General features: G+C 33.8%; 9 protein-coding genes and 2 long non-coding RNA genes across 28 annotated transcripts; 9 read left to right on the plus strand and 2 right to left on the minus strand.

Moving 5' to 3' along the window:
• The first annotated feature begins 1,762 nt into the window (after positions 1-1,762).
• LOC100787949 (respiratory burst oxidase homolog protein B) lies at positions 1,763-8,791 on the plus strand. The gene is made up of 12 exons (XM_003556468.5): positions 1,763-3,061; positions 3,380-3,539; positions 4,548-4,596; positions 4,844-4,957; positions 5,879-6,307; positions 6,588-6,974; positions 7,088-7,183; positions 7,276-7,391; positions 7,501-7,603; positions 7,717-7,790; positions 7,888-8,393; positions 8,501-8,791. The coding sequence occupies exons 1-12, from the start codon at positions 2,536-2,538 to the stop codon at positions 8,608-8,610; spliced, it is 2,670 nt and encodes an 889-aa protein (XP_003556516.1). The 5' UTR covers positions 1,763-2,535; the 3' UTR covers positions 8,611-8,791.
• A 183-nt stretch (positions 8,792-8,974) lies between these two features.
• LOC121174368 (uncharacterized) lies at positions 8,975-10,464 on the plus strand. The gene is made up of 3 exons (XM_041013580.1): positions 8,975-8,986; positions 9,264-9,788; positions 10,088-10,464. The coding sequence occupies exons 1-3, from the start codon at positions 8,975-8,977 to the stop codon at positions 10,205-10,207; spliced, it is 657 nt and encodes a 218-aa protein (XP_040869514.1). The 3' UTR covers positions 10,208-10,464.
• An 8,957-nt stretch (positions 10,465-19,421) lies between these two features.
• Positions 19,422-20,116, plus strand: LOC102659425 (protein RALF-like 33). Its single transcript, XM_006606468.4, has one exon. The coding sequence runs from the start codon at positions 19,600-19,602 to the stop codon at positions 19,951-19,953; it is 354 nt and encodes a 117-aa protein (XP_006606531.1). The 5' UTR covers positions 19,422-19,599; the 3' UTR covers positions 19,954-20,116.
• Positions 20,117-23,003: 2,887 nt separating this feature from the next.
• Positions 23,004-24,921, plus strand: LOC121174325 (uncharacterized). The gene is made up of 2 exons (XR_005890363.1): positions 23,004-23,047; positions 23,156-24,921. It is a non-coding gene; the product is annotated as an uncharacterized lncRNA (long non-coding RNA).
• A 1,339-nt stretch (positions 24,922-26,260) lies between these two features.
• Positions 26,261-29,935, plus strand: LOC100788486 (26S proteasome regulatory subunit 6A homolog). The gene is made up of 10 exons (XM_006606469.4): positions 26,261-26,559; positions 26,701-26,817; positions 26,968-27,075; positions 27,240-27,431; positions 27,518-27,709; positions 28,395-28,513; positions 28,632-28,719; positions 28,974-29,093; positions 29,174-29,314; positions 29,652-29,935. The coding sequence occupies exons 1-10, from the start codon at positions 26,443-26,445 to the stop codon at positions 29,727-29,729; spliced, it is 1,272 nt and encodes a 423-aa protein (XP_006606532.1). The 5' UTR covers positions 26,261-26,442; the 3' UTR covers positions 29,730-29,935.
• A 276-nt stretch (positions 29,936-30,211) lies between these two features.
• Positions 30,212-31,565, minus strand: LOC102670407 (translationally-controlled tumor protein homolog). The gene is made up of 4 exons (XM_006606880.4): positions 31,485-31,565; positions 31,282-31,410; positions 31,001-31,193; positions 30,212-30,924 (listed from the first exon to the last, which is right to left on the minus strand). Exons 1-4 carry the CDS (start codon positions 31,563-31,565, stop codon positions 30,770-30,772), a joined length of 558 nt encoding a protein of 185 aa, XP_006606943.3. The 3' UTR covers positions 30,212-30,769.
• A 1,505-nt stretch (positions 31,566-33,070) lies between these two features.
• On the plus strand, positions 33,071-40,932 carry LOC100789014 (E3 ubiquitin-protein ligase RFI2). Of its 3 annotated transcripts, none has more exons than XM_014772672.2 (6): positions 33,071-33,579; positions 35,838-36,007; positions 36,559-36,617; positions 39,090-39,115; positions 39,198-39,582; positions 39,840-40,932. In XM_014772672.2, exons 1-6 carry the CDS (start codon positions 33,375-33,377, stop codon positions 39,910-39,912), a joined length of 918 nt encoding a protein of 305 aa, XP_014628158.1. In that variant the 5' UTR covers positions 33,071-33,374; the 3' UTR covers positions 39,913-40,932. The 3 variants fall into 3 exon arrangements, with proteins under 3 accessions (XP_014628158.1, XP_006606533.1, XP_003556518.1); XM_006606470.3 differs by having other exon boundaries at positions 33,075-33,579; positions 39,884-40,932; XM_003556470.5 differs by having other exon boundaries at positions 33,077-33,579; positions 39,872-40,932.
• A 1,923-nt stretch (positions 40,933-42,855) lies between these two features.
• Positions 42,856-48,980, plus strand: LOC100794282 (serine/arginine-rich splicing factor SR30). 16 transcript variants are annotated; one of them, XR_001387021.2, is made up of 15 exons: positions 42,856-42,983; positions 43,622-43,716; positions 44,278-44,343; positions 44,442-44,516; positions 44,620-44,728; positions 44,877-44,923; positions 45,041-45,098; positions 45,767-45,816; positions 45,941-45,997; positions 46,082-46,230; positions 46,316-46,363; positions 47,670-47,837; positions 47,918-48,380; positions 48,501-48,551; positions 48,658-48,980. XR_001387021.2 is itself a non-coding variant. In XM_006606473.3 (14 exons), exons 2-13 carry the CDS (start codon positions 43,630-43,632, stop codon positions 48,534-48,536), a joined length of 816 nt encoding a protein of 271 aa, XP_006606536.1. In that variant the 5' UTR covers positions 42,856-42,983; positions 43,622-43,629; the 3' UTR covers positions 48,537-48,585; positions 48,658-48,980. The 16 variants fall into 16 exon arrangements, 4 of the variants coding, with proteins under 4 accessions (XP_006606536.1, XP_006606535.1, XP_003555612.2 ...); XR_001387022.2 differs by having other exon boundaries at positions 47,940-48,380; XR_001387026.2 differs by having other exon boundaries at positions 47,755-47,837.
• A 3,201-nt stretch (positions 48,981-52,181) lies between these two features.
• On the plus strand, positions 52,182-54,509 carry LOC100789542 (uncharacterized). The gene is made up of 3 exons (XM_003556471.4): positions 52,182-52,548; positions 52,655-52,745; positions 54,258-54,509. Exons 1-3 carry the CDS (start codon positions 52,479-52,481, stop codon positions 54,346-54,348), a joined length of 252 nt encoding a protein of 83 aa, XP_003556519.1. The 5' UTR covers positions 52,182-52,478; the 3' UTR covers positions 54,349-54,509.
• Positions 54,510-56,531: 2,022 nt separating this feature from the next.
• LOC100790071 (60S ribosomal protein L22-2) lies at positions 56,532-57,677 on the plus strand. The gene is made up of 3 exons (XM_003556472.3): positions 56,532-56,674; positions 56,826-57,081; positions 57,423-57,677. Exons 2-3 carry the CDS (start codon positions 56,852-56,854, stop codon positions 57,565-57,567), a joined length of 375 nt encoding a protein of 124 aa, XP_003556520.1. The 5' UTR covers positions 56,532-56,674; positions 56,826-56,851; the 3' UTR covers positions 57,568-57,677.
• An 888-nt stretch (positions 57,678-58,565) lies between these two features.
• Positions 58,566-60,365, minus strand: LOC121174326 (uncharacterized). The gene is made up of 2 exons (XR_005890367.1): positions 58,937-60,365; positions 58,566-58,896 (listed from the first exon to the last, which is right to left on the minus strand). It is a non-coding gene; the product is annotated as an uncharacterized lncRNA (long non-coding RNA).
• Between the last annotated feature and the right edge of the window lie 1,924 nt (positions 60,366-62,289).

Genomic DNA, 62,289 nt, shown 5'->3' on the forward strand with positions numbered 1-62,289 from the left:
AATATTTTAAGTTTTAAATAAAATATTATCAATAAAAGTAAATTAAAGATACAGTAATTGTCTTCATCATTGTTAATTTTGATTTATTAAACATATATAAATTAAAGACATAAAAAAAATTTAGGATTTTGTTTTCTCTTGCTAACTCCGAAAATGAACCACCTAACGACAACATTAGCATACAATTAAGGGTTTACTTCAAAGATATGCATGGTTAGGAGAAAAAATTAATGACATTCTGTAGACCAAAGGTAGATATATTCAGGGAAAATCTTTCAAGAATTGAGTATGAAGATGACAATCCTTTGAAATAAATGGTGCATAATGCATACTCAATTTTTAAGGGGTTTTAACATTCTTTGACAGAATTCCCTACTTGTCAAACTATTGGGGAAAAATATTTGTTGTCATACCATACGAGAATGGTTGGCCAAAATATGAAAGCTTGTTGCGATTTTGAGATCATGGACATAAGAAATAATTACTTTATGGTAAAATTTGACAATGAAGATGATCAGGGGATGGCAATGGATGATGGCCCATGGATGAATTTCAACGATTATTACCCGGAGCAAGCATGGACACATGAGTTTATCTTAGTAGTTAACATCGACAAGACATTGGTTTGGATTTGTTTCTTAGGATAGAATCATATAAAATTATATTATGACGATAACATCCAATTAGTCTTAATTAAGATCAACTGTGGGGAAACTTATAATTGTGACAATAACACATTATATATCCGACGAGGTAGCTTTGCTAGGGTGTGCATCAAGATTGACCTAATTAAACAATTTTGTGGTGGGTAAGGTTTGGTTCTAGGCCTATTAGTATTGAATTGAATACAAGGAATTATACTGAATTTTGTAACTTGTGACTGCTATGACAATCTTGCATTAGAGTGTAAAGCACATCACAATAGTTCAAACTATATATTATAATGAGTACAAATTAATAACTTCCAATCAAAATTAAAAATTAGTCCTAGATGATTAAAATTAAAATTTAATTATAAATATTTCTTATATCATCATCTTTATTTATATCACCTCCAATTAATCACCATCCCGTCAGCCTTCATCATGATATTGTTATTACTATTATTATCATTAGTGTTACTATATACTATGATAGTTATTACTTACAATCATTATGATGTCATGTTTATGTGTCTACATTTATCTCTTTTTTTTTCTCTCAAAATTTTGAATAGATTTTTGTACGTCAAACTTTTTCCCAAACAGCATAGTAATTATGAATATTAATTCATACATGTAACTATCAAACATATTCACTGTAAATAAAATAATTTAATTTAGGGTGCCTTGCTGCGCATGGAAAAGTAGACGTTCAATCGTTGAAATATTAGATATACATGTATAAAATAGACGTAATATTCGGTCCAACGAGTAACAGTTTCTATCGGTCAAAGTAATGCAAAAATTCCCGTACCAAATGATAAACTTTAGTTGAATGCAATCTCAAGCTAATTAAATTTTATTAACCTTTGCTTATTATATTAGAATTATTCAATGAGAATTATTTGAAAATATAGACTTTGTTATAATAGAACTGTTAAATTCCTCTTATAAAAAAATTTACACGAAAAAATGTTAAACAGATCGATGTTTTGTGATATATAGATATCTATATATCATTATTCTTACTGTAGTATTGTTAATAGTAATTATTTAACGACAAACTCGAACGTTCAGACATGTCTGATATCTGGTGTATCCTCATGCTATATGAAATTCTTCGGTCACAAAATTCCTGATCAGTAGTGTAGTTAATTAAAACGTTAAATAGAACTTACAGACGTGGAAGATGATATAAGCAGAAGTAACAAACTCATATGTCATTGGCTTTTAATATTGTAACCACTTAGTGTTCTAGGCACTTGAAAGTGGAATTTTTGTGCTTCCTTTCTGTTTGTAGGGACAAAACGAGAACCAAATGCACCTTCTTAGTTGTTTCTACACGTAAAAAAAGAAGGTACTGTATATACGATATGGTTTGAACTTTGCAGTTTGAACACAAGGAGAAGGCCTTTGAATCCCAACAACTCTCCCCTCCGTGTCTTTGTCAACTAACACGCCCAAAACAGTTTACCATCTCAACAATATCCATATGCGCCCCTTGATTCACCTCCCCATTTATTTGACTTACATATCCCACCTCTCATTTACTCCCATTTTATATATCAATTTTCATCCTTAACCAACCTAGCCACTTACCCACCACTCTCTCTCTCTCTCTCTCTTCTTTGCATTATATATACACACACTTTCCCCTTCACTCCAATTTCTCAGCATGGCCACAAACCCTCTCCGCCCAAGCCTTCATTACATTTCTAGTTGAAAAAGAAAAAAATAAAAATTGCACAAATCATTGGGTTATAACTTATAACTCCCACTCTCCCCATTCAATACCATAGAGTTTCTCATTTTAATTTCTTGATCATCAATTACAAAATTACAAGAATATATATCAACATAGGTTGGGAGCTGTGAAGAGAATTAGAGTAGCAAAATGGAGATTCACGAAAACCAACACGAGTCATGGTCGGAGACGGAGAGCACGGGAAGCCGAAGCAAGCAAGTGGGCTTCAGCGGGCCACTAAGCGGGCCTCTTAGCGGGCCTTTGAGCGGGCCTTTGGTGTCTTCCAACAAAAGGAACAGCAGCAAGAACAAAAGCGCGAGGTTCAAGGACGACGAGGAGATGGTGGAGATCACGCTGGACGTCCGCGACGACGCCGTTTCGGTTCAGAACATCCGCGGCGGCGACTCCGAGACGGCGTTCCTCGCCAGCCGCCTCGAGATGCGGCCGTCGTCGTTCTCCGACCGCCTCAGACAGGTGTCGCGGGAACTGAAGCGCATGACATCTAACAAAGCTTTCGATAGGGTTGACCGCAGCAAATCCGGTGCTGCGCGCGCCCTTCGTGGCCTCAAGTTCATGACCAAAGCAGGCACTGAAGGTTGGTCACAGGTTGAGAAGCGCTTCGATGAGTTGGCCATTGATGCAAAGCTCCCCAAGACTCGCTTTAGTCAGTGCATAGGTATATATATAAAAAAACATTTTAATTTCAATACACTCTTATATATTATCAATTTTTTTATCCACAAATATTAATATTAGTTATTAATTTATTAATTTTTATTTAAAACTCCATGTTCTCTCAACCCAACCTTGTAACTCTACCCATGTTAAGAAACTCTAACTATAAAAAACATTATGGAAATTATAAAAAAAATATTTTTAATTGTTTGAGAATATACTCTGAGTATATACTAAACTCGTAGTTTTTTATTTTGCATCAAGAAACTTTTCTTAGATAGAGCTAATTTTGGTGGAAATTAATGATGATGACAATTAGGGATGACCGAGTCGAAGGAGTTTGCCGGAGAGTTATTCGATGCATTGGCTCGTCGTCGGGGGATAACATCAGCTTCCATAACGAAGGATCAGCTGCGTGAATTTTGGGAGCAAATTACAGATCAGAGCTTTGACTCGAGGCTTCAGACCTTTTTTGACATGTAAGACTTCATTGATCAGCATCTTTTATTTATTTAGTTAATTGCAATTTCATTTTCATCAGGAAGCTCATTTTATAAATATATCTGACAAATAATACAACACAGCTCATTGTTTTGTATTTAAAAATTACTTAATCAGGATATGCATGCCAGAACAGATTATATCATTTGTCTAATTTAATTAGGCAGCATATGAAAGAGACGGGTTGTTTTGTTGGCTTCAACATGTAGATATAGAAATATTTTTATGTTGGACTAATGTCTATTTATATTGTCTAAGTAGGGTGCTCAGTTTTCAAATGATGATAGAAAATCGTTACGGACTGTGTGGAGTTCGTTTGTAAATTTTTCTATAAAAGACTTCGAAACCGCGTTTCGAGGAATCTGCATGTGAAATCATTTGTCGTATATATAATACTGTTTATTAATTATTTGATTAAAAAGTATCAGGGTTTGACAAGAAAGTCTTATGATGAGTATAGTGAATAGCGATACAAGAATGCTGATCCCATGCAACTGTTTTGCATTTAATTAAACTATAAATAAAAAGTTATTTTGTATTTGCTTATAATTGTTTTCTTTAATCTTCCTTAGAAAATTAAAAGCATGCATATTATTTGAAGTGACGTCAATACTTTTTTTTTTCAATTGGATGAATATATAGTTCATACAATTTTTCTATATATATCATTAGCGCCATGAAACTTTTTTTTTGTTCGAATTATTTTACTCACTATATATTCAACTTTCCCATGAACAAAGTAGGAGTAAAATAGCGACACATGAACGAATAAAAATAAAAACAGTAATGTATTAACTGATCGATGGTTAGGTTGGTTGACTAAAGAAAAATATAAATGGTAGCAGCAGCTATATATTTGAGGAGTTACGTATGCATTTGTCAGTCACAATAAAATAACATTTTAAAGAAAAATATAAGAAATATCGCATCTTAATTGATTAGGTATACATGCACTTTTGGTTACTTATAAATCTAACTCATGTCAGGGTGGACAAAGATGCTGATGGACGAATTAATGAAGAAGAAGTAAAAGAGGTAAGAGTTTATCATCAAATTAAAAATTTACGTTTATTATTATTTGATGTACAGTGATACTCAAATCCTGATTCTTGAACTTAAAAAGAGAAGGAAAAGGCCCAATTATTACTGACTGAGCGACCCTTAGACCAAAAATGCCTAATGTCTTCAAATTAAAATTCTAATTTTCAATGTGTTAGAGTGCTTGTTTTATTAATTGGAGACTTGTGGAGGCATGAGCATTGCTGTATGATTCATTTTGCAGATCATCACCTTAAGCGCTTCAGCCAATAAGCTGTCAAAATTAAAAGATCGTGCAGAGGAATATGCTGCCCTTATCATGGAGGAGCTGGATCCGGACAACCTTGGATACATTGAGGTTTGTATTTTACACATGGATAAAGTCAAAACAAATTAAGATAATAAGTTAGAAAAATGCCCTCATAAGTGGTTTGATGATGGTGTTTATATGTTTAATTTTTTTTCATTGTATTTATATTCCTATATGCTTGGTAGGTATGCTGCATCATTGGCCATTAGCATTCGGTGCCTTTTCTTTTGATTTCTTTGTTTCCGGTCAATTCATGTTGCTTTTCTTTTGCTGACATTTTTTTGCACCCAATGGAGGACGCGTGTTTACGGTCGGCCATTTAGCACATTCTCTGGGTGCAGCCCATTTCATCGTCCAATTCCTAACAGGCTGAGGCCTCATTAAAACTGGACCAGCCTAAGTGAAAAAGGCTGCAATTTTTTATTGATGAATGTTTCGGTTATGTGAAGAAATTATTAACAATACTTGAACCTATAACTATTCTCTAAATCTTCGTTCACACCAACTATGATAATATGATAAAAACTATTAAATTGAATGACCAGAACTAGAATACTTTATCCTCTCTGAGTTGACGAGATTATGGTTTTACTCTTAAAAATAATCTTCTTATCATCAATTTTTTGAGACTTCAAGAATCTTGTTTTATAGGAATAGTTAATCAACACTAACTAATAATATGATCAAACTAATAGTAATTACTTAATATTCATAGAATAACCCCACGTGACTTAAAAGCCTCATATTTTGAGTTAGTAAATATATATCATGAACTTAGTTTTGTACTTTTATTTAATTTTTTTGACTGGATATAGTTTTGATAAGTTAGTAGTTACGTCCCTACGTACCTAAACTAAAATATTTAGTTCTTACTAAAAACTTGTGGCAACTACTTAAGTTTATGTCCTTTTAATTAAGCTCAATTATTATGAAAAATGTTCCCTAAAGTAAATGTATGGTCTCATGCAGTTATACAACTTGGAAATGCTTCTTCTGCAAGCCCCAGCACAATCAACCAACATAACCACCGATAGCAGGATACTGAGCCAAATGCTGAGCCAGAAACTAGTCCCTACAAAGGAGTACAACCCCATCAAACGGGGCTTTCGGGCACTAGCATACTTCGTGCAGGACAATTGGAAACGCCTATGGGTCATAGCCCTGTGGCTTTCCATTTGCGCTGGTCTTTTCACTTGGAAGTTCATCCAATACAAGCACCGTGCAGTGTTCCATGTCATGGGCTACTGTGTCACAGTGGCCAAGGGTGGCGCTGAAACAACCAAGTTCAACATGGCCTTGATCTTGTTGCCTGTTTGTAGGAACACCATCACTTGGCTCAGGAGCAGGACCAAACTAGGAGCAATCATTCCCTTTGATGACAACATCAACTTTCACAAGGTATAATTAGACCCCCAATTAATACATAAACAAAGTGAGACTTCTGCTAACACACTTTTCACTTTTGTTTAAAATTTATTAAAAATTATAAAATCATGAGCCAAATTCACCAAATATTCATACTCGCAAAATTACATGATTTTCAATAAATCTTTAACTTTAGTATAAAAAAAAAGTGTGTTAGAGTTTGGTACTAGCTAGCATTTCTCAAACAAACTATACTATTACATTACTTTTTGATTAAATTGAACTACTATCACTAACTTGAACATTTTTATAGGTGGTGGCCTTTGGCATTGCAATTGGGGTTGGATTGCATGCGATTTCACATCTGACGTGTGACTTCCCTAGATTGTTACATGCCACAGACGTAGAATACAAACCCATGAAACAATTTTTTGGGGATGAGAGGCCCAACAATTATTGGTGGTTTGTGAAAGGGACTGAGGGATGGACCGGGGTGGTGATGGTGGTGCTTATGGCTATAGCCTTCATTTTGGCTCAACCATGGTTCCGAAGGAACAGGCTAAAACTCCCCAAACCCCTTAAGAAGCTCACTGGTTTCAATGCCTTTTGGTACTCCCACCACCTTTTTGTCATCGTCTACGTGCTTTTCATCATTCACGGATACTTCCTATACCTCAGCAAGAAATGGTACAAGAAAACGGTACGTGCATGGTCTCACTCAAACATAGCATGCACCTTTATTCTCTGTTCCTTTTTCTTGCAAAAAAAAAAAAAAAACTTGTTTATTGATGAATTTCTTTGGTTACACACCAGACGTGGATGTATCTCGCCGTTCCCATGATACTATACGGATGCGAAAGGCTACTTCGTGCTTTTAGGTCTGGCTACAAATCTGTGAGGATTCTCAAGGTACATACATTTTAAACAACTTCACTCCTCTGTTTTAACATCAATTGTGGTGTCAGTGTCACTAAATGAAATTTTAACCATAAATGTTTCAGGTTGCTGTGTACCCAGGAAATGTGCTAGCATTGCATGTGTCTAAACCACATGGATTTAAGTACTCTAGTGGCCAGTATATATACGTTAACTGTTCAGATGTATCCCCATTTGAATGGTATGCACCTAACTTAAGTTCATTCTTTTTTCTTATATAACTGTTAATACGAGGACGGTGATCGTGAACAATGTTAATTTAATTTTGTGGTATTGGTCTGTATCTGCAGGCATCCCTTTTCTATTACATCAGCTCCAGGAGATGACTACTTAAGTGTTCACATTCGAACTTTGGGTGACTGGACATCACAGTTAAAGGGTGTTTTCGCCAAGGTGAATTTTGCACCACATAACACTCTGTAGTCTGTTCATCTTATATGGAGAATTAAAATTGTTGTTGTTCATGAAATAAATTCTTATTAATTACTATATCAATATTCATGCAGGCATGTCAACCAGCAAGTGACGGTCAAAGTGGTCTTCTACGAGCTGATATGCTACAAGGCAACAACAAACCAAGGCATGTAATTTAAATTGTATGATCAAAAAGAGAAATGTGAAACTAAAATTGACAAAAAACCAATTTCTAATTCTTGTGAAATTAAAATAAATTGCAGGATGCCCAGGCTACTAATCGATGGACCTTATGGAGCTCCAGCACAAGACTACAAAAATTATGAAGTAATCCTTCTGGTGGGGCTAGGAATTGGTGCCACCCCTTTGATTAGCATACTCAAAGACGTGCTAAACAACATCAAGCAACATAAAGACGTAGAAGAAGGAGCGGTGGAAAAGGACAACAAGAGAAAACCTTTTGCCACCAAGCGAGCTTATTTCTACTGGGTTACGCGTGAGGAAGGTTCCTTTGAATGGTTTAAAGGGGTGATGAATGAGGTGGAAGAGAATGACAAGGAAGGAGTCATTGAGCTTCACAACTATTGCACAAGTGTGTATGAAGAAGGAGATGCTAGGTCAGCTTTGATCACTATGCTCCAGTCTCTTCACCATGCCAAAAATGGTGTGGATATAGTTTCAGGAACAAGGGTCAAGACCCATTTTGCAAGACCCAACTGGCGCAATGTCTTTAAACATGCAGCCATCAAACACCCTGACCAAAGAGTTGGTAAGTATGAATTGATTGTTTTTGCTCCCAATTTGATATTGCTGAAATTTACACATACATAGATACTAATTACTTAGCTAATTTTCATTCTGCTGTACTATTTTCAGGTGTTTTTTACTGTGGGGCGCATGGATTGGTTGGGGAACTGAAAAGGCTTTCTCTAGACTTTTCTAGGAAAACCAGCACCAAGTTTGATTTTCACAAAGAAAATTTTTAGATTCTTTTCTCTTAGTTTATTTATTATTATTTTTGGCAACTGTAGTTATATATTGTTGGATCATTTTTTGTTGTAGGGGGTGGTATATAGCTAGCTGCATTTGATACATGGAACTTACATGTATAAAAAAATTGTAGTTACTTTCAAGTAATGTGAAGTCGTGATATGTTGTACGCTTTCATTCTATCAGTTCAAATGATTATTGTAAATGTTTTGTAATATATCAAGGTTCATAGTTTATTTTAATAACAGTAAATTATATTTGTTTTTGAAGAACGCAGGTATCCACAAACAGAGAAACAACTAGTAGCTAGAATTCCGGTGATATATTCTATTGTCCCTAAAGAAAATACTTGGAGTGACCATGTCATTGCGAGTAACAAAAAATATATTACTATGCATTTTTTTTCTCTTACGAAATTCTTATTTTCTTCTAACTTTTCAGTTCTGTAATTAACCAATATATGAACTTTACTGTCATACATTCGCATAAGCTCTTTTAATAAAAACAAAAATAGGAAAAGATAAAAGGAAAGAAAAGCAAGAAACCCCGCAGTCCGCAGCTAGCAGCTAGAAATCATCACCCGCATACCACTTCCATCTTGAAATCATTACGTACTGGAAGGAAATTAAGGCAATGCGGATGAAATAAGGGAAGTAGAAGCAGAAGCTCTGGCAAGCAAGGTAAAACATTGATTGTTCCAGTGCTTTATGTTACGCTTCTGTCTCTCTCCCAGACCCTTGTGCTGCCAAGGCTGCAAAAGGAAAGTCCAGAAAATTCTTCAAGGCGTAATAACGTAACCATCTTCAGAATTCAGAACAAAACCACAGTCCTTGATCCAGGGGTTAACAACATAGACATTGATTTGAGGCAACACAAAGTGGTAGTAACGGGGAACGTTAACAGCGAGACGTTGATTAGGAGATTGACTAAAGCTGGGAAGCATGCGGAGTTATGGCCTGAATCAAAAGCCAAGGAATTAACGAAGCTGTTGCTAAAGAGACATCCAAAAACGGCAATGAAGCAAATGAAGGTGAGGGACCACCCAATAAAGAACAACAAAGTCATGTTCAACTTGAACCAAATGGAACACAATAAGGGTAAACTGAAGGTGATAATGGAAATTGATGCAGTGATTAATCTGCCAACACTTGCTGGCCAAACAAAACCAAACAAGGTAAAATCTATACCATTCTGAGTAAGAAGCTATTATGTATTTCACTTTCATTTTCATTCTTTAATGATCCCTTTACACAAAAAATAAATAAAAAAAATCAAACCCTGTTTCAAAGAAAACTGATTCTGCATCTGCATCTAGAAATAATTCTAGTATTGCAAAGAAAGTGAGTTACGCAACAACAAAAAAGGTGTGATTTTCTTGTGGCTTTACACTTAAAAAAATAAAACAGATTCATAGTGTTACAACATAAGGTTAAAAAAACCAGAAAACTAACTGATTTTGGTTGGTTTTTGCAGATAAAAGAGACCCTGAAGAAACCTCACGTGTCTGAACAAAGTGCACAATGTAACAACACGGTTTTAATAACAGGAGAAGACGTGGACACTGATACTGTCTGTAGCTTGTTGAACTCTTGAAGAGGAAGATGGAGTAGTCTTTTTTAGGATTAAGAATATGTAGATCTAGGTTTTTTTGGTTGCTCGTTTGGAAGGTATTTTGATGGCATTTGGTTGTTCCAGATGTTGAGGTTATTGCCATGACTTCAATGTATGACAACTTTATTTATGATAATTTTATTAGTGACTAACTAATGTATAGCATTTGGTAGAATTTTTACTTTTGACATAAAAAGTTTACCGGAGACCAATAATAAACAAGATTTAAAATGATGTAATAGTTTTCAAATTCTACAATTAATAACTTAATCTACCCACACCAATTCAATAGAATATCATATTCGCAACACATTTATATTAATTATTTATAAAAAGTAAATGCTATAATTTTTTTTATTAAAAAACAAATAAATATTAAAATATTTTTAAAGTTAATTTATTTTAAAAATATTAAAATACGTCACAAATAATTTAACATGTCGTATGACATTATTTATCTAATCAACAATGATTAGGAATGACATATCATCACTTAATAAAATTAGTTATCGTCAAGGGATCATAGAGAAATGAGAAATTAAATGTTGAAAAAAATTAAATGACTAAAAAATTAATTAACTCATAGTTAATTACATGTATTCTGATAAATAATGCTATCTAATTAGCAATTTTCAGCTGCCCCTTGAGAGTGACTATTAAGGCTTATGGAGATTCTCTTTGAAAGCAAAAGCATCTTGTGGTGTGCGAAGACAAATCATCGTCTTTAAAGGAAAGAAGGAAATTTATTTCTTTAGGTAATTATTCATTGACTCTCTCTGTTGGCAACTCATCTTGTTAAGCTTAAGGGGCAGCTAGACTCCACGTTGATATTTAAAGCAACTCTTTCTAGAAAGAGAAAAAAACTTCTTTTCCTGTATGAGGTATTGGGTGTAGTTGCACTTTGTGCTTAGTTTGGGCAAATGAAGGTTTTTTCTTTTCCTTGTCGGCTTGATCACGAAAGTTAAATTAAAAGGTTGTCACAAAGATGAGAATTGATCAAAGAAAAGAAAAATAATAAGAATCATTTTACAATTAATCAATTTATACGTGTATATTTTTTAATTTAGATATGAATATTATCATTATACCCATATTTTTTAATTTATTCTTATTCTTTCGCGGAGGAAACCCTGTATATGCAGGAATTCAGATTTATAAGGTCGGCGAGGGACAATTAAAATTTGATTAACTATTCCAAATTATTGTGATGAAAGATATTAAATTTCACCTCAATTGTCCATTTGATTAAACAACATTTCCTCTTTTTCTGAATTTTAACTAGCTGCCACAATAAGATCACGTGTTTCAGAAATCAATTAATATTTAAAATCAAACTAAATCGAAGTGAAAATAAAAAATCAATCCAAAAAATTACAAACGGCTTAAAATCAGAATTTATTGGATTATGTATGGTTTCTTTTTTTTTTCTCCTGAAACCGCATAGTTTGGTTCTGTTCACCATTTGAGATTGGAAAATCAAACCAAATCGATCCGTTTAAGTGCTTTGAGTATGTTTATTTTTTATGCACAGTAGATAATTTATACAAAATATCAATGCTTATGTGTGTTTTGGTTTAGGCACTTTCTAATTTCTATTCTTTAACTCTAGTTTAATTTCTATTCAAATTTTTGAACTTTTATTGTCCATTTATACCGTTTAATTAGTTATTATTTAATTTTTGTTTGATTAATAACAATTTTTTTAGCATTTTTTTATTATTTACTCTCAAAATTTTAAAATCGCAAAAACCGAATCAAACAAACCCAGAAAAAAATTAGTTTGATTTAGTTTGGATTTCATAATTAATTTAAATCTAACCAAATCCCAGTTTAATTTTTTATTTAATTGAAATTAATTTTAAATCAAAATCACATCCCTAGTCGAACAGGTAGGATAGCATCATATCCTTTTACTTTAATAAACCGGCTCTCTGCCAAACTTATTTTGTTACAAAAATCACCTCTTAATTGATTAAAGACTCTGTATCATTTTAATAAGTAAATTTTTATACGTAAAAATAAGTTAATCACACTGGGTCCTTTTAAGAGGATGTATGAATGGAATACTCTGGGAAACCTTATGGAATAATCGAATAATAGTGACAGGGAAGCTTAGTAAAAAATATTTTAAAGATAGCAGTTAGTCAATCAGACCCCCCAGTTTTAATTATGATGGCCAATTTGCATATTCTCTCTTATTATATCATTTTCCCACAGTCGAATCTGATTCCTTCTATTCAATATTCAATCTACCTTTTTATATAAGCCTCACATGACTGTTCACACGTTGAACGTGAGATTTTGTTTTTTAGATGGAAGGTTTCTATTGTAAAATATGTACACAACAAAAAATAACTAAAAGGTCATGAGATGGTGTGAAAAACAATAATTATTTGCGTGGACTAACAATTAGCTAGTTATAAGCTTTTTGGAAATGCTTTGTCGTGAGAAAAAGAAAACACCCCAATTCATCACATGGTAAATGAATAACAATTGAGGACAAAAAGTATATAGCAATATTAATAAATAAATAAAAAGTATATAGCCATTGAACGTTAGTGACAAATTCAATCCATGTCAGTAGTCGCATGACATTCCTTTTTCTTCTAGAACTGAACCAACATCACCGAAAATCAAAGCCATTAGCCGAAAGCATTTTAACATAGAAACCTATAAAATTGTGAGTTAGGGTTTAGTGATAGGTCATGGTGAGTTGGGGTCTTGGATCCGGTTCAAGTATGGACCTTTCTTTCCATTTTTTTTATCTTGACTCTCATGAATTAATGGGCCAGCAACACTTGATTTGGGCTTGATACATTAAACTAAAAATTAGAAACCTATAAAATTTTCTCTTTTCTTTTTCTTTTTCTTTTTTTATCTTTTCTTATTTTTTCCTTTCTTCCTCTCTCTCCCTATTTTTCTTAATAAAACAAAAAGTAATATGGACTAAATGAGGTGTTGACAATACACATACCAATTATATTAAATATAGACGCAATCTAAATTATTTACACTGTCGGTGAAATCTCAACCGTTAGTATAACTCACGAAAGGAAAATATATCTTCTAATATAAATAGCAATAGGATTTTGATGCAACTCAATACATTTACTTCTTGATAGTCACCATTTTGCTTAAAACATGAAAAGTGTATCTATTGTTGTGTATTGCGATAGTGACATACTTTCATTATCTCAAAGGGTATTGTTTGAATGTCATAGTGGTCCTAAGATCGTCACAATAAGTGAGGACATATCGTATGATGCCTTAAGGAAAAAAATTATGAATGTCATCGGAGGTTGTAAAATTTTACTTGATTATTTTTACCGTCAACTTGTTTACATTGGTGATGGTTGTGTCGAATACGAGTGTATGAAACTTAAACGCAATGATGATGAGAAAAAAATGTTTTCATCTTTTTGGAATTTAATAGTAAAGGTCTGATTGAGTTGAATGCAACTTTTCGTCGATTTTCAGATGAAATCATTACAATGCTATGTAAATCAAGGAAACCAAGATCTGTTGATGAGATTATTACTTTGATGCATGATAAATTTGTGTAATCTGTTTTTACTTTATAAATATTGTATGTTGGTTTTTTTTTTAAAAAAAAGTTTATATTATTAGTGTTTATTTAAATGTTGATGTTTGTTTTATGAATCAATTGAAGAAATCATCATTGTTAAATTAATAGGCGGATGTTGTTTAAACAGTTGATGAACACAAAAAGATAATAATAAAATGAAAAAACGTCTTAAAGTAACATAAAAAATGTACATATTACATCAAACCATAAAAAAGATAACAATAAAAATAATAACATATGTCCAATACAATAATCAAATGTCTTCGTCATCCTTGCCACCACCTTTGCCAGCCCTCTTTTCGGGTCTTTGTGTGTTTGAATTGTATTTAGTTGCTAAGTCTTCTTGTAACAGTTACAAAGCTTGTTGTATAAGTTGATGATGACTCGTGTCCTTTTGCAAAACTCTGAGGTGCAACAAGTTCTGCATAAGTTCTAATGCTATCTGAAATTGATCCTATAATAGCAATTACAATCTAGTAACTATTTTTTCAGTGACAATTTAAGAAAAGAATCAAAAAAATCTAATTTGCATTACTTGACAAGAGTAATCTCCATCTGATACATAGTCTACTAGTGGTTGCCCAGGTTGCGGTTGTACTCAAATGGATGGTAAACGTACATGACCATCTGGTGGTTGTCCTGCTTCAAGTAAAATGACATAGTGATGAGAAACCTTGTAAAACCAAGAGGGATGATTTGATGTTGCCACTCTACTCATGCCTAATTACAAAGTTGATACGTAGGACGGGGAGGTGGCTTGTATGGAATCATTTGGACATGGCAAAACTACCTCAATGCCTTCTCTGAACGATAAGGCCTCACGTTAGTCCCACATATGATGAAGCCAAAAAAATGTTTTGTTGTGTGAATGACCTCACATCCTTGTGGTCCTAATATGGACACCACATGATAACATCCTTGTAGGTAATTCAATCTCTCCCTGACCAGCAGGGCATGCTTGATACCTCTCAATACCTCTCATTTGGTGGTTATCGGATCCTCCACCACATAATCTTTTTATCGCTTTAAGTATCCAACACTAGCATATGCTTAAACACCCACGAATGTAATAAATATTAATAAAAATATTAATTATAGTAATAAAAAATAATTAAAATACTAAAATAATTTACTTATCATGAGTAATGTCATATAACCTCTACACTACTTGTTATTATACTGGCTCGCATAAGAGAGATGGTCGTAGAGGCATGCTAGTGCAACAACTTCTCATGCATACTCGTGGCAAGCATCTAGGTTGTCGAGGTATTGCCTCATGCATACCTCTCAATACCTGTCATTTGGTGGTTATCGGATCCTCCACCACATAATCTTTTTATCGCTCTAAGTATCCAACATTGGCATATGCGTAAACACCCACGAATGTAATAAATATTAATAAAAATATTAATTATAGTAATAAAAAATAATTAAAATACTAAAATAATTTACTTATCATGAGTAATGTCATATAACCTCTACACTACTTGCTATTATACTGGCTCGCATAAGAGAGATGGTCGTAGAGGCATGCTAGTGCAACAACTCCTCATGCATACTCGTGGCAAGCATCTAGGTTGTCGAGGTATTGGAGGTAAGCGACATGGACATGAGTCGAGGACTTGTCGGTAAATATCATATTGTCGATCAAGTGCAATAGATAAGTTGTGGCAACCCAAACAAACGAGTTTGACTCAACATAGCAATGACAAAGGTCTTACAACCACACTGGCACTAGCGTTCGTTGCCACTGCAACCTCTGCCTCTATCAAAATGCCTAGAAGAGTCGTCAGCATGATCTTCACCACCTCTCTATTAAAGAGTAAGGGGACATGATCAATGGATCTGCCTGTCACAGGCAAGTACAACAGTCAAGACACATCATCTAGAGTGACAATCATTTCTCTAACGGACAAGTGCAAGGAAGGCGTCTCCTAGTGTCACGTTTCAAAAAAGGCATTCACTAAGCCATTGTTTGCAACTGGATACTGTGTCATAACAAGACCTGATAACCCCGACTGCTCCACATAAGCATTAACTTGCGGTTGAGTAGGAGGTGCTAACACCTAGGGCATCGTGGCTGGTAAGCTTCAACTCTGGCTGCTCTTGACAGATCCAAACATGACCGACACAGTGGCCCCTAAAAGACTAAAGAAGGAACAAATCAACTAGACCTCCTATAATAAGAGGTCCAATGATTCTACCAGCACCTAGCCCTGGTTGTGGCTATGGCTCTACCTGTTATTGCTGCCATCAATCATCATAACTCTCTTTTTGTTATATATATATATATATATATATATATATATATATATATATATATATATATATATTATATGTGAAACATAGTTGTTATCCACCATATAATTACACAGTAAGCTGGTTTCTCACGCTTCCTTGTCAATGACCTTGCCATGTTGACACTCATTAAAATATTTGACAAAATTGTAAATTTGGTCCCCCCAATTGTCTCCAATTTTTAATTTGGCCCCCCTTTAAAATTATTCACACATTTAGTCCTCCTTTTATATCCAATAAAGCAATTTTGGTCCCCCAGCCCAGATTTGGACGTTGACCATTAGCAACTTACGTTGACTGACGCGTGTCAACTTCAAAGGAGTTCGTCAAAGGGTGCACGATTTTTAACCTAGTAATATTTTTACTACAACCCTTCATTGGTAATATCGAAAACGCTTCATCTATATATTCTCCTTAAGAATCCCAAATTGGAAGCGCGAACCCTAAGGTAATCCCTATCGCGTGAGGTGTCGTTGTTGATTGTTGACGGTGGTGTTTGTGCGCGTGAGCATCACGATAGTCATAGGGAGATGGAACTGTCTTTTGTTTGCAAGTAAGTCAGGTTATTTTATTGAAGTTTTCTTTATATTATAATGGCGGATGGTTGTGGTCCCTTTGTGGGGTTTGTTTGTTGATGTGGTCCACAGAGCGTTTTCCAATGTGGATTTTTTATTCAAGTTTTAGGGTACACGGGATGTTTGGTGCTTTTTTTTTGTTGTGGTGGTCCCTTATGTCTTCGTGGGTGGGGTGGTCTCAATTTTGTCTTCTACAGGGTGTGTGCTGCTGTTTTTTTTTTTTTTTTTATCAAAAACCCTTCAATGGTTATCATTTCACCTGGAAACATGAATGGTGGATATTTTGATGAGTTGGATACTCCAGATGGAAGTGATTATGAAGGTCCTCCAAAAGTCATATTTCCTCGTTTTATGGTGCCTGAAAATGATGAAGATATAAATTTTAAGGTTGGATTGCAATTCAGTAATACAAAACAAATTCTAGAAACTATCAAAACCTTTGTTATAATGTCTTAGAAGAATCTAAAGGTTAAAAAAAATGACAACAAGAAAGTCATTGCAATCTGTAAAAAAAAGGGTTGTCCCTTCTACTTACGAGTCAGCAAGTCCATTCAAGCGACTTATTGGCAAGTAGTGACATTCAAAGATGACCATTGTTGCTTTAGAACTGCAAGAAACAGCCAGGTTACACCTGCTTGGGTGAAAAAAAGGTTGATGTCTTTATTAATGCACACTCTTTACATGAAGCCAAAAGCCTTAATTGCTTATGCTGCAGAAAAATGGGAATCGGATTGACTATGGATCAAGCATAAATAGCAAAAGTTAGGGCAATGGAAAAAATTGAAGGTGCAACCAGAGATCAACAATTACAGTGTGCAGAGTACAAAAAATCAACTTATCACCATTACTTTCAAACTAAATCATTACATAATCAAAACACTAACAACCAAATTACACTAATAAATCATATTCCCCTGCAACATAATAAAAACACTAGCAAACAAACACAGACCCAAGAAAAAACCAATCCAATTCCTAAAAATTTTCCCTTCATCTTCATGTCACTGATCTTGGTTTGCAAATCCTTTTCCATTAAGTTCAATTCATCAACCTTCTTCATAAATGCTATAATGATTCTCTTCTAACGACTGTTTGCAACTGGATCGTGTCACTCAAAATAATTCCACCCTTTCCTACCTGTAACCTACATTCCCAAAATAAACAAAAATAATCAACAAATAAATCATAACATAACACACGATATACATTATTCCTTACCTTGTATAGACCACAACCATAAAAATGCCTCCCTAGATTATCCTTAGTCCACGATATCACCAGTGGAACCTTTACGTTACACAAACACATCACGCAACTCCAGGGCTCTAAGGTGTACAATGAGGAACTCCTTTCCATGGGAATGGCGTCGTTGACGACATGCTTCAGGCAATGACCACGTTTTTCAACCACCACTTCTGACACCCAAATAGGACGACACCCTTGCTTCAAAAAATCAACTAGGTGAGGACAACGAGGCAAAACACTTACAGGTTTGAGATTTCCACAACCCATAAGGTTAGGAATTCGCCTCGAAGAAATGAATCAGGCGACGACGAACAAGCAAGAAGCTTAAGGGGTTGCGGTTGGCCGCGGAATCATGCGACAACTTGGAGGTTACCTCGAAGAATCCATAAGCTTAGTGGTTGCCATTGGTTGTGGAACGTTTTAGGGATTTCACGATATGAGACTTTGAGGTATTCTGATTAGGTTTTAGGGTTACTGTACAATAAAATTTACCACACTCAGTTAAAAATCGCACATCCTTCGACAGACTCTTCAAAAGTTGACATGTGTCAGTCAACGTAAGTTGCTAACGATCAATGTTTAAATTTGGGTTTGGGGACCAAAATTGACGATTGGATATTAAATGATAACTAAATATGTGAATAATTTTAAAGGAAGACCAAATTTAAAATTAAAGATAACTAGAAGCACCAAATTTATAATTTTACCAAAATTCTTCTTGGACGTGTTGGAAAGTCACAAACACAACCTATGAAGTAAATTTCTCACACTTGAAAATTTAAGCCTGGAGTAGGTGAATGTAACACATGATCTTATAATATACTAATAGCTAGACATTTTCTCGCGTTCTCCTAGCTACTATTGTAAATTGTAAAGTGGAAACTAGCACTGGCAGAGAAATAGTCAACTTGGCAGAACATAAATAACATTTGTCAATCTTATAAAAACAAGAAAATAAATAAACATAGGGATTATGCCTCGATGAATCACACCCTCACCTCTGAAAAGAAAAATACAAATAACACACTTGTTGATGCTCCACACGTCTCGTCTTACCCTGCGTCTTGGCCCCTCCTGTATTCCCCTCTTTGGTCCACCAAATAAATATTAAGCGGAAGGGACCATTCAAGATAAACTTGTCAAATTCGGCTAAACATTTCCGTTTTCATTAATCCGTAGTAATATTTTTCTCTCCCTCGTGCTGTAATAGGCACAATTGTTAGCGGGGACCACTTATTACTTAAGCATTTTCTTTCTAATCACCAGCAACTATAAAATTATGAGAATAATAATTAATGGATCTTGCTAATTAATATCTTTAAAATATTAATTAAAATCTAATATTTATTATATTATTATAAAATCGTAAAAAAAAAATCCATAGTTTGAATTATTTAAGCAATGTAATAAAAACAATATTTAGCATTGATCATAATTAATTAATTTTCATATCCGGAAAAAAGCAGCGGTAATTAAGAAGGTAGTTGTCGTGGTTCGAAATGGCAGAAACGTAAATAAATGACAATAGAGTGTCCTTTTATCAAAGAGCAGAGAGGAGGGGCTTGAAGTTTTAAACTGGCAGCTAGCTGTGGGCATTCATCCTCGATTTGGAGAAAAGAAAAAGAAAGAAGACATTTCCTTCCGAATTGAGGAAGGGAAAGGTGTCTTGGATGGCCAAGTCATCTTCCTTAGCTATCACGTTGATCTGCGCCGCCACGGTATTGGTGGCGATGAGTCGGTGGCCGACAGCCGTGGGCGGCGGGGACCACCACTTGGGAATGGGATGGGTTTCCAGCACGTGCAAGGGGACCATTGCTGAGTGCCTGGGAGGGGAGGAGTACGAGTTGGATTCGGAGATCAACCGGCGCATCTTAGCCACCAACAAGTACATCAGCTACGTTGCGCTGCAGAGGAACACTGCTCCCTGCTCTCGCCGCGGCGCCTCCTACTACAATTGCCGACCCGGAGCACAGGCCAATCCTTACAGCCGTGGCTGCAGCGCCATTACGAGGTGCAGGAGCTGAATTTTCCTTTTTTTTAAAATTTTTTTTTTCGGATGTGAATTGGAATGTGTTTTGTTGTTGTTGTTATTGTTATATAAAATAGTTATTATTCACGAACATTTGTGGTAATGGTAATCCATTTCGGGTTGCTGTTGTGAGAATACACTGCATTGCTTCTTCTTAATACTAGTATTGTTGTTTATTTGGATTTGAATTGAATGTTTCCGTAAAAAGAAAAAGAAAACTGTCAGTGTTTTTTGCTGCCCTTTTTACCAGTACTTTTTGTTTTGGCCATTCTTTCACGCTCTGTGGTAGTCAGATTCTGAATCTGAGTGGTTGTGGAAAAGACAGAGGCTGTGTCCGTGTATTGGTCATGGTATGAGTGACTCATTAATGCTCTCGTTTTCGATTCTTGAAATTTCAGTCCCTCATATGATGTGAATTTCTTTTTTTAATTCCCCACATTTTATTGGGGTATCTTTATTAATCAAAAGATTTTGGGGTTTCCACTTTTTTTCTATTCAAACCAAGTGTGAAATTGGGATTGGGAGATTCCGGTATTGATAAATTAAAATACTAGTTTTCTTGTTGCCTTTTTTTAATGCTTTGCTGCGCTGGGGCTAAAGCTTCGTGCTTTATTTTGCATGCTAAATAAAGTGGTGCTGGCTGGGTTTGAACTTTGAATTGAATATCACGATGATTTGTGATTTTCTGGGTTTGAGGTATCTTTTATTTCAAAATTAAAGGTGAGAGTGAAATAGTGAAGTGAAAAACGAACCGACAAGTTAAATATGAAAGAGGGAATGAGTATGTGGGTAAAAAATATACAAGTAATCTTTTTTTAACACCATGAAATGTGTTTCTATATGTTTTTAGGGATTGTGAAGTTTGTTAGGTTAGGCCTATTTGGGTTGAGAATTCAGACTAAACACATATTTAGGTTTCGGTAATTTATGTCAATTCTTTGTATTACATGACCAAAACAAAGTATTACGAGTTTGCTTTTCCAGGAAAGTTCAGGAATTCTTCTCAGATAGTATTTCGTTTTTCTATTTCGTCGTATTTGACTATGCGCCTATGCGGTGTGCCTTCGCTTCTGTTTTCTAAAGAACCGATTAAGGGTATGTTTGGTGTCTATTATTCAATGAAAAGTCATTACACATATTACGAAGAAGAAAACGGGAAAGAAAAAATTGGTTACGTTGACCCAAAGGTCTATCAAGGCAAAACCAAACACACACTAAATAAAAGTGAATTACAGCAAGTACTAACCAATCAAATGGAGAAGATAGGACTGAACAGAATAAAAAATCAGAGTAAAGAAAAGAAGCTGGAAGAGTATGCAGATAGATATAGTCATATAGATGGTAAAAAGAAATGCAGAATAATAGATATATTTAAATTTTTTGGTGGGATAAATAGGGCATATAGGTAGATTAATGAAAAGGTACGAGTTGCTGGTGTGGAAGAGTTTTTTTTTTCTCTTTTTTCATTTGGTAATTAAAGTAGTTACATCCTCGCCTTTTCTATACTTAGATGTTGGTTACTTGTTAATGACGGGTTCCATCATATTCCAATTTCCAAATTCTAATCCTGACCAAAATTTAAAGGTAAGAGTGCCCACCTTGCCGAACCATAGGTTTATATGTACATTAAGACCCCACAAATTATTAAGGTATCTTTTTAAAAAATGCCAAGCAGGTAGTAAGGTTTCGATTGGCTTTCTATTTATTTACTTTTGGAAAATCAACTAAGAGGTGAGATTCTATCGGTCAGGGAAATGGGGGACCAGACTAAAGCTCTGAAATTGTTAATAAGGCGGGCTAATAATTCGATAATTTTTATTACTTGCCTTAGCAAATCATTGGCCTTGAATCTTGATATATTCATATAATATTCACACCATTTTGGAATTAGCTGTGTAATTCACTTTCTGGGATTCGTATGTTTGATATGCGAGGTAGAGGCTTAGTTTTAGTGAACAGTTTGTTTTATTTTTGTACCAATCTATGATCTTCAAGGGAATCAAATCCTAGTTGCTTACCCAAAGACGCGGGTGCTATTTTCTGATTCCTCTCCTGGTACTTATATTGTCAATATCTGAAAATCTTTTGCTCGTCTCTAGCAATGAGTTCAAACAGATAATACTGGAAATGTCTATTGTCATTTTTCTTTAACTACTTTCATATTTATTTACCCTAAAAACTGTTAAATTTCTACTTTATTACTTCTCTCTACTCCTATACCTTAATTCCTTAAATCACGCTCTCCATCAATTTATAAATCAAATTCACTTTGACCAGGGCGACAAAATATTGACTTAATGGAGCAAAAAAAAAATGATTTAGTAAAAAAATGTTAAAGTCACATGCATAACATATGCAATAAATTTAATATATAACTAATATTTTTTTATAAGTAAAAGAAATATATCACTATTAAATAATAGAGGCATTGGCCAAGAAATGCAACCAATATATAAGCAACTGCTGACCAGTAGCAAAACAACAAAAAGAAACTAGAAAGAAAATAATAACAACACTCTCAAAATTTAACAAATCAAACTAGCATAATTTATAAATAGTTGAACAGATCTGGTTAAATGCAAAATTGAATCCCTGTACGTAAAAACTTACTAAAGCAGTCCTTTATCTTTATATGTGAAAACATTATCGATTTTGTCTTTGCAGTTGTGACGTTCTTTATGCATTTTTTATTTGGTCTCTATACACATATGTGCAACACATTAATCCGATCCTTAATTCCTAATCATGTAATGCATTCTTAATTTAGTTACATGTAGCGCAATCTTAATTCTTAGCTAGATGGACCAAATTAACAATGGGTAAACTGCTATCTGTTGCAGTAAGATTGTAGAAGTTCCGCTTTGAGTCGATGCGCGTGCTCTCGTGTACTATCTTTCCTGATTTGAATCCCTTCCAGCTAGGAGTTCATGTGATGTGTATATTTTGTATGGGCATGTTATTGGTGTCGTTTAGATGTGTCTATTGTTTAATATAATCCACGGCTTGCCTCCTCTCTTACCTTGCACATTTTAAATTTTTGCATTCAGGTAGGAATGGAGACTGAAGGTTTGTCTTCTCAATAAAATGAGGTTTGTCTTCTCAATAAAATTAAACATCACATGACTATATTTTTGTATATCTGATTATCTTTTATCAGTGAAAGTATTAATATAACGAGACAATTGTGGAATGTCAAGGAACAAAGAAAATGAGAAGAATGAGGATGTGAGTGTGACCACGGTAATTAATTGTAAGATTCCAGCAGCAACTGTTGGGGTGTTGTATTCATAAATTGTGCTGCTGGTAGCACAGTGAGTGACAGTACCTTTGATGAATGAAGCACGATTCAACGTTTTAGATATAACTTCAGTCTTCATCTGAATAAGTTGTATTCAAATAAGGCCCAGTGGATAATAAGCTTTTCCCTCCCTCTCAGAATCGTTTCAAATCCTGAATCCTGAATCCTTGCCAATTCTCTTCTTCACAGATATCTGAATATATCTCAAGTCTTTGGATTTTGCTTCCTAAGCAGATATGAAAGGAACAGTGTTGTCCATGTTGTTAAGTTTTAAGTTTGTGGTTTTTGTCCTTGAATCCTTAGCAGATGTGAAAGTATCCTGCTTATAACTGTTGCACCATGATTCAGCAGCCTCGTGTTCCATCATCTGGGTTGATGCCTGCGAGTGACGTTCCTGTTCGTGCAAAATGCAAAGGAGGTTAGTCAAATTTGTGTTTTTCCTTGTTGCATTTTTACATCATTTGTTATGACAATCTTAGCTGTTGTTTTCTTTTCCCATGTTACTTTTTTTTTTTTTTGCGGATTTTTTCCCGTTACTATTTCTTTTACTTTGCTATTGCTATTTTTCTAGGACTGACTTTTTTTTATTGACAACATATTTATATTTTTTTTGTGTTGAAACTTTTTTGGTCATTGTAATTAGAATTGGAGAGTTTCATACTTTATTTCACACACATTTGAATACAAACTCTTGATGGAATTCCTTAGTCCTAGATTTCTCATAAACATTTGGAAGTATTCTGTTATTTTACTTTCTCTCTTTCCAGATTGAATTTCTATTATTAGCTGCTAATGTCAATTTGAATGCCTTTCTCTTTGTCCTTCCTCTTCCTTCATCTTATGCTCTTTTTCCTGGAGTAAACAATTTTATTTACACCTTTGAATTTGAAACATCTATTTCTGCTCCTTTTTTTTTCGGTGATAACATACAGGAACAATCTTGTTAAACTGCTAACCAAATCAAACGTAAGACTTGGAGATCGGTAAATTCCACCAAATTTTAGCATTTTATCTACTCTAGGTTTTTTTTTTTATTGACCATAGTATTGGTACGAAGTATGCATCATCAAAAACATTGATTAATCTCCGTTAGGACCATGAATACATATAAAAAGTGAGTATTTTTCTTTCAACATAATTTGTTCCATATCCAATGTTAGTGTTCGAATCCTGAATCACCTAGTTAAGAGAGACAAGTGCTATCAGTTGTGTTAATCAATGTTTGTTAGTTTAGGCTTTACTACTAAGTAACTCATTCACTACTACTTGGAACAGGCTTTAAATCCAGAATTTCTCATTTATTAATAGTATCTAAAATAACCGAGATGCATGAAAACTGCCAGGTAGAATGGACTTCGTTTTTTATTTTCACCATTAAGGGGCAAAGTAAGAACCCATTTTGATGGTGATGATTAATTATTATCTGAAATTTTATTATTCTGTTTGGGTGGTTACATGTTTCAGGCTCTTTTACTTTGGCAGGAAGTTTTGAATCAATGGATGGTAAATGTTGGAGCTAAAACTGAACTGATAGTTAATATCAACCAGTGGTACATGAAGGAGTTGATTCTATATACAGAGAGGAGTTGATGATTGTAGTTAGGCATTGATAGCACACAACATGTGGTGTCGTTTTATCAACTCAATACATGCAAAATTTAGTGATTTTTTCTCACTGCAAATTTTATGGTCTGTTCTTTAGTATTTGATCAAACATGAAGCAAATAAATAAAATGTCATTGCAAATAAAGTTTTGATCGACTTTCTATGTATTATCGCTTTACTATGTTTTAAGTAATCAAAATGAAAGCATTATAATAACTTTTTGAGTGTAAATTTAAGATATCGTTTCCAACAATATTTGATTTCTTTAAATAGAGATAAGCAAGACGTCGATTTTTTTAAGAAAAGCATTTTAAATCTGTAAAAAAAAAAGCATTTTGAAAAATTAACTTAAGATTTCGACTTCAAGTTTTCAACAATTTGTCTGCGAGACTAAAGAATAAAGATATATCAGATAAGTAGCCTATTATAAAAATAAATGGTAAAAATAATTTTTCCATTGCCTGGAACCCAACCCGGCTCTCTTGTGTAAAAGCCAAATATCCTAACCGCTGGACCACATTGGATTTTTATTGGATTGTGCACCACTAATTTTATATAAAAAAATTTAAAATTCAGAATTATACATTTAATTTATTTTTGTCTTCGAAGTTTCACCATTTCTTCGCTTATTTGAGCCAAAATTTTCTTAGATTCAAATTTTTGGATATCCAAATAGTATAAGCACTTTATTAATGTTTATCATTTTTCTGTATTTCCCTCTTGTTATATTACATCATTAATTATATTATTAATCTTTCATTTCTCTTCTCTTTTTATCTCCCTCAACATCTACACCTTTGAGTGTCATGGATTTTTTTTCCATAATTAAGCTAGATTGTTATAAAGAAAACTTAGGTCTAGACCTAAATTGACTATATGAAATCTTTAAATAATTAGATAGTTGTTGAGAAGCCACCCCATCTAATAATGTTTTATTGAGACATGAACTCTGATAATTATTGTTTTAATAAACTATCTTTTTTGTCCATTATTTTCTCTTAAATAATCTTCAAAATAATAAAACTATTTATATAATTTATGAAGTATTGAATATTTGTTTGTTAAGTTCTCAGGTTACTGTATTTGAATGAAAATAATTTAAGACGGTTTGTTCTTATTTAATTTCATACCTCAACACGTCAATGAATTAACTTGAAGTTAATTTTATGAATTTTAGAAATTGGATTTGATAAAATTTAAGAATAAATTTTAATTATATTTTGAGTTGTTATATTTTTTAATAATTGTCTATTAGAATTTTTTTAAATTTACATAATATTTATATTTATATTTTAAAATATAGCTCAAATTAATAATATTTTAAAAATAATAAATAATATTTTAATTCTATAAGTTGTTTAAGTTAATTATATAATTGGGTGTGGGTCGAACTTCAGTTTATATATACCCTATACAAAAATTGGAAACAGAAATAAAAACGCATGCCCTCGTTTCTTTTTGAAAACACTTTAGTTTCGCAAAGTTGATTCTTTCTCTCTTTATCTTTCTTTCCCCAATTTGTGAGTGTTACTGTTGAATCGATTGGATTGGCATTAGGTTGATCTGAAATACGCAATTGACATGGCGAGCGCGATGGTAGAGGACGCGAACTTCGAAGATGACCAACTAGCCAATATGACCACCGACGACATCGTCAGAGCTTCACGTCTTCTCGACAACGAGATTCGCATCCTCAAGGTATACTCTTTTCTTTCTGTTTCGTTTTTTTCCCTGCTTCTGTAACCCTAACCCTATCGATTACACTATCTTTTTTCCTTCTTCCGTTTTCTTAGCCATTAGGGTTTCTGATTTTAATTGAATTGTCCTTCGTGACTGAAGGAAGAGTTGCAGAGGACCAATTTGGAATTGGAATCGTACAAGGACAAGATCAAGGAGAATCAGGAGAAGATTAAGCTCAATAAGCAGTTGCCCTACCTCGTTGGCAACATTGTTGAGGTACCTATATTGTTTGTTTCTCTGTTTTGGATATTGTATTGGGATTTTTGGACTTTTAATTCTGAATCTTCTGGAATGGATGGAAAAAAGTTGTTTCTTGATTTTTAAACATTTTTCATTGATTATGACGTGATAATTTTTTGCATTTAGATATTGGAAATGAACCCGGAAGACGAAGCTGAAGAAGATGGTGCCAATATTGATCTTGACTCACAAAGGAAGGGAAAGTGTGTTGTGCTAAAGACTTCTACTCGACAGGTGACATGGACTAGGATTTCATATTGTCATCTGATGTTCCTATATCATAGTTTAAGATTGTTTTATTTGTTATAGTTATTGTTATCTTATGCTTTTAACGAGGACAAGCTCTTAGTACATTTTTCGGTAACCTTGAGCTTAATAATGTTTTCTTTTGACTGCAGACAATCTTTCTACCTGTTGTTGGGCTTGTTGACCCTGACAAGTTAAAACCCGGTGATCTGGTTGGTGTTAACAAGGATAGTTACTTAATCTTGGATACCCTGCCTTCCGAGTATGATTCTAGAGTTAAGGCCATGGAAGTTGATGAAAAGCCAACAGAGGATTACAATGACATTGGCGGATTAGAGAAGCAGGTGAGCTTTGGTTCTTGCCATAATTTATTGAAGCACTTTCTTTTGGGGGTTAGGTAATTGATCTCTCAGGTCATTTCAATCAACAGATTCAAGAATTAGTTGAAGCCATTGTTTTGCCCATGACCCACAAGGAGCGGTTCCAAAAGTTAGGAGTTCGTCCTCCCAAGGGAGTGCTGTTGTATGGACCTCCAGGGACTGGGAAAACATTGATGGCTCGTGCCTGTGCAGCACAGACAAATGCCACTTTTCTGAAATTGGCTGGCCCTCAACTGGTCCAGGTATGACAATTTATTTATAGTCTAAGCATGACTAATGATTCTACTATTACATGTTTGTATCAACTAATTATATCATTATTACATGTTCGTAACATTTTCCCCCCATCTTTTGTTCCCCCCTGATGCAAGTGAAGCCTCCTTTGAATAATAATAAAAAAAAAACAATAAAATTGTGCAAAATTTTATTAAAAATATTTCTATGAATTTTTTATTTTTTATAACTTGAACCATGCATACGACTTATACAAACTCCACGGGATTCGCCTTATTGATGCATACAATAAAATTGTTATGAAACTCATCCAACTAACAAAAGTCACGGGCATTAATGTTAATTCTTTTGGAGGAAATGCATTAATGTTAATTAAAAATATATTTTCAAAGTCAGAACAGTATGGTCAGATCAATCATTATTCTTAAGTTTCTTTTGGCTAAACTTTTCCTGTGATTTATGTCAATGACACTTGTTGATTGTGCAAGGATTATTTCTTATTAATTCTTATGTTATTTTTAATATTCTGAGTACAAACCCGCATCAAAATAGCATCTGATTCATCATCCAGCACATCTAAATAGTCAAAACTTGTTTCCTCTATTTCACTTGCACACTAATGCCTTTATTGTTTATATTCATACCTCTTGACTGGGTTTTGATTAGAATGATCTAACCTGTAATTTTGTACAGATGTTCATTGGAGATGGAGCAAAACTTGTTCGTGACGCCTTTCAACTAGCAAAAGAAAAGTCACCATGCATTATTTTTATAGATGAAATTGATGCAATTGGAACCAAGCGTTTTGATAGGTATTAGCTGGCAAAAAATTAGATATACATTTGCAATTGACTTTTTTTTCCCCCCTCTAGAGAGACTCAGGTAAAATATAGTGGTTCCAACCTTGATGTATCTTGTGGCTGATTGCAGTGAAGTAAGTGGAGACAGAGAGGTCCAACGGACAATGTTAGAATTGCTTAATCAGCTTGATGGTTTTAGCAGTGATGACCGGATTAAGGTTTGTCTTTAATTCTTATTATCTATATTTTTGTCTGATTGATGAGATAAGCTTCAAAGTATTTTTCTGTCTTTGGGTAAAGCATTATAGTTTATATTTTTAAAATCCAATGTTTAGGGGCTGGTCCAATAGTTTTTTTATAACAACTTGAATAGTGGCTAGATTTAGAAGTTGGCACCAAATTAACTGGATTTTTGTTCAGTTAGGCTATAGGTTGTTGAAGTGCCATTTTCATTTATTCTTGTAAATTGCAGGTGATAGCAGCAACAAACCGTGCAGATATTCTTGACCCTGCCCTTATGCGTTCTGGTCGATTAGATCGTAAAATTGAGTTTCCACACCCAAGTGAAGAAGCAAGAGCTCGAATTCTACAGGTTTGGTGTCTTTAAACTTCATCTGCTGACTTGTTTTTCAAACAGAACATTTACTGACTGCTCTCACTTTGATATTTCAGATCCATTCGAGGAAGATGAATGTTCACCCAGATGTCAACTTTGAAGAACTTGCTCGGTCCACAGATGATTTCAATGGAGCTCAACTGAAGGCTGTTTGTGTTGAGGCTGGCATGTTGGCTCTACGCCGTGATGCAACTGAGGTTTGTTTTCTTCCAGATATGCAGCAACTTAATAGCTTAAACATCAATTTATAAAAAAAGTAAAATAATACCATGATTCATCCTAGGAGATATTTACTGGTTGGCATTTCTGTTTGGAGCCTTATAAACACCAACATAGTCCTGTGACGCATATACTATTATACTCCAGGCATAGCTTCTAGTTGGAGCGACTAAGAATTTTATTGCCAATTTTTTTTTTTCTCTTCTGGTTCAATTCAGTGTCAATTGTCAAAGCTCCACACCAACTTATAATTTGTTTTGTGTATTTTACCTGATGTTGGAATGTTCGTAAAATCTGTTTTTGTTCCAAACGTAGGTGAACCATGAGGACTTTAATGAAGGTATTATTCAAGTCCAAGCAAAGAAGAAAGCAAGCCTCAATTATTATGCATAGGCTGGATTTTGGAACAAGCTATTTTTCAGTTTACGAAGATCTATTGAGACATATCAAGCCAATGGAAAACCTAAGTCGATGTTTGACATTTGTTATCTATTTCTTTTCTTTTTTTTGGCAATCTAATGGTATGATAACCCACAGCATACTGGAATCATCGTATCTTTTAAAAACATGCAATCTGATCATTAATTTCGTGGTAGTAATAGAAATTTGATCTGCTTGCTATGTTTAAAATCTTGTTGATCAGGTTATATACGATTCTCTGATAAACAAACAAGACTTGTGATGGCTGTAATCAGAATTTGATTTATTGAATGAGTTTTAAAAGGAAAAAAGTTAAGACTCCCATACCCACCAATGGCTAGAAAAAGAAAAAAGAAAGTTTCGCAGCGAAGTGAAGCGCTCCTAGCCTCTTACAACCGTTTGCATTTTGTGTGACGTAACTGTTAACTTCTCTGCATTGACCTTCGTAGGTTGCCACAATGCGGGCTGATTATGCTAGGGAACACACCCATCGGATATTCTTAAAAGCCTAAAAGACGTAGATGATTTATCAATCGGATATTCTTTAAAAAAAAAAGAGTAAATTTATGCTATGTAAGTGTATCTCTGGGAACATTATCAACTAATTTTACCTTATGAGATCATTCTTAAAATACCTCTTCATTAAATTGAGATTTTGTTTTCAATACCTATTTTATTCTTGACCTAAGTTTTAAGGAAAGATAATTTAAGAAAGAAGCTTATATAATGAAATTGACACAGTTAGATGATGCTTATCAACTATTTTTAGTAAGCGGAAGTTTTTTCCCCTTATATTCGAAGTTCAACAAAGAAATGTGCCAGTATGATTTTTTTCATATTTGGTATACTTCAAATAATTCTCTCCCTCTTCTAAATTATTACTTATATTGTAACATGTTCCTCTCATAGCAACCAACATAAAAACGCATAGAAATTAAATAAAAAAAAAACTCCTTATAACATAACCAAAACCCAAAACAAAAGAACTAAAATTAAGGACAGAGTTTTTCAGCTCAGATAAGATAACTACGGGGCCTGCATTGCATGTGCTCAGCACTTGATTTCCTTCCATCCATAGGCAAAGTAGATAAAAGTTGGATCAGTAACACCTTCCCTGTAGTAAGCAAAGACAAGGCTTCCATCATCGTGCATGCTCTCCCCCACAAAACTGCCATATTGATCACAATAAGAAATCATTTATGCATAAAGGAAACGACCAAATAATAAAGGGTTAACAAACAAACCCAATATATAACCAAAGAAAAGATGAAGCACATAAAATTGGAGGTCTTTCAGCTTTGATATGAGGGACTTAGTTGCTCCCTCAATGTGCTTCTTGAACAACTCTTGCTTCTCTCCCTCTAATTTGGCCGTCAGCAACTTAATATATCTCTTCATATAAGCAATAAATTGCTTCTTATCAAAGGATGGTTGTTCCTGAAAAATATAAATAAATAAATTATTTGTTCTGCAGTAGAAATCAACTCATGGTTAACAAGAATTAATCAAGAAACCCTCCTTTTACCTGAAGCCTAAAAGTGTCAACAATATCAACGACTTTGACAGCTTGATCACCAACTCCCTCATCCTCGTCCCCACCTTCTGCAGAAGGGTTAGCACCAATGTCTACATTGAGTGCTCCTTGAACAACCCACTGCCAAATGCCACATTACACATAATAAAGTTGAGTGCTCCTTTTATCCGATTTTTTCATATAAAAAAACATACTTTTGTGATGGCTCTTATTTTCAGTTCAGTAGGGTTGGTGGTGGATAATGGAGTTACATGAAAAGGCAAACTAACATTCATTTTTGTATAAAAGGTTCAATCTAGATAACAAATATTTTTTCAACATGTACTAATATTTTTTTGGTTACATAATTGTACTATTAATTCGTTAGTCGGTTAGTGCTAACGTTGATTATTTTTTATTTTCCTTAATTGAAAAATTACGTCAACTTTTAATTTATATCTTTTACTCTAGTTTTTAGAAATACATATATGATTTATCCATGAAAATACGAGAAGCATGTGTATTTTTAAGAAAATAATACGTACCAGAGTCAAGTGAAAACTTTTGGTGACCTTAAACATTAAATAAAACAATACAAAACTGACTATGCTTACTTTTCAATTTATTTCTTTTTTACATAAGTTTTATATTGAAAAAAATGTGGCAATTAAAAAATATTTTTGTTATAACTATTCTTTATTGATAGTTTTAGACAACTAAAAATATTGGAGTATAGATTTGGTGATTAAGATTATGATAGGATAACAGATTTTTTGTTTTGTTTTGTTTCCCACATGTTTATTTTTTCGAATGAAATCCTATTCGAAACATGCTTACATTTTTTGAGACCAATCCCTTCCATTAGATCTAACTCCATTAGTAGAATACTTATTTTATTATACTATAATAAATTGCATGTTTGGTGTACCCATAAGATACATGATATATGTTGACAACAAGTAAATTTTAAAGCAATCGATCACACACACATTAACACAAGGATTTAATGAGTTTTGGCAAGTGTGTGTGGAAAACAAAACATCTATTTTTCCTTCTTATTAATCATTAATAAGGTTATACCAATTTATATAATAACAATAAACCTAAACCTACAATATAGAATTATCACATCACACATGTACGTGACTCGCTTTGCTTTGCTCTAGCATATGAGTTGTGCTCAACAATATGATTTTCTTATCTACCACTTACTAGCATGTTATTTTGTTGGGTAGTATGCTTCTTGCATGGAGGAAAAGTTAACTGTAAAAGTAACATGACATTTTTTTTTCTCCCCCTTACTATTACCAAATCCTTCCCTTCCGCATTACTAATGTCATCACACTTATCATGTTGTTGTCATTATCATCGTAATTTTTTTTATTATGGTTGTTATCATCATCACCTATTAATATTATATTTTTATGTATTAAGTATTAAATAACTTTTTTTACAAAATTATTGAATAAATTTAAAACTTATTTCACTTTTATCCTATATTACTAAGTTAAAATATTTTTTAGAATAAATTAAAATAATGTTAATATATTAATATAATTTTAAATTATGTGTATGTTAATATACAAGGAAATGAAATTTCAACTAAAAAATATTAAAAATCTAATCATAAAATTATTTGTAAGAATAAAAATATAAACAGTTTATTTATATTTTATTTTGCGATTAGAGTTTATATATATATATATATATATATATATATCTCTTTACATACAAATGACAGAATAAATACTTTGACATAAAAAAACATCACATAATGTTTAATCATAATCGGACAAGAAAGGATAGTAGATACAGCAAGACAAGCATAATACAAGCAATTAGAGTTAAAAAAAATATTTAAAGTCAACGGGAAGGTGAAGGCACCGGCAATGAATCGCAACCGTCGGTAAAGTTGATTGGACAAGAGTTATCGGGAGTCAGAGGAAGAATCCAACGAAATAAAAATTCAATCTTGTTCATCCCCAAGACTTGAGATCTCATATTACAATCCTTTTTCCTTTGTTTTCTCATCCCTGTCCTAACTCCATTTCATTTAAACGCCGTCGTTCCTCTCTCGCTCTTGTTCCGATTTTAGGGTTTTTCTAATGGGTCTCGGTAACGATGAAGAAGAGGACAATAACAACAACAATAATAATAATAAGAATAACAATGATAAGGTTGTGGATGACGGAGATGCTGGAGGAGGAAAGTCTTTCGGTTCAGTGTCGTGTTCCATTTGCCTCGAGGTTGTTGCCGATAATGGGGATAGATCCTGGTCTAAGCTTCAATGCGGTCATCAATTTCATCTCGGTAACTTTAATTGCTCTCTCTCAAACTGCATGCAAATAATACAATTGAATATATAATTCTGGAATTTGAATAATACAGCTTGTGTTAACTGCAACGATTGAGATCTGGAATTTAGTTTTTGTTTCGTAATTATTTTTACCATTTGTTAATGCAGATATAAGAATAATAGAATATCAACTGTGCATGATGATTCTTATTCTCGATGATGATATGTCCATTGGTGTTTGCTGGGGTTCTGAAGCCAAGAGAATTTTGTAGGCTATGGGATCCAGTTTGATTGATTGTTTGTTTTGAATGGTGAATTGAATTGCATATAGTGAATGTGACCTAGTCACAAGGGGTAGTTATTGTGGATGATTGGATATAATATTTTTTTTTCTTTATGAAACTATCAGATTCAAAGTTCAAACAGATTTTGCAATTTTTGATTTGTTGTTTTTGACGGTTAATGATGAGGGTAATTAGGCTTGTCGTTGTTGCGCGGACGGCCAAAGTAGCTTTTATGATGGAATTGTGGAAATCTGGGTCAGTTTTCAATATTTGCCACTGGTAGGAAATCATGTTTATGTATGCAGAAGTTTGACACTGTCTCGGTCTTGATGAATTGCTTAACGACAAAAATTGTGACGTTTTGGCTAACTTACCATAAATTTGGTGGAATTTCTGCATAATATATGTAGTTGCTCATGTTTAGCGGTATGTATTGATTGCTTTTAATAGGTATTGTCATTGGTTAGGAACTCAAGAGTGTGTGATTTCATTGTCTTGGTATTGCTGAATTGCTTAACGACAAAATTGTGACGTTTTGGCTAACTTTCCATATATTTGGTGAAATTTCTGAATAATATATGTAGTTGCTCAGGTTTAGCAGTATGTATTGGCTGCTTTTAATAGGTCTTGTCAATACCGAGGAAATCCAGAGTGTGTGGTTTCATTGTTTTTCAGTCAAACCAAGTAAGGGTATAATTATGAGAGGTATATTAAATTTTAAGTTGAACAGCTGATAGAATGTTGTAAATGATATGAAGTCATGAGCGTTCCCCCTCTGAAACTAAGAATAAGGATTTTGTTTTTGCAAATATAAAACCAACAAAATAGAGATTAAAGAGCCAATGGATGGATAAGCCTTGGTTTATTATTCAGGTGCTATGTGAAAAAGCAGTTTGACAATTATACTGGAAATCTAATTTTGTTGAAATTTAATTTAATAGAGGAACTTGGGGGAATAGACTCAACATGTTTATATGAAACAAGTCTTTCTATGATGGTGTCCAAATAGTATTGGACATAGCACCCTGACAGTTATGTAACAATGTTAACAAATTACCCTTTTATATTAAATCCAAAATTATAAATGCTTTTTGTTAGAGAAGCGCCACATTTGGGACTTGGGTCTCTCTCACTCAGTGACTCTCACCTCTCTCTGTTCTGTTCTATCTTTTCTTTACCTTCTCTCGCTGCAGGCGAGACAGAGATTAGGAGAAGTTTTTGAAAACATGTGCTAAATGTGCTGCGCTACCGAAAAGGCTATTGTCTTTCTTTTTGAAAAGATGTGTTAAACTTGTGGTTATTAAGGGATTTAATCTTTTATGACTGATGGAGTCAGGCTCTCTCAATACTTTAAATTAGATCTTTTAATCAGCCTGTATGGATTTTTTTCCCGATAAAAAGTGATTCTTTTATTTTTACATTTCTAAAATCATCTTCTGTTATGTATTTAATTATTTAGAGATTATTTGCATATGTTTATGCGGACAGCATGATACGATAACAAGACATAGTCATTCTAGGGCTGTAACAAGTAGTAGTCAATTCCCTGCTTTTCCTATGTTTCTTATAGCATTATATGGAAAGTTGGGTCAATATGTATGCTTTAATGTGGTGGAATTTCATATCCCTGTTTGGAATGTTAGATGAGCCATAAACATGGAAAATCTAGTTTAAGAAACCAGAGAATACATTTTAAAGTCACTTTCTGAGATCTCCTTGCGGTGGAGAATGCTTTTCTTTTAGTGGGTCGGATGGTTTGTTGTGTCCCTTCTTCCCCCTCTTTAATCTCTTTATAAGGGACAAAAGAAGCACTCATGTGTATCTTCTCTCTTGTTTTTTGTACATGGTTCAATAATAATCCAGTTAAGTGGAATATAGATACAACAGTGATGTCATGAATTTTTGCATACACTGATTTCTTATTGACAACAATATATGCAATAGTAATATTCTTATGCTTATGCTTATTATTACTTTACATTATTTAGATTGCATTGGTTCGGCATTCAACATAAAAGGAGCAATGCAGTGCCCCAATTGTCGGAAGATTGAGAAAGGTCAATGGCTATATGCTAATGGTTGTCGGTCATATCCTGAATTTAGCATGGATGAGTGGACTCACGATGAGGACCTTTATGATCTTAGCTACTCTGAGATGGTAATAGTCTTATTAACTTGTGGTTTATTTGTGTTTTATTTTATGCTTGTGACTGAACACAGCCTTGCATTAATACTTCCTTTATTGATTGGGTGTTTATGTGTGTGTGTGTGTGAGAGAGAGAGAAATTGAAAACTTGTTCTTTGCTTGGTTTTATCAATAAGGCTTTTTCCTGAGATGTTTTACTGGGAGGGCAGTTATATGTGCTTCATAAGAAAAAGGGGAAGCTACTCGATATTATTTCCAAATCACCTTTGACCTGATCTGAATTTATCTCCATCTGTCTTATGCCTTTCATTCCTCTACCTTTTTTTTAATCTGCAACTCTTAGTGTACCACAAATATCTGCTAGTGCATTGTTTCCCTCCGTTGCCATTTATAAGTTGATAAATCTAGATGAAGTCATTTTCCTATGTATTAGTAGTTGGACTTTGACTTTCAAGGTTGGCATTACCTGTTTCAATTGGAGTTATTTTTTGTTCCTTTTTGTTATGTGGATAGATAATATTTTGCTCCATTTTGACTACTTTTTAACTACATGGTTTCTGCAGTCCTTTGGAGTTCATTGGTGCCCTTTTGGCAACCTGGCACGACTTCCATCATCCTTTGAGTAAGCTTAATGCATAAAAACTAATATCTGTTTTGATTCATAGACTTGGACTTGTCATTTGCTGTATTCATTTGTTCTTTATAGTGGCTAGACTGTTTTTGTGCATTAAAAGATAACATGCATTGGAATTTTTAGACTGGTTTGAATACACTTAGTTGTGTGTGTGACTTTAACCATTCCATATATGATTTTTATTAATTATATTTCTTTTCACATATCACATTAACCATATATTATAAATGGTTCTTGCAATGAGAAGCATTACTCTTTGTATTGGGAGTTAGGGCCTAATTCAATCCTAGAAAAACGGCTTGTGAGGCGAGGACTGCCCTAGCTTTAATTGAAGCCATATCTCTAGCTGATACGGTACTAACCCATCATTAAGAAAGCCCCAAAGAGGCTGCAACTAAGCGAGCTAGGGTGACTGCAATTAAGGCAACTTTCCAACACTCCCCCTCATGTCTAGGGCTACCGACATGGAGCGTGGCAAATGTAGGTGGCCCAACAATAGATTTAGGGTAGACTTTGATACCATCTTAGAATTTGGTCTTAGGGTCTAAGTCAACTCCAAAAAATCAGCTTGTAAGGTGAGGATTTTCAAAGCTTTATAAGCTCTATTTATGCCATATCTCTAGTTGACTCGGGACTAATCCACCACCCTTTAGGCTGCAATTATGGCAACCCCCTAAGAGGCCGCAACTAAGGTGGGGGCTAGGGTGACCACCGCAATTAAGGTGGCTTTCCGTCAAATACACTGAAGTAAAAGGTTTTAATTTTAATATGGAACTTAATTAGGTTGATTGAAGTCAAATGTGGTTAAGCTACAGATGGTATTAATAAATCTGAACTCTGAAGTTCTGGATATATTTAAAAATTGCCATTTTGATAAACAAGAGAGAAATGTTGGAAAGACTAGTGGAAATCTTGAGGAGCATCACAATTTTGAAGGCAGTAGCGTCAGTAAAAATTTAAAAGTTAGCTTCTTACCAAGTGTTTGGTTGTGCATTGAGAGTTAAAATTGAAGCAATTAATACTAGCCTGTGATTTTTAGGGAATTTGACATGAAATGTGGATAATAGATGCAGATCCAAAAACATAGTTGCTCCTTTTTAAGTGTTTGTTTACACGGGGAACTTCCAATTGTTTAAATACAGAATTCCACTTTTGGTGTAGTAGCTATACCAGACTTGGGAGTCTTCATAATCATAGTGGATCTGTCCAATTTTGGTAGAAACTGCCAAAGTTTTAGTGAAACAGCATAATCAGCATTTGAGTTTAACTTGTAATGGAGTCTGTCATCTGTGCTTACTGTATAACACCCCCTAAAAAAAGAGAGGAGGTTGTCATGTGTGCTTTGAGAAACAGCTAATGAGATTGACTCTACAATGAGCAATTAAAGATGTATATTCACCCTTAAATTTTGGTGGGTTAAGATTATATTGCATTTTAATTTAAATCAAGGATGGATACAAGATGGGCTTTTGTTAGGGTCTAGGTTGTGAAGAATAAAATGATTAGTAGAGGATTGGAACCCATTTCTGTTGTAACATAAACAGAATAACTACTTCTGTTTGGTAATAAAAGGGGAGAAGGGAGTTAGCTAGAGTCAGTTGTGAATTGTGAAAAGGAAATTAAGTTGGAGGATCCAGATCTCTCAAATAACTGGATAAGGGTGACAATTCTTTGAACAACATATATGTTTTGTATCATTGATACCAGGGCAGAGATTGATTCTCTTTAGTAATAAAAATTATAGTTATACCTATACCTTATTTTCTAGTCCAGTTTTTCCATTTTGTTCTGTGCTTTGGCAGCCTTGCTACCACCCTAATCTTCTGGAATGATGAACTTTGAAGTGCCCCCTTCCTCTCATCTTTTTCTTCTTCTTTAGTAATGTAATTAGCTAATTTAGTATGAGTTATCTTTCCAACTCCAACAGAAAGCCCAGTTATTCTTTCAAGTTGGGCTCATATTCCTTACATTCTTAGCAATATTTCACTCTGTTTCTTGTCATTACAGTTGCAGCCAAAATGAAGGCTTGTTTGCATACTTGTTATTGAATTTAATATTGGTGTCTAGGTTGATACATCATACTTCTAATTTGTTGAACCTTAAAATAGTTTTCCTACCTTTATGAATGTGCTCTAATTAGATCTATAAAATGGGGATTCACCCTTGAGGTTGGCTTGCCTTGCCATGTTAAAGGTAGAATAGTGCTATATATATTTTGTACTGTGTTGAATGCTGCCCAAATTGACTATTGGCTACTCAACATGCAGATTGAGGATGAGTTAGCAGTGCATTCTTTTAAACAATTTTATTGTTGATGAATAATTATTTTACCTTTCATTGTTTTTTTAAACTTTTAGGCATTTCTGAGTGATCCCCCCCCCCCCCCCCCCCCACACACACACATAAAAGGAAATGGTAGGATTTTTATTCAACTGATTTTTATGTTCCTGATTTTTCCAGGGAAGGGGAGTTTTCGTCATCTGCATGTAATCAGCTTCTCCATTTTTTTTTAAAGTTGTTGTTTGCATTGTACTGAAACTATTAATTAACTGGAATGATGAGATGCAGATCATGATGTATTGGGACAACATGCTATATTTGCTGAACATACAGCTGTGTCATCTGCCAGTCATCCTTGCCCGTATATTGCTTACTTTGGACCAATACATCCATCCTCCTCGAATTCGGGTGGAACTGTATCAGAAGCTTCAAACTTCAACCATTGGAATGGTTCATCTGTGCCCAGTGACATGCCAACTTCCTACACATTTCCTGCTGTGGATCTTCATTATCACAGTTGGGAACACCACTCCCCTCCTTTCTCTACAGCAAGTAGTCGTCTAGTTGCTGCTGATCAGCCATCAGTATCCCCTGGTAGTCAAAGGCCAGCCAGGGGTGGTTCGGATGTACCAAGATCAGGATCTTTTATGCATCCCTTCCTTGTTGGTCACAGGTACCACTCTAGAGTTGACATACCTTAGTAAAATATATTTGTTTGCATGAGTTAATACTTGTTCAAATTTAATTTGACGAGTGAGCTAAACCATAATATATCTGCTTATCACATTAAATACATTGACTTTTGGTTATAAAAGATAAAAAGTGATGGATCTCAGAATTGTCACTGGCTAGTGAAATTTACTCAGGTCATATGATTGATATTCCATGCACATTTTGGGGTTACAACTTTCAATCCATCAATTTCTGCAGTTGTACAACTTTCAATGCATTAATTTCTGCAGTTCTGCTGCCAGAGTGGGGAGCTCGGTTGCTTCCTCAATGATCCCTCCTTATCCTGGTAGCAATGCTCGGACCCGTGATAGAGTCCAGGCTCTTCAGGCGTACTATCAACCACAGCAACCTCCTAATTCAACCACAATGCGGACACCTATTGCTTCTGGCACCCGAAGATCCAGTAGTCATAATGGATCGCCTCAATTAGCCCCAATAACCACATCGTCAGACCAAAGTGGTGGCTTCTTTCTTATCCCATCAAGTTCATCAGGACACAATTTTCAAGAAGAAAATCATCATCTACCAAATCACTTCCATGCTTGGGAAAGAGACCACTTGCCTTCGTTGTCATTGAGCCATGTCGATAGAGATTCAGGTTGGAGAGCGTACCACCAGGCCACCAGCCGGTCAGACCCAGGTACCAGGTCCAGCAGCTTTCGTTTGAGGCATGGATCGGATAGAACGCCTTCACAAAATCGGTAATACACTTGTATCCTGTTCACTGTGAAGCAAACTACCATTACTATGGAAAATTATGTATGCTTTGAAAAATGTTACATATTGCTTTGGCACTTTGGCCTTTGGGTCTGTCCTGTTATGACAGTATATACTCTGGCTGGCCTTGGAATTGATTTTTCCATAGCCACCAGTGTGATGGACATTTGCTTCCTCTAGTTTTATTTGCCCTGGTGGGCATAAAATAAGATGGTGTATCTAGTTGGGGAAATCAGGTTTTGGAAGAAATACTGGGGCGTTGTGATTTCAAGTGATGATGAATCAAGTGGATGAAAGCAGCTGTGGTTGGATTTGTAGTGGGTCAACTATTTATGTTTGATAATGACACTCATGCAATTGCTGTGTATTTGAGAATACAAGTACTTTTACTTCTACCCCATGGCAAGAGTGATTTGTAAACTGTTGTGCAATTGTTGAGCCAAGGTATGGTATTGAAACTCGCATGAGAAGGACCATACCTGGGAATAATGGAAGTTCAAAGGCTGGTTTTAAAACAATCATATATGTGGTTTTCTTTATCATTTCTATTAGTGGTGTAACGTCAGGTGGCGCATATACAATTTTCTTGTTTCCTTGGAAAGATTTTTTTTTTTTTTTTTTATAAATGTTTAGTTCTTCCTTAAGTCTGTCACTCAGGTGATGCACGTTGTGGCACCTTACTGCAAACGTCCCCAAGCGAGAGTGCTCATAGTTGTGATTCTTGTGAAGAAATTATACATAATTACATATTGTGTCCTATTATAATGTTTTTTATTTGTGTCAAATGTTTCCAATTTCAATGTTTTTTGTGTTTATGACAAGTGAATAGTTTGATTCTAACTATAGTTCTCCGAAACTAAATACTTAATTTAGACTCTAAAAAATTACTTGACTTAATTTAATCCTTGAAAAATATATAAAACCATGTTGTAAAATTTAGATCGTAGGACATTTTAATTTTAGTCATTTTCATTAATAATTTTAGTCATTTTCATTAATTTGCAATACATAAATGAATTGTATATCAATTTGATTGATTTGATTCTTTGAAAAAATATCAAGACTCAAATTTGTTTTCGAAAATGATAAATGAACGAAAGGATTAAGTTTTTTATATTTAAAATCTTAAATATCTTTACATATTTGTGTTTCATGAGAATGCTAAGTTTTGGTATGATTGGAATATAGTTGATGAAATTTAAGGGGGTGTTTGGTTTAGTTGTTTTCTATTTTCATTTTCACTGAAAATAGAAAATGGTGATGAAAATGTGTTTGGTTGGATTTCTGAAAACATTTTCAGTGAAAATGAAAACAGGAAACAACCAGAAAATGAAAATAATACATTTTCGTTTTCAGTATTTTCAGTTGAGAACAGAAACCTTATTCCAGATAAAATGAAATTGCGGTAACAATGAATATAATTTTAAGTAAATATAAAAATACAAAAAAGACAAAAAGTCAATATATCATAAATTTTCACTATTTTTATTTCATGGAAACAGAAAACAAGAAGTCAAACTAAACATGTTTTCAGAATTTTAATCTTTTGAAAATGAAAATAGGAAATGAAAACAGAAAATGAAAATGTAAACCAAACACACCTTAAGTTTCTCACAGTAAGTTTTGATAAGTGAATAAGGAGTTATAGAGTACGGTCAATTGGCGAAACGATTGATTAATTATATCATTTTAAAGCTCATCGTGCATGTAATGGTCATATATTTTATATCAATTTAATTAAAATATATATATTGTTATTCAATAGTGAATTATATATTACATATATAATAAAATTATTGAATTTTATAGTTAACACAATTTTTAATTAATTGACTGTATAAACAAACTTTGTACTAATAGTTTGTCAAAATTAAATTCATAATATACCAACGGGGATTCGATCCAAGGGATGAGATTTCTTGTAGCATGATGAATCAATGGATTGGATTCAATGTATTCTATTTAATGTCTAGCATGATGAACCCCAAATTCTATATGAAAGAAATATTCATATTTAATATTCAAGTTACAATTAGGAAAATAATACGTGAAAGGTAGAGAAAATGGTGTGGACCTAGGAGGATTCTTTTGGTATTATACACAATTATATTTATGTGAGGATTTTCATGGGAGAGACATGTATCATGAATGTTTGTTTTTTTTGGCTTTTATTCTGTTATGTTTCATTAAGCTTCCATTTCATTAGTGCAATTAAATCCTAAATTTAATATATCTATTTAAGATATCATAAATAAATAATTTAATTAATTAAAATATAAAAAATAGAATTAAACATATATCAAATTGAGAATTGAATTAAAATTTAATTTTTTTTAAGATATAAGGATTAAAAAAATAGAATCACAAATATATATTAAATAAGACTAAATATAATTTAGTCAAAGAAATAAATAAATAAATAAAACATTTGACCAATGAAAAGTTGGATGGCTTAGATGTGATGGTAGACCGTAGTTATGCCGTGCACGTGTCACCACAAGAGTTATATGCACTACTCTTGGGTGATCATATAAATATTTTTCCTGAGCCCTTAGAACTTAAGAAGTTAGAAGTGATAGTGAAGAATCTCATTTCCAGCTTCCATTATCTTCTCATCTCAATCAGGTATTCATTCTCTCTATTTTCAATGTTTTGTTGTTGCAAGATTTTTCTCTCACATGCTTGTTTTTTCCTCTTAATTTTCACTTTTTCTTATAATTCCTGGTAGAAAGTTAGGGTTTGATTCTTCTATTTCCGTTCTTCCATTTATTCTTCTCGAAACATATGCGAGCATGGATCGATTGAGCTACTCGATGGATTTTGGTTTTAATTTCATTTCTCCTTGTGATTCTGTAACAGAGAAAACAATAGAATTCTTAGCTGTTTATATGACTCCTAGTGTTTTTGTGAGAGAGAGGGAGGGAGGGAGGGAGGGAGGAAGAGATATTAACTGGATGCTTGTTTTTATTGCTTCTTTTCTGTTTCATTAAGCTGCCGAATAAAACAGAATGTACCGAAAGGAAACATAATGCCGATGGCCATTTGTGATATTTTTCCTATAACTGATATGGCATTTCAATGGCCCTTCTTGGGAAAGCTCAAGTATATGTGCGAATTATATGATTGCTTTAGTGATTTTTCCTCAGCGTTGCTTTGTCGAATTATGGATTTTTGCTTTAGCTGAATTGTTTCAGTAGTTTACATTCAATGTATGGGAGTTTATAAGAAAAATTGTTAACTCTGCAAGTCCAACTGTTCTTTAGGGGGGAAAATGAGCGGGCGGTCAAGCCGCACAATTTATGTTGGCAATCTTCCTGGCGACGTTCGCTTGAGAGAAGTAGAGGATCTATTCTACAAGGTATGCATATCTGATACAATTAAGATAAATTTCTGAAAATGATATTGTATTATTATTCTGATGATTGAATTACAGGTCTGTATACACAGTTGCACACACACATGAAAAGAAAACAACTATATAAAGATGGGATTAGGAATATGGGGAAATAGTCTGGGACCTATCTACACTACCAAATCAAGTTATCTATGGTAACTGGGATAGCTATCAAGGGTTGTGAATAACTACAAATCATATCATTATCACAGACTACTATTATAATAAACAAATACCTTTATATCTACTGCTAACTTTTATAGTGAAAAATGTAAACTTTAGGTTTCCATCATGTTTATTAGCATTTGGGCATGTTATGGTTTGATTAGCAGCATATTGATGGTAGCAAAAGGCAATAAAGAATCCTTATTGTTCTGTCTATTATCATGCACATGCACTATTTCCCCCCTTCATTTACTTTCTTGGTAATACCCACAAACACGATATTCCTTTTGAAATCTTGTTGTAGATGAAGAGATCCGGATTTGTATTTCTCTAATTGCTTTCTTCACTGTCTAATTTCAGTATGGTCCTATTGTTGACATTGATTTGAAGATACCTCCGAGACCACCAGGCTATGCTTTTGTAGAGGTATGTCTATATTTCATTTTAAGGAAGCAAAGGAGTATTGATCTCATGTTTATTTAGATCCCTTCTTCTACTTATATGTATTGAATATTAAAATGCAGTTTGAGGATGCTCGTGATGCTGAAGATGCAATTCAATATCGAGATGGTTACAATTTTGATGGTTTTCGGTTACGAGTTAGTACATTTTCCCTTTATTCCCTTGTGTATTTGTCTTTATGGGTAATGGATACAATATCTAATGTTCTTATGAAGTTCTGATCACTATTTTCTACTATAGGTTGAACTTGCACATGGTGGACGGGGATATTCATCATCAGTAGACCGTTACAGTAGCTATAGCGGTGGCAGTGGTAGCCGTGGAGTTTCCAGGCGTTCTGACTACCGTGGTATGTACTGTTTTCTGATATAGTGATACAAGTTTTTTAAAGTTGGTATCTTTGTACAGTAGTTTGTTCTTATTCTTTTTCATTTTACTTTCTATTTGCACCTGAAAAGAGAATGTTTTTGGTTGACCTTATTTTGTTCTGTTTGCAGTTCTGGTCACTGGATTACCTCCGTCTGCTTCATGGCAAGACCTGAAAGTATGGCTTGGTTCTTATTTTATGCATGCTGCAGATTGATGCCATTTTATGTTGAAATCATTGTATTGGTTGAAAACTAATGAACCATATTTGCTGATTTTGAGTTTTGATGATTAGGATCACATGCGTAAAGCTGGTGATGTGTGTTTTTCGCAAGTCTTCCGTGAGCGTGGGGGTAAGTGGATTAAGATCTAATTTGGAATTTTTATTAGATTGCAAAATGATTTAATTATAGCGCATAGGCTTTTGGGCTTTCAGTCCTTTGATTAAAGGAGAATGAGAATAACATTACAAGCAGAACAGGGAAAGCTTTTCTTTCTTCATGTTTCTCAGTGTTATCGCTTTTAAATCTATAAGTAAGAGTTAGGATACTTTACTATTAAAAGTGCAGAGACAGTTTCTGCACTATTATTATGATCTTGGATTATTAAGAGCCAAGGTTTACATAAGAAGGCTTTAGTATTGGGTTCATCAGGAAGTTGATGCAATTGATGTATGGATGGGCACTCCTAAGGGCTATATAGTGATAAGAACCAATCATTCAGACAAAGCACATGTTTGGTTTAAATTAAGTTTAAGAGAGTTTATATCCAAATGTTCTCTATGCAGTATTTTAATTATAAGCTTTTTTTTATCACAAAATAAGCTATTCCAAACATGTACTAAAATGTTTATCACAAAATTAACTTTTCTGGTAATTTCAAATGGTGATATTGATGTAGATGCATGACTTATTTTGGAACTTGGAAGCAACAAGTCTAGGAAATTATGACAAATATCTTTTGTTGCAGCTCCCTTTAATTTCACAGCATAATTCTAAACTTTAGTATAATTTGTATGCAGGTATGACTGGGATAGTTGATTATACCAATTATGATGATATGAAATATGCTGTAAGTGTTCTAAACGACTAAACCTGTATCTTGTAATGGTTATCAGGATCTGTGTTTTACTTGCCTTGGTGTCTTTTTAACTAGTACTTTTGTTCTACTTCTTTAACTTTGTATTCTGTTACAGATCAGGAAACTTGATGACTCAGAATTCCGCAATGCCTTTTCTCGTGCTTTCATACGGGTGGGTGGATATTATATTTGGCTACATTCTGCTTTCAATATTTTTTTAGTTGCTTTTGTTAATGTACATCTCTGATTGGTCCAGGTGAGGGAATATGATCGAGGTTATTCTAGAAGTCCTAGTCGTGATTCAAGGAGGAGCTATTCTAGAAGCCTCAGCCGCAGTCCATGTATCTCACGAAGCCGCAGCCATAGCCGCAGCAGAAGTCATAGCTATAGTGACAGGAGCAGAAGGTTCACTTTGGTTGCCTTGGTGAACTATGATTCAGTTTATATTTTTGGTAGCTTCGAAGAATTGACTAAGTCTTAATTTATGCAGTTGGTCTCCGAAACCAAAACACTCTCGACGTTCAATATCTCTTTCAAGGTCAGTTTCTACCAAGTCTGATACATATGCAGTTTTGTGCTCTGTGCTTTGAATGTTGAAATTTTAAAGTTTGGTTAATGTCATTAGTGAATGAGTATCCCTGCGTTATTGTAACTAGGGTGTTTCTCTTGGAGTCTATGTTTCTATCATCTTTCCCAATAGGTAGTATCATGTGGCTCATTTAATGTAGAAATGTTTTACATCTATGGTGGATCAAAATTAAATGCTTGATCATTTTGCGTAATAATAATAAGTGGGTGAATACTGTGATCTTTCTTACTACTTTTACTCAATTTATACTCTTTTGTCTATGAGTTTTGGTTGAGAAATAAGAGCTTGATTTGTTGTTTTATTATTCTATTTGTTATTGTTGACTCATGGTTGGGTACATCTTTGCTCATGTAAACAAATTGATTTGTGTCAACTTTTGTCCCCACCATGTCAGGAATGTTTGCTTGCTTTGCTTCTCATGTATCTCTCTGCCAGATTCAGCCATTTCTCTATCTTTTAGTGTATTTTAAAACTATCTTTCAGCCACTAAGTATTCCTTCTCCCTGTTCTCAAACAAGGAGAAATGAAAACTTAGTTTGTTTACTACACATGCAAAAATATTTTATTTATTATGGTCTAAAACCAATAGCAGAGTCTGTAAGGTATTAAGTAATTATTTTACTGTAGAATAGCATGTATGTCGATTTACTACCCACCTTTGAGGCTCAGTTGATTGAAAAGTTACTGAGATGAGCTGGCGACTATGATAACAATTAGATGATTTTATATTTATTTATTTTACCCCCTTTTTTTCTTTTAGCATCAACCATGTCTCTACTTTTTATAGTTTCTCTGCCTTCCACATCTGTATATAGGTGATAGGTGACTTCTATGCAGTTGTTCGTCATTCCACAATTCTGTTTCTGTAGGATTGCTGCTTAAGTTTTTTACCACGTTATTTCTTGATGGAAATGAAAATTCATTGGAACATCTGTTGTTACAAGTATATAATGGACATTCCTTTTTTTCACTTTTAATCAACAATGGGCCTTAAATTTTGATTTCATGTGATTGTCTGGATCCATATGGTATTGTATTCAGTTTCTTTTGTGCTTGGGTTGAACTTTCACGTTTTGCTTTTCTAGAATATTATGATATTCCTAGTCATGTCTCAAATTTTTTCAGCTTCTCTTTTTTCTTTTTGTACAAGTTGGAGGGGACTTTTTGAACTTTTTATTGTATGCCTTCCACTTTGTTCTTCTCATAAAGCCTAATGCTGTACCATAGACTTATCAGCATAACTCGTAATATGTAGAAAGGTGGAGGGGACAATGTTGAAGTGGATCGCAGCTTGGCCACTAAATATACAATGTTCATTAGGGTTGACTCTTGTTTTTTAGATGTGGCCTTTTGCGGCGACCTGGGAACTGCATGTTAGGATCTTGATGGCATGTGGTGCTCAAACGCCAACTTTTGGTTTGAGGTAATACTGTTATGTTGATGAGCACGTGTGGAACCTTAATGTTGTAACTAATGATGACGGTAATGATATATTGATTAAAGGCATGGTCTGCGATTGTTGTAGACTGGATGAGTTGCAATCTAAAAGCTGGATCACCGTCTAAATGCCATTGGTTAGCAACCATTGCAAATCAGCAGTGTTACAATTCAAAAAACTACAACATAACCTGTGCTGAGTTCTGGTTGATCTATTCCTTCTCTTTAGGAATTCTTATTGTCCTATATTGGGTTAGATATATCTTCCCTATAATTGGATCAAGATATCATGTGCTGTTGACAATAGAATTTTTAACACTTGTTGAGACTATAGACGTGTGATACTGGGTTCAATTGCTTTTCCACTTGGATGCTGCTCAAGATTTGTGGTGGATTAGTTTCTTCGTTTTGGTTATGGTAACTTTGATGTGGAATATTGGATCGTGGATCATTGTGGATATTGAATTGAGTTTTGTTAATTAATAAATTTTGCAGATCCCAGTCAAGATCCAGATCTCCAAATTCATCAGTAAGTGTTATCTGAGTTGAATTGCTTCACATTATTAAGGGGAGGAGTGGAGCACAGTTGCATTAAGTTTTTCTTGTCATATGAATAATCGTGAGCTTTGATATCATTTTTGAACTGCAGCCTCGACCTCACCAAAGTCCAAGTAGCTCATCATAATCTTGTTTGGGGCGAGTAAATTGTCATCAAACTCCTAATCATTCATATAGTTGATTAGAAATTTCCAATTTCTATTTTTCAAAAGTTCCTTGGTGTTCTAATGGCAGCTCTCATTTGACAGGGGAGATCTGAACACAGCTGACCTGTTGACTCTGGAGACCACTACTGGGCATGTAATGTATTTTCTGTGCTGCATTTTAATTTGATAACTACACAGTAGCACGTTTAAGACCCAATATAGCTCTGTCGCCACATTAGCATGTAATGTATTTGAATTTTAAATTTGATAATTGAAGCCATGAAACAAACCTTTTAGGCATTTAAATTTGAAATGGATGATTTGAGCTAGAACTGAAATGTATCTGTATTATCAACTGTGGCCGAGATACATTCTAACTTGGCCAGCGTGTTTAGTAGTTTAACCCTGTGATATTGGATATCCTAGTTACCGTGTTTTGGTGGGACTTCTGCTCGATTTTTATCTAAAACTTTGTTGTGGGACTAAGTATTGTAACTGTAAAAATGGGTGGCAGGTGGAATTCCCAGGATTCTAATAAATTCAGGGAAATAGCTGCTTCAAAATTATAGAAAAATGGGAGAATACTTCGTCTATTTTCATTGATGCATGTTCCTATAAAAATGGAGATTCTCATTAACGAACCTCCATTTTTATAGGGATAAGGTCGAAATTGTGAAATAAAATGATTAAAGCACAAAATCGTCCCCATAACTAATTCTGGTGCCATGAAATAGTAAGTGCAGCGTTTTCAAGGTTATTTACCGAATTCAAGTGTTTGTACGGCGTTTTTTTAATTAAATATATATTTGTAATTGCAACATAAAAGCCTGATCTAGATAACCTATGCCAGATTTTACCGTGCGAAAACAAAAAACTTTCGCACGGTATGAAAGTTGATTTTAATTCATTAGATCAACTTATTTTAAAATCAAGGGTTTCTGTTCATCTTCATATTTTATTTTATTTTTTTCTTCTCTTTACTGATTTTGTCTCTTTTTTTTTTCTCTTCTTTTTCATTTACCTCAAATTTCTTACCTCCTCCCCTATCCCACCATTCTCGTTTACTCTTACCATCGCATGTCACTTAGAAAAAACGATTTTTGGTGGCTCTCTGCCCCTCTTCTCGTCGGGAACTGCCACGATGTCATTGTGGACGATCACGACATTGCAATGCATTGCATTGACACTGTCACGTACTTTCTAGAGCAGTAAAGTAGGGCCTCCCACTGTACCGTCACTGACAACGACTCCATCATCATTGACAAAACGGAAAAATGCAAGTGCAAGAGTGACAAGACGATGGGATGAACCACTAACAAGAAACTAAGGTATTGTGACAACACCAACGTCTCCACCTTCAACTGTGCGAGAGGGAAGGGTTCTTGCTTGTGCCATCAGAGGCTAGGAGGGGGAGAGAGAGCATCTGTGCGGCAGAGGTAGAGAAGGTGAAAGCACGGCAAAGAAGTAAAGGGTAAATAAAAAAAATAACATAAAAAAAGCAAGAAAACAGAAAATGATAATTATTAATTTGGAAATAAGTTGATCTAATGAATTAAAATGAATTTTCGTACCGTGTAAAAAATTCACTTTCACACAATAGAATCCGCTATAAACTATTACATTGTCAACTTGTCATTACCGAGATTCACTTTTGACCAATTGGCATTGATTCCAATCACTTGAATTCATAAATTTTGAATGAAAGTTTCTTAAAAAACAATTATTTCAATAACAAATAAATTCAGTATTTGTTGTGTGTGTAAACTAACATGTCTCAACTGATACTCAAAATTAATTCTGTCCAAACGTACAGATCATTAAATTGTATTTTATTCCCTTCAACAAAAATGTTTCCTTTCAGACAACATAAAGACTATGTTTTAAATACCAGTCTTTGTATCTCCCTCCTGTGGTCAAACTTTAGAGGGATCCAATTCCCTCGTCATTTTGCTCTGTAATGGCTTTTTAGCCTTTTTACTGTTCTATAAAATTTAGGACACGGAAATGCATCCAGGGTAATGTGTCACTCGCATATAGTAATTTTTTTCCATCCAATTTTATACTTGGATTGAATTTATCGTCAATTAATTAAATTGACTCTTAATATATTGTTAAATTTAAAACTAATTTCAAAACTCCGTTATAAACACTTTTATTTAATCTAAATGATAAAAAATATTTATCTCAACAAATATTAGTAATTTAATACCTCTAATATGTGTATTAATTAATAAAAATAAAAAAAAATGATTTGAAGCAGTAAAAATCAAGGGTGTTGCTGGGTGCTATTATTGCTGCCGCAACCAGCACCCTATGTGCGAAGACAAAAATATCCCCGAGTATATTTAAAGTACTTTTTGTGCACTCAACTCATTCTGCTTGATCCGCGTATGTGATAATGTGATCCGCATATGGTTTTGTTGATCCACAAGTTTGTTAAGGATCAAGTTGATCCGCAAGTTGCTCACGGATCAACTTGATCCGTAAATTTGTTACGGATCAAGTTGATCCGTAGAAACCTTACCGATCAACTTGATCCGTAAGCACCTAACATCAGCCTTAAAGCATTGACTCGAGAAGAAAAAAATAAGGCCTTCAAACTACACTGCTTTTTCACTGAGCAATTAAGGGGGGAGAAAAAAACAGAGTAGATAAAATTGAGTATGGAATATGCATTGACTCTGGAAAAAAGAAAGACAAAGCTCAATAAACTTCAAAAACGTTCACCGAGTAAATTAAGAAAGAAGAAAAGAAGAGTAAAAAAAATCGAGTATTGAATACGAATCAAACGCATTTGGCTTTGGAAGAAAAAAAAACAAAACTCAATGTTTAAAACTTCATAAACGTTGAGGGAGCAATTAGGAAGGAAAAAGAAGAGTTTAAAAAAATGGTGCATTGAATATGAATTAAATGTAGAAGAGGAAAAAAATGGTGCTTTGAATACAAATTAAATGCAAAAGAGGAAAAAAATGGAAAATTGAATAGCTCAGTTACAAAACGCAAGAGGTGCATGAAAAAGAAAAAGAAACCGACCCAATGAATTAATTGAAAAAACGTTAAAGGAGAAAAACATTTACGTTTTCATGGCAACGCATGCAGAGACTTTCGATGCTGTAGAGAGGAGCGTGACCGTCGTCAGCAGAAACGGCTTCCACCACCGATCCAATGTCAACAACAATTTGCTCGTGATTCACATCCATTGATTGAATTGAATTAAATTTCTCTTATGCGTTTCACTTTATTGCAGAGAGAGAGAGGCTTCGATTTTTTCAACCACAGAGACAAAGAAGAGTTCATGAACCAAGAACTGAAATACCCTTGATCCGTAAGCCTTTAAGTTGATCCCTACAAGATTTACGGATCAAGTTGATCCGTAAAAAGCTTACGGATCAACTTGATCCGCATTTGGTCCACGAGTCTTACACGAATCAACTTGATTCGCATGAGACTTTCACGGATCAAGTTGAGCCGCGGGTGTTTTACGGATCACCCTGATCCGCACATATTACTAGTGGAGGGGCATTTTTGGCATTATCAAGTGATGCTGGGTGCACCAACAATAACACTGGGTGCATATAGCAACACCCAAAAATCAACGGTTGAAACCTCTTAAAGATGTCAGCTTTGTTTTTGTGGTTGCGTTGGTTGAACCAGAAAAGATGGTATAGTGAATACAGTGGGCAACGCAGAGACACAGACACAGACGTCTCTTTAAATTACTAACTAAGGTGACGTGCGCCAGCACTTGTCTTTTCGACACGCTATTCTGGCCGTTCGAATTCGCTTCTTCTTTCTGTTATTTTTTTCCCCTTCTCCTCATCTCCTCACCATATATAAAGCAAAACCTTGGACTTGTCATATACTATCGTGTACGCTTCCTATTCCTTTCGTTGTGAAATATCGTTTCTCTCTCAAAGGTAACAATGTCGGAAGCTAAGACCCAAATTGAATCCATAAGGAAGTGGGTCGTCGAGCACAAGCTCCGTACTGTTGGTAATTTTCTCAATCTCGCACTTCATTCGTTCTTCCTCATTGATGGGTGTTTGATTTTATTGATTTCGATCTTATTGTGATTTTTTGCGATTGTTATTTGGATCAGGGTGTCTATGGCTCAGTGGTATTACGGGTTCGATCGCTTACAATTGGTCTCGACCCAACATGAAAACTAGTGTTAAGATCATTCACGCAAGGTTTGTCTTGTTATAATTTCTTATCTTTTCCGATACTGGTTTTGACCTAATTTATTTATCTGGATTTGTCGTGCAAATTCTGCAATCCGTGTTGCTTTGATGTTTTGTTCATGATTTACTACTGTGGTTTGTTTCATTGAGGCCTTTTGTTGTTACTTGCACTTTGTTTTCACTTTTCAACCAGTGTGTGTAAACTGGAGCCGTACCTATATGCAACATAATGTAATTTTGGAATTGGATAACTTTTTATAATAGATGGTAGTGCCATTCCATTCCACTTCATTAATCCCTTTTCAACAATCCTAGGAATTGTATGGATCAAGTTGAACTCTTCCTTAATCATTTGTGATTCAATTTAGCTTCAAAACTAGAGTTTACAAAACACTGTTTCCCTGATACTTTGTGCTTGCTGTCTCCGATTCTTGAAATCTTCTTTATATCTGCCATTTCTCTTATTTTCATTGTGATGTGATCCCAATTTAACTTCTCCATGAAGTTAATAATGGTGGTCACCTAGGAAAGTTAATTATTGGTTGGTGTTTACAAATTACAACATTGATTTATTGGAGTTTTGATGAACAATATGTTGTGTTTGTTGATAATAATGGGCTTTGGTTTTTGTGGTATGAAGATGAGCTTTTTCATTTGCAATTACTCTACTGTCTCTAAGGTTGAATCATGTTTGTTGTCTGCTTTTCTTCTCTCTTTCCTTGTCTCTTCAATTAAATATTGTTTAACAATTCAGCATAAAAAACCTTCAACTTAGTAAGTATTACTATTGCAAAATTTGAGTAGAAGAGGTCAAAGAAGCCCTTAAGTATTCCTATTGAAGTTTGGAAATGTGTAGGAGGATAAGGTATCATTTGGTTCACTAAACTATTTAATGAGATTTAAGATGTCACGTACATAGAGGAGAATCACTTTGGTTCTTATATGTAAAAGCAAGAAAGATATTTAAAATTTTGTAAATTATAGACGAATAACACTTATGAGACTTACTATGAAACTCTTGGAAATGTGATAGCATAGATTAAGAGATGAGACTAGGATTGCAGAAACTTGATTTGGATTTATGTCAGAAAATTCTACAACAGAAGCTGTTTATCTTCTCCAAGGGTTGATGAAAGTGTATCAAAGTAAAGGAATAAACAAAAGATGAAAATATGACTATCATTGTTATTGTTTGAGTTATCATCATTCAATTAGAGGGACATCAAAACATGACACCACATTTGAATCCCCAGAGGATATGGGTTGATCTGCTGTCTTATTTCAAGTAATATATAGATGTCTGTATATCTGGAAATATGAATAACTGGACTGCGTTAGTTCTATGTCATATGTCGGGTTTAATTCCTACTTTTTCCCCCTTGTTGCAAAATTTACTGCACAATGTGTGTATTGAGGTATTTTTTTTTTCTTAATAAATAATTTTGAACCTGCTTTGGCACACCCTGCATAATTTCCCAAGCTTATGCTTCTTGCTAATGTTTCTGAGCTATTTTATTTCAGGTTGCATGCACAGGCTCTTACACTGGGAGCATTAGCCGGAGCTGCACTAGTAGAATATTATGATCGTAAGACAGGAGCAAAGGCTTCGTAAGGAATTTTGACAATAAGTAGAACGCAACCAAAGTACCTTGAATTGTTTATACCGAGGGATCCTAGTACACTACCTGATATGATTATAGCTAAATTTGCAATTGGACTTGTACTGTACTCTATTCATTCTTAAAATAAAATACTAAGAAATGTTAACATGCCTGTGGCAGAGTGAATATATTTTTTTCCTTGTTGGAATGGATTACTTATACTGCTAGTTGCTTCATACATTTGCTAGCATTTTTTGTCAATTCATAGTTATCGGAATAGGGTACAAGCCCTTGGCTGCAGAAAGATTAGACGTTCGGAGAAAGAATGGAGTTAGGAATTTGAAAAGAAATGGAGGTATTGTAAGGAACCAAGGAGAGGGAAGGGGAACATTTTTTTAGTTCTGGAATTCTCGAAAGAATTTGCAAAAATTGAAGAAGTCTTCACTATTTTGGTGTTCCTTCTTTTTCACTCCAAGAATGTTAGTTTCTACTCATAAATCATTTCTCAATGTATCACGTTATATAATATTTCAATGTTGACGGTCGAGAATTCAATATAAAACTGAACATACACTTTAAATGCGTGTTTAGTTTCAAATTAGATTCTTATATGATTTTAGTTAAATTTTTATGTGATTGATTTCAGGTTGAAAAATTAATTTTGAATCCAATTAATTTTATGTTAGAGTAATTTTTGGTAGTCTTTGCATTGATTGCACACGATATCCTTTTTTTTTTCATCCTCCTATATGAAATGTTGCAAATACTAAAAAGAGAGGAATATTATGTGCAATCTAAAAAAGGGTGTTAATATATTTTTTCAAAAAATTTGTACTAAATTATATTTTAAATTTTTTATATTAAAAATATCCAAATATAAATCACCTATGTTTGGAACTAATTATTAAACGTGATCACACACTTTCTCTCCAAATGAAATACGTAGAAGCTATGAAGGAAAGCTTCAAGTATATGTGGTTATTCATGCTGACGGCTAACCAAATGTAGGGCATAACAATTTAAAATCAAGATTAAATTAATTTTTTAATCCTTAAATTTTTTTATTCAAGTTATTTTTATCATTTAATTTTTTTAGATTCAATTTGGTCCTCTAAATTTAAAACTAATTTAGTTTGATTCTTTATTTTTTTTTTTATTAAATTTAATCATTTAATTTTTAAAATTGATTCATTTTTTTAAAAAATATATACTTTTGTTGGTTTAAAATTACTTAATGAGAATTCTCAACCGTCACAAAGTGTAATTTCATATCTTTTAGACTAAAACATCAAATTAAATCAATTTAAAAAATTAAATAAACAAATTTAAAATGATTTTTAAAAATAAAATAAAGGAGTAAAAACCTAATTTAACCTAAAATCAATTCTAATCAAAATCTAGCATGTTTAGTAATGTGTCGAATTAAGCTATATATGGGCATCTACTTTTCACGTCCAGGCATAAGCTACTTTGCAGAACTTCTATTTTTTACTATTGTACGTAGAACTAAACATTGCTTATGGGTGCTCATTCAAACACTCATTATATATCGAACAACATGTCCACGCTTTTTTTTTTATCTTAAGGTAAAAAAAAAAAAAAAAAAACCATATGAGCAACTTCTCGAATCTACAACTCTGTAAATTGATATCATTTGCATATTTAAAACATTAATTTTAAAAATAATAAATAACGTCTTAAAGAAATGAAATAATAGTTTATGATTTTGTAAATAACAATTTATATAAAAACTTTATATTTACTTTTATATTGTAAATTAGAATTCACAACTTGAAAAGTGAGATCTCACTCTTTTCCTACTTTCAATTTACACTTTCTTTGAAACATGTAGTTTATATATTATTTTTGCAACTAGTAAAAAAATATTTTTAAATTATTTTCCTTTATCATTATTTAAAGGCTTGTTTTTTTAATAATTTATCTATGTTAATTTAAAATTAACCTTATATTTATATAATAAATTCAAACTATAGATTATATGTTAAAAATATTTAATTATTATTATAAATTTTAAGCATAAAATAAATTTTTATACTTACAAATATTTTTTATTGTAAATTTTAATCATATTTAAAAGATATTTAACCGTACAATCATGATAATGTTCAAATTAAAATACTAGTTAAAATAAAAACTGGCATCTTAATTTTCCCCTCCCAGGTACTAGTATTTTACAATAATAACCTATAACCTATTTCTCTCTAAACGCGCGTTTCATGTTAGCGTATAAAATGAGAGCCAAATCCAAACCCTAATTTTCTACCACACCGCCGCTCGTTATTCACACTGTGCTGTGCTTATTTGGCGTAGCTTAAGGTATTCATCTCTTTCTCTGTTCTCAGCTTTTACCTTTGCTTAATACACGCACGAAGAATTAGAATCCCCGATGAATTTCAGTTAGGTTTGTTAGTTTTCTAGGAACGGTGGAAACTGAAAAAAGATATTAATTTGTTGTTTTTGGATTCAGAGATTCGCAATAGAAAGTGAAAGAAAATGAGTCGAGGAAGTGCAACTGCTGCGAAGGGCAAGAAGAAGGGTGCGACATTCACCATTGACTGCGCCAAGCCAGTGGAGGACAAGATCATGGACATCGCGTCTCTCGAGAAGTTCCTTCAAGAGAGGATTAAGGTTGGTGGCAAGGCCGGTGCTCTCGCCGACACCATCACCGTCACACGTGAGAAGACCAAAATCATAGTTACTTCAGACAGCAACTTCTCCAAACGGTAATTAAAATCTCTATTTTTTAATTAATTAAGGTCGGAATGAGAAAAATATATATGGTATAATCGTAACCATAGATTATGACCCTAATCGAAATGTATGAGTTTTTTAATTAGCAGAATTATTGGTTTATTGTGGTCTGAATTGTAATATTGGATGCCCTGATTGTAATTTTGCCCTAACCTATCTTAAATTTCAGGATGCAGGGATCTGGATATGAGTTTTTTATTAACAGAATTATTGCCTTATTGGATACAATTAATTGTAATATTAACAAAAAAGAATTTATTTTTGTGATTTGATGTTTGTGTACATGTATTTTGAACTTCTCATCTGATTCCAGGTATCTCAAGTACTTAACTAAGAAGTACTTGAAGAAGCACAATGTGCGGGACTGGCTCAGAGTGATTGCTTCTAACAAAGATAGAAGCATTTATGAATTGAGGTACTTCAACATTGCTGAGAATGAAGGAGAGGAAGAAGATTAATTTACCCATTTTGAGAAACCTTCTTTACCCATTTTCCCAGTGTTAGCTTCTCTTTTGGATTGAGCTATGTTGCTTTGTTTACATTAGTTGCAATTTAACAGTTTTGTTTATTTATGAGTTGCAGTGCCATTTCTGTTGAATTTAGAATAGAGTTCACATAATATATTGTCAGCTTTTGCCTTTGATACAGTGCCATTGCATTATTAAACATTTGAACGAATTGGTAGATCATCTTTAGATCCCCACCTGCAGTCCCATGCTGTTTGTTTCTACGATGTCTGGCACTTGAAGTATGTTGATTAAATTATCAGTTAATTGCTATAAGGAAGCAATTTAGAATTTAGTTTTCTTATTGACTTACATCTGTGCATTGTGCTTGGTAATAGTAAAAATAGAGAGGGGGGGGGGGGGGGGGGCGAGAATTTCTAATGTATACAACTCGTATATAGTTTCTAGATGCACATTCTTAGTCACTTTTGTTGCTTTCTTGCAATCCTTCTTGCAAATCAAATTTTCAAATGTGTTGCCAATAAAATAATACCAGGATGTATGGGAAATGATATATTAAAAACCTTATTCTGATGTGTGGAAACGAAAATTCAATCCTTTTAACAGGAGACCATAAATTCGTAGTCTGGAATGCAGTTGTATAAGTAATGTTCTGCTGCTACTTGAATGGATAATTTGACATCGCTTACTTGGAGAGTTTACTCTCTAATCCTTTCAGGCTATATTAAAATGATCCATGATTTTGTTTAGGTATAGACATGTTCTGCCAGACATCTGTTTCAGTCCAGACGAAGAAGCAATAGTATTTGATTAAATTATGTTATTTAATTGGATTCTATGATAGGCTGATAAAGAATTATTAGGCTATGTTAGGTATGTTTGGTTGAGAAGAAATTGGAGGGGTGAGATGGAAATTAGTTACTTGGTTTGATAAGGGGGAGTTAGAGAAGAAATAATTTTAAAAATGGTGGAATTTACTGTATTTTTTCTTATCTAATTTCACTCGTTAACCTATTTCTCACCATCAATTTACACTCATCGTTATTATTTTCCATCTACTCCGTATTTTTTCTCTACCAAACAGGGCATTAGAATATGATGAAATACAATTTATAATAGATAGTGAGCATCATATTTTCCATCGTTCCCAGCCTTCATGCATGTCTTCTTCAAAACTAGTGACCGTATGTATGGATTATCAAACAAAATAAAATGTTATAAATTATTTATATTGTACAGTTGTGCATCGAAGACATGCATGAAGGCTGTGCACCGTGCACCTTTAATTTAAAAAGTAATTCTAGGGTGTGCACCGTGCACCTTTAATTTAAAAAGTAATTCTAGGGTGTGCACCGTGCACGTATAATGTTACGGTACATTATTGGTGCTCTTTTGGCACGTTAATTCTCTGAATTTATTTATATTTTAGTTTCTTAATCTATTCCACAAGAAGGAACATACAACAATTGCTTGGTGATAGAGAGCTTAAGCAAATGGCAGAAAGAAGTATAAATATAATGTATGATATGACAAATAAAAGAAATGATGGTTGCGAATAAAATATTTCCATTGTTCAGTGTTGAAATATGACACCGGAACGGAAATAGTGGGTAGTGAAGATTCTTTTAAGGTTTGAACAACCCGTGATAGTGAGATTTTGATGAACCTTTTAATTAATTTGGAAGTTATTGTTAAACATTATGTATGGGATTGAAGATGTTGAGGTCGCTGAATTGATCCAAATAAGAATTAAGATCAACACTTTTCTAGCTGAAGGACATTATAACAGCAATGTTGCTTTCCAAAAAAAAAAAAAAAAACAGCATTGTAGCGCACTGAAGTTACAAAGAGTCTTCATCTTCAACCTGGTCTAAGGATTGGTGAAGTATGTTGGTGAGCTAGCTAGGTTCTTGTGTAGGATTAGCTACTTATCTAAGGATTAAAATGTAAAAAAAAAGCAAAAAAGAAAGAGTAAACAATTGATTTCATTTTTTAAGTATTATGTTCTTAATCTAGAATATAAATTACTTCAGCAGTTCAATAGAAGTATCAGAAATCCTCTCAGAGTAATATTAAAATGAATTTATCTGAACTTATACAAATTCTCTAATAAATGGGCTTCTAATGAAACATACCAGCTTTTCAGGAAGCTTATAAATTTAATATTGACAGACCAGTTCTCCACATAATCTGCACGGAACGCATTTGAATATACCAAAACACCAATTCTAGCTGAACCAACCTCGTAATTAGCACAATGAGGTATAACCTAAACCAGCCAGCACATAGAAAATAATAGTACAATCCGATAGCGAATTGCACCAATTGTAGTCGTAAAAGTTTTATTAGAAATAAATTTTCAACCTCTTGCTCTTACTATGTATTGTATGGTAATGCGTCTTAGATGGGTTAAAAGAGTTTTTCGTGTACAAAATAGAATGGCTCGAATGTTTTATTAATACTCACCTTTTTATATTCTTTTACATCTTACTTTTTTTTTATTCTGTAGTTTTACATCTTACTTTTCTATTACATCATCCATTATTTTTTTTTCTTTCAATTTTCTCTCTATTTCTTTATTCCTTATATTTCGAGCAAAAATACATCCTAAAAATAATAGTTAATGTTATATGGATGCTAGATGTAGAAAATTGATTAGATTTCAAACATGCATTTAAAAAAACAACAGAGACTCAATTTATTTTTTAAACATTTATTGTCAATTTTGTGCTTCACTCTTTCTTTCCACATCAGCGATCTGCGGCTTTTGTACTAAAAGTGTGTAATTTTTTTCATAAATAACCAAAATAGATAGATTTTTAAAAAATTACAAAAATAGATAAATCATAGCTTGAAGGGGTATTTCAACATGAAGAAATGGTGCTTCAAAAAATAATTTCACTTTTTTATTTTTTCTAAAAAAATTGTATGTCACAAAATCGTCATAAATTACTTCTTTAGCCGTCAACAAATGAGAATTTGTTTATTTCTTATATAGTCATGCAATTTGTAGGAACACAATTTATTTTTATAAAAAAATAAAAACTGAAAAACTGAAATCGTCTTTGGAAGCATATTTTTTCATGTTGAAATGTCTTTGAAAAGACGATTTATCCATGTCCATAAGTTTTTAAAAATTTATGAAAAAAATACAACATTTTGGCACAAAAGCCGCAATCAGCCATTCAGTGCTCATTTTGATAGTTACGTCATTTTCCTGCAATTTTTCCCCAGTATTTTTGCCATTCATATTCTCCAGCCATATGACATAATCATAATCCACAGTTACTTGCAACAACATGGATATTTGTGCATTGCGTGTTCAAATGACCCTATATTCATTATTTCATTTGCTTGTGTTGTAAGGTTCTTCTGCATTGGCAGCAGCACTGACTTGCTTTCTTGTTCTTGTTTTTTCACACTTACATTTCCCACATTAGATAAACAAAGTATTATGTATTTGTACCAGTTTCAAGAAATAATCAATTAACTTTTTATGATATCACCATAATGAAGTTTCTTTCCCTTTTATGCGAAACTAAATTGAGGCAGCGATAACTAAGTCCCCCACTTCCTAAGGCGAACTCCCAGTCCCAGGTCCAGTGCTTCTTCTTCCTGGAACTTTGCTTTTGAGCTGTCATCCTCACGTCATCTCTTACATCATTAACATGCACAATTCCAATGTCAAAGGGAAGTGCAACTACCACTTGATTATTACATTCTTTAAGCACTTTAATGTGCTGCGCTGCACTGAAGTTAAGCCCAATCCGTATAATACTCTTCCGGACCCAAATGTGAAGTTAGCCCAACATTATTGAATTTAATACTTGTAACAGAAAATTTATCATATATGAATCCCTCTTTGGTGAAGAGTAAAGTTATTTGTAACTATATCAAAATGTGATATAATTATGAATGATTTTGGGATTGTATCAAAGATAGGAGGTCTAGCCAAGTTCTTATGTCTATATATACCATCAATACTATAGTCACTCTAATGAGAGCTAGCTTTAGTAATTTGAGCGTCAGAAATCTAATATTAGTAATTACTTATTTTTCATGGCATCTTAGCCATTATAAAGCACCAGCCATCCAACACTTATAAATGCACATTCTTAAGTCAGTAATCCATTTCAGACACACCATTCACATCCATCTCCAACTAATGAAGAACTAAAATTTGGAAAATAATATGTTCTCACTGAAAAGGTGGAAGCTTCAATCGCAGATTGTAGAGAGTAGTGAGCTAGGGCTAGATAGCTATTTACATAGGGATATGCAAGAAAACATTTGTTAATGGTGTTAAGAGTTTTGTTTAGATTTCTTAAAAAGAAAATAATAGTAATAACAACACTGCTGTTGCTCACGTCCCTATTTGACTCGTGTTTGAGGTCCCTTATAAACTTCCTTTTAACTTAAAGCGTGTTTGAGGTCTCGGACGTGGAGAAAGAGTCTATAATCCACGTTAAATAGTTAAATAAGTGTTTCCAAACACCCATTATAGAAGGAGAATCCGGCAACATTTAAACATGGATATTTTTTACTCGTGAGAACTGCTAATTTGCAGTGAAGTTATTATAGGCTGAAGCAATATAAGAATTCTATACAGCGCATAATGATCAGGAAAAAAAAATGTTCAAAAGATGAATAAATTATCCATATTATAAATGATCAGTGAGCACCAGGAAACAACGCAGTTGGTTGAAATTTGAT

This window comes from Glycine max, chromosome 20, assembly GCF_000004515.6.
Source record: "Glycine max cultivar Williams 82 chromosome 20, Glycine_max_v4.0, whole genome shotgun sequence".
Lineage (NCBI taxonomy): Eukaryota > Viridiplantae > Streptophyta > Magnoliopsida > Fabales > Fabaceae > Glycine > Glycine max.

Excerpts from the sequence above, each read along its gene's own strand:
- LOC102670407 (XM_006606880.4), bottom strand. The coding sequence starts at position 31,565 with ATGAATGTTAGTTTGCCTTTTCATGTAACTCCATTATCCACCACCAAC. Across the intron at positions 31,411-31,484 it reads AAATAAGAGCCATCACAAAA|TGGGTTGTTCAAGGAGCACT; the intron begins GTATGTTTTTTT and ends GGCATTTGGCAG. Across the intron at positions 31,194-31,281 it reads TTGACACTTTTAGGCTTCAG|GAACAACCATCCTTTGATAA; the intron begins GTAAAAGGAGGG and ends TATATTTTTCAG.
- LOC100788486 (XM_006606469.4), top strand. The coding sequence starts at position 26,443 with ATGGCGAGCGCGATGGTAGAGGACGCGAACTTCGAAGATGACCAACTA. Across the intron at positions 27,432-27,517 it reads TTGGCGGATTAGAGAAGCAG|ATTCAAGAATTAGTTGAAGC; the intron begins GTGAGCTTTGGT and ends TTCAATCAACAG. Across the intron at positions 28,514-28,631 it reads GGAACCAAGCGTTTTGATAG|TGAAGTAAGTGGAGACAGAG; the intron begins GTATTAGCTGGC and ends GGCTGATTGCAG.
- LOC100787949 (XM_003556468.5), top strand. The coding sequence starts at position 2,536 with ATGGAGATTCACGAAAACCAACACGAGTCATGGTCGGAGACGGAGAGC. Across the intron at positions 4,597-4,843 it reads ATGAAGAAGAAGTAAAAGAG|ATCATCACCTTAAGCGCTTC; the intron begins GTAAGAGTTTAT and ends TTCATTTTGCAG. Across the intron at positions 7,392-7,500 it reads GATGTATCCCCATTTGAATG|GCATCCCTTTTCTATTACAT; the intron begins GTATGCACCTAA and ends CTGTATCTGCAG.
- LOC100790071 (XM_003556472.3), top strand. The coding sequence starts at position 56,852 with ATGAGTCGAGGAAGTGCAACTGCTGCGAAGGGCAAGAAGAAGGGTGCG. Across the intron at positions 57,082-57,422 it reads GACAGCAACTTCTCCAAACG|GTATCTCAAGTACTTAACTA; the intron begins GTAATTAAAATC and ends ATCTGATTCCAG.
- LOC121174368 (XM_041013580.1), top strand. Across the intron at positions 9,789-10,087 it reads GCCAAACAAAACCAAACAAG|ATAAAAGAGACCCTGAAGAA; the intron begins GTAAAATCTATA and ends TGGTTTTTGCAG.
- LOC100794282 (XM_006606473.3), top strand. The coding sequence starts at position 43,630 with ATGAGCGGGCGGTCAAGCCGCACAATTTATGTTGGCAATCTTCCTGGC. Across the intron at positions 43,717-44,277 it reads TAGAGGATCTATTCTACAAG|TATGGTCCTATTGTTGACAT; the intron begins GTATGCATATCT and ends GTCTAATTTCAG. Across the intron at positions 45,998-46,081 it reads TTTCTCGTGCTTTCATACGG|GTGAGGGAATATGATCGAGG; the intron begins GTGGGTGGATAT and ends TGATTGGTCCAG.
- LOC100789542 (XM_003556471.4), top strand. The coding sequence starts at position 52,479 with ATGTCGGAAGCTAAGACCCAAATTGAATCCATAAGGAAGTGGGTCGTC. Across the intron at positions 52,549-52,654 it reads GCACAAGCTCCGTACTGTTG|GGTGTCTATGGCTCAGTGGT; the intron begins GTAATTTTCTCA and ends TATTTGGATCAG. Across the intron at positions 52,746-54,257 it reads GTTAAGATCATTCACGCAAG|GTTGCATGCACAGGCTCTTA; the intron begins GTTTGTCTTGTT and ends ATTTTATTTCAG.
- LOC102659425 (XM_006606468.4), top strand. The coding sequence starts at position 19,600 with ATGGCCAAGTCATCTTCCTTAGCTATCACGTTGATCTGCGCCGCCACG.
- LOC100789014 (XM_003556470.5), top strand. The coding sequence starts at position 33,375 with ATGGGTCTCGGTAACGATGAAGAAGAGGACAATAACAACAACAATAAT. Across the intron at positions 33,580-35,837 it reads CGGTCATCAATTTCATCTCG|ATTGCATTGGTTCGGCATTC; the intron begins GTAACTTTAATT and ends TACATTATTTAG. Across the intron at positions 36,618-39,089 it reads CGACTTCCATCATCCTTTGA|GGAAGGGGAGTTTTCGTCAT; the intron begins GTAAGCTTAATG and ends TGATTTTTCCAG.